Source organism: Dermacentor albipictus, chromosome 8 (genome assembly GCF_038994185.2).
Source record: "Dermacentor albipictus isolate Rhodes 1998 colony chromosome 8, USDA_Dalb.pri_finalv2, whole genome shotgun sequence".
NCBI lineage: Eukaryota > Metazoa > Arthropoda > Arachnida > Ixodida > Ixodidae > Dermacentor > Dermacentor albipictus.
Window position 1 is genome coordinate 9,941,401 of NC_091828.1, and position 72,089 is coordinate 10,013,489.

Below are 72,089 nucleotides of genomic sequence, written 5' to 3' on the forward strand. Positions count from 1 at the left end.
GTTTGAAGGATCTCTTCCACATGCCCATCGCTTCCACCAGCCACCCAAAGGGTGATGTCGTCCGCGTAGAGGCTGTGTCCGAGTCCTTCTATCTTTTCGAGTCTCGCAGGAAGACCAATCATTGCCACGTTGAATAGAAAGGGAGATAGGACTGAACACTGCGGGGTACCCCTATTACCTAGCTTGAGTGCGTCCGATTTGGATTCTCCAATTGAAATCTTTGCGGTACGATCTGTCAAGAAGTCTTTGATGTACGCGTATGTTTTACGTCCTACATCCAGTTTTTGGAGATATTGGAGTATGGCCTCGTGCGTGACGGTGTCAAAGGCCTTAGTTAGATCGAGACCTAGTATGGCCTTAGTGTCTAGACTTTTCTCACCCGCATCTATGATCTGATGTTTTAGTTTGAGCATAATATCCTGCGTCGATAACTTTGGTCGAAATGCAACCATGGTATGTGGGTAAAGTCCTCCATCATCCATGTATCTCGTGAGACGTGTGAGAACCACATGTTCCATGAGTTTACCGACGCAGGATGTCAGGGATATGGGCCTTAAGTTCGTCAGTTGTGGTTTCTTTCCAGTCTTTGGTATAAAAATAATTTGGGCTGATTTCCATTGACTTGGAATGCTGCCTTGCTCCCAGCAGTTATTCATGTAGTCCGTGAGAGCTCGGATGGATACATCGTCGAGGTTTCTAAGTGTTTTGTTACTTATCCCATCAGGTCCTGGTGCAGATTTCGAGTTGAGCCTGGTCAGTTCATATCTGACTTCTGCCTCCGTAATAGGGGTATCAAGATCTGGATTCTCGTTACCTAGGTAATCCGGAAGTACTTCTCTATCCGCATCTCCAACGTACATCTTTTGGAGCTCTCGGAAGAGCTCTTCTTCTGTGCCGTTGTAGCTGTGTATAACCTTCTGTAGATTGTGTCTTTGTATGGTTTTTGTACTTCCAGGGTCCAAGAGGCATCGGAGAATGTTCCAGGTCTTGGACATTCCTATGTGCCTTTCCATCAAGTCGCACGTGGCTTCGCACTTCTGTTGGGTTAACCTATTTGCATATATCTCGATTTCCTTGTTTAATTCCACAATTCTCTTCCTTAATTTCCGATTATGTTTTTGCTTTTTCCATCTTTTCAGCATGCTACCTTTCGCTTCCCACATGTGCAATAATCTGCTATCCATCTCCTCTATACCTGCCTCCTCTGGAACAGTTTTGGTAGCTCGTTTAATGTTTTCTTGCAGTTTCTCTGCCCATTTCTCTATGTCCGTTATAGTGTCTTCCGCATCATCTTGTCGGATTCTGCGGAAAGAGCCCCATTCTACTAGCTTCAGTTCTCTCCCCCTCTTTTTCCTTGGGCCTGCTTGTACCGTTGTGACGACGATGTAGTGGTTACTACCTAAGCTTTCCTGCATGTTTGTCCATTGAGAAATTGCTACATTCTTCGTAAATGTGAGATCTGGTGTCGTGTCGTTGGTTACGCTGTTTCCTATTCTGGTTGGTGCCTGAGGGTCAGTTATGAGCGTTAGGCCTTCGTGCTGAGCGTCTGCCCACAGGCTTCGGCCCTTAATGTTCTCTATGCTGTATCCCCAAGCCGCGTGTGGCGCGTTAAAATCGCCGACCACGACTAGTGCCTGCTTCTGCGCTACGCTCAACACTTTGCGGAAGAGTGGGCCGAATTTGGGCTTGTGCCGGGGTGGACTATATATGTTCAGAATAAATAGACTTCCCTCTTTTTTACGGGAGGGGATTATTTCAATCAGGACGTGGTCTATGCCGCGCACACCGGTATCGTGCTCGACAGCCGAGAGGTTTCTGTGTATGAGCGTCGTGACGGTTGCCTTCTCGCCGGAAGCACTATACGATTTATACCCCGATAATTTTGCGATGCCCCCGGTTTCCTGCAGGGTGATGACATCTGGCGCCTCCTTACTTGTTATGAACTGCTACAGGTTTCCTCGCTTGCGACGATACCCGCGGCAGTTCCATTGCCAAATCGCGTATTGGTTACGCGGCGCCATGTTGATTTATCTGTTCAACTAATTCAACAAGATGCGTTGTTGTAGACAGACACTTGTAGAATCCATGCTTAGTTGGTGACAATAAATTATGTTTTTCGAGATAATTCTTAAGGTGTTCGCTACTAATAAGCTCCAGTAGCTTAGAGCAGGTGTTCGTAAGGAAAATGGGCCTTTTGTTTCCTACGACTGTCGTGATGTCACCTTTATCAATAGGAACAATTTCAGCCTGTTTAAAAAGCTCTAGGAACAGAACTTTGGCCAGTCAGTGATTGAAAGATAATCGTTAAGCATTTGTATATCCACTCAGCGTACCGGTATAAAAACCTTTTATGAATGCCGTTTATACCGACACTTCTTTAACTATAATACGTGAAAGAAGGTGTAGGACGCCTACTTCAATAATCACCACGTTGTCAGCCGAAGGATGGTCAGGAGAAAAAGGCAAGATCGGTACCGTTCCGTCGTCATGGGTGAATACGGAAGAGAAAAAAAGAATTTAAAGCTTCTGTGCCCTCCTCTGTGAGTTTCGGACTACAGGAAGAATAAGATTTCATTGATTGGTTAAGATATCGCCAGAACTTAGCAGGCTCATCCCAGAGAAACTTTCTGAGTGTTATATTATTTATGCCTAGAATCCCGAACAAGACAGTTAAGTTCTTTTCTCATTTCTCGTAGGGTGTTGAACAATTCTGGGCTCGAATTTTCTGAACATGTTATTTTTTCCTCTGGATTCTTCGTTTTGATTGCACTATCTCTCTGTTTATCCACAGATCTTTATGCTTTCTTTTTTATTTAGGAATAAAATGTTACATGTAATGAACCACCATGGACGAAAAGGGTTCCCGCAAGCGGTCCATACTAGCCTTGCATTCGTATATTGTGAAGAACTCGTCAGAGGAATGCTCAAGATAATCCAGTATGAACATCACCCGTTGCATGGAAATTCAATATATGCTTCAGTAATTCCTTCTCCAAAGAAAGTGGGGACAAGTTGAAAGAAAGCATAACCATTTTATGATCAGCTAAACCTTCACCAACTACGCATGCGTGTATACAGCTTGTTAGGGAAGTAGACACAAAGATATGATCTAGAATGGAAGATCTTGATGCACAAATGCGCGTATAATCATTTACGATTTGTATAGGGTGGCAACAGAATATTAATTCTAATAATTTTTCACTGAGCGCCACGTTTGTTTCACCAGGTAAATATCAGTTGCAATCAATATCCGGGAGATTGAAATCACCCAAAAGCACAATATTGTCACCCTGTTTAAAATTGCAATTCATGAATTTACGAAGTTGAATAATTTGTTCTGTCGTCGTATTTAGTGCTCTGTATACGTCTCCGATAAAACTACTGCGATAACTTAACGTTGTCTTGATCCAAACGCTTTCGATATCACCTGGAATTGCAATAATATTGAAGAGTATATTTAATTTAATCAGGATTGCGACACCTCCACCTGTTACGGATCAGTCGTTCTTATCTATGCTATACCCCCGGGGTGTAACTTCTCCATCAGAGGATAGGAAGACGAAGAAGTTCCGGCAGAGCACGCTCATTCACATGGGCTACGCCGACTACAGACGTTTTAGCCGAAAACTCGTCAACTGCACCAGACTCGACTATCCCATCGGGTTCCACTCGACAAACGCTCCGTTTCAAGACCACGTTCAAGTCCGTGAGTGAAGTTTTCGTCATTCCACGCGACTTTGAAAATTCGAAGCGACGGAAGCCCCGTTAGGCCTCGATAGGCTTAGCGCGTGAGCGACCGCCTCACCACTTAATAACCGGATCGCTTGTGCCGAACGTACGAGATGGCTACATCAGAGGACATGGACCTCCAAATAACACCCCCGCATCCGGTTAACAACGCGGACGAAAACGGGGACACAAGAATAATTTCCGAAGCGAGGACTAGCAAAAGCCAAGAGATCGCCGCCCACAACCAGGCGATGGACGGCTGGCAGTTAGTTCTATCGCGGCGACAGCGAGAGGCTGTCAAGCGCAACGATAGGGAAACGGCTCCCAACAAGAATAGCATAAACGGACAGCCATCAGCAGGCGGCGCGAAAGGAGACGGGCAAATCGGTCGTCGCAACATGCGCCCGAGGAAGGGAAAGGCTCTGCCACCATTACCGAAGACTGACATCAAGATAATACTGAAGCCACACAAAGGACTAATGCTCAAGGAATATCTGAGAACAGAAATACCACAAGCGATTATTCGGGCTACCGGGACGATAATCACAGTAAACGGACCGAACCAGCGAAAAATCACTGGAGAGGATTTCATACTGCGAATCCGAGAGGGAACAAATATCATCATCATCTCCACACCTTCACTGGAAGTGGCGGACGTCATTCATCGAATCACGTGCATGGAGCTGCGAGGCAAGCAACACCCCTTCAACGTGTACGTAGCGGATCCAGATGATAGCTACAAAGGGGTGGTGCACGGATTCCCAGCACACACCGAATCAGCAGATCTCCAGCAACACCTGCGCGTCAGGACTCAAGGAGTCACCATTGAAAGGGCCCGAATGCTACGAAGCTCAAATACCGCTCTCCTCACCTTCTCGGAAGGCACGCGCCCCAAATGCGTGTACTACATAGGAGTAGAGATGCGGTGCACGGAGCACAGGCCAACAATCCAAATGTGCCTGGAGTCCGTGCAAGAGGGACACCGCTCGGACGTTTGTCCAAACCCCAAGTATATATGTCGTTGCTGCGGACTCGAAAATCCACCCCCACAAGGACACGAATGTGAAGTGAAGTGCCTCATGTGCAGGGCGGCGGGCCACGAGACGCGTCGGTGGCCGAACAAACTGATTGCCGCCAAGCGCGTGAAGACGACTCGCCAGTCTCGATCACGGGAGCGGTCGGGACAGAACACCAAAAAGGCACCGGGGCGCTGGTTCGATTCCACGGAAGAGGAGGACTTCTACCGGCACCGATCGCGATCCAGATCTCCACACGGAAGCAGAGCGAAGAGCAATACTCCGTCGAGGGACCCCTCCAGCTCCAGGGCTTCGCAGCGGTCAAATTCGCCACTGCCTAAAAAACAGCAGGTGAGCTGGGCGAGGGTTGTTTCTCCCACTGCTCCAAAACAGAATACTGGTGAAAATGACAAACGCATTCAAAAATTGGAAAAGGAAAATGCGCGACTAAGAGAACAGCTCTCAGGAGAAGAACGCAAACGACAATCACTTGAGAAACAAGTGTCAGAGTTAGAGGCGCGCTTCAATAGCACAATACCACGGCAGGAAATGCCGCGTCAATCTAAAGAAATAGCCAAAGCGAAAGCGGCGGCAGATATAAACTCCGTCTCCACGCAGTCTCCGACAACCCAAATCTCAAAAAACGCGCAGGTGATGGCAGCGCACATCCAGACAATGATCGCGGAAAACTTGAAAATATTTATGCATGAAATGATGACATTAATTACCCAAAGGTTAACGGAATTTCAACAACAGTGCACGAAGGACTTCGAGAAACACAAGGGGTTCGTGGCGGAACAGCTTAGGGCATGCAGTCTCGAAGGCTGTTCCCACCAAAAAACGCGCAATTGCGATAGGAGCGGGTTCGGCAAAAACTAAAATAAGCCACTGCGTAGCAGAATCCGACGGCTCGGACACGGAAACGTCACGGGCTTAAAATAAGAGTGGGCAACATGGCTTATCACGCTAAGAAATCCCAACGAATACAAAATTCAGACCAATTAGAGATACGGCAATGGAACTGCCGCTCCTTCTCCAGGAAAGCGACAGTGTTCCACCAGTTTATCAAAAACTCCGGAATCGCTCCGGACGTGATATGTCTGCAGGAGGTCGGGGCTAAGCAGGCCAAACTGCAGGGATACTACACTCGGAGCGATCCTCAAAATTCGAAGTTCGCCACGCTGGTGAGCAAGTCGATAAACGCTCAAATATTAACACTTCCGCTAACTGAGGGAGAGACTAATTCCATAGTTATCAGTGTGATGCCAAAGAAACGAAGTAAGGCACACACACTAATCACAAATCTGTACAGTCCTCCCAAAAGCAAAGGGAACGACCTACCCCACATTCTCTCAGCACCAAAAGATTTAGCGGGCACCCGGGATAAGGCGGTGATAGTGGGTGACTTTAATGCACCCCACATACTATGGGGATACGCGAAAACGTCGCCCAAAGGGTTCCTACTCGAGCGCACCGCAACGGCCTTGGGCTTACGGGCAATCAATCAGATCGGCAAACCGACGCGCACGAGTAACAGCGTCAGTAGAGACACGGCGCCCGACCGTGCCTTTACAATTAACATCAGAGACGCACAATGGGTTTCCTTTGATGAAAATTTGGGAAGCGATCACGACGTAATCCGAGTAGCGCTCTGTACGCCCAACATACGGAGAACAATAGGAAAGACTAAATTATCTGACTGGCCTTGTTATAGAAAACTCCAGAGAGCTCTGGAGGAGTTGGATACAGCCCCGACCAACATGCGAGAATGGACCGAATTCCTTCGACGAGCACACAGGAACACCACTAAAGCCATTGAGCGTACAGCGGAGGTGCCGGTGATAGACTCTCACCTGGTCAGCCTATGGGAAGACAGGCGGAAACTGGCCAAGAGGTGGAAAAGGCAACGTCTAAACAAACATCTGAGACAACGCATCGCTCTCTTGGCAGAGCAAGCCCAAGGCCATGCCAACGAGCTCGCTAAAAACGAGTGGGCGACGTTCTTTGGAACCCTGTCAGGAACTCTGGGAACGACCAGTACGTGGCGAATACTACGAAGCATGCTAGACCCGATGAGAACGCCTACTGAGAATAACAAGAAGCTTCAAATTATAGCAGACAACTTCGAGGGTAGAGACCAAGATCTCGTTCATGCGCTTCAGAAAAAGTACGTAGGACCCTCACCTGCCACGGGATCGTCATACGCGAGGAGACAATACGCGGGGGAGGCGAACCCTAAATCAGACGAAGATATAACGTACGCGGAAGTGTATGAGGCGGCACAATCCGCAGTTAAAAACTCGGCACCGGGCCCAGACTCGATCACAAATGCAATGATTCGAAACATGGATTTGGTAGCCCTAGCGAAAATCACAAAGATATTTAATAGCGAGTGCTGGACCAAAGGAGACTTGCCCCAAGAGTGGAAATTGGCTAAAATAATCATGATCCCCTAACCAAAAAGAATCCCTCAATTGATACACTACGGCCGGTGTCGCTGACGTCCTGCCTAGGTGAGCTCTATGAAAGGGTTATCCATAGCAGATTGCAGCGATACCTGGAAGAGCGGAACTGGTTCCCGGACTCCATGATAGGATTTCGCACGTGTTTATCTTGCCAGGACGCATTCCTCCTACTTAGAGACGAAATTCTAACTAATATACCGTACGGCGACGAGAGACTAGTCCTAGCACTAGACCTTAAAGGAGCCGTCGACAACGTCTCTCACGCCGCAATATTGGAGGAACTCGGACTCGCGGGTTGTGGTGAGCGCACATACAATTACTTAGGAGCGTTTCTTTCCAACCGCGAGGCGAGCATCAGTATTGGCCAAATCACTTCGGATTTATTTAAAATACCTGACAAAGGAACACCTCAAGGAGCTATATTATCTCCTCTTCACTTCAACATTACGATGTGTCGCCTCATGCGCGATCTGGATCGGATACCCGACCTAGGTTACACGCTCTACGCAGACGACATCACGCTGTGGACGAGCCAAGATTCACTAGGGGATAAGGAATATACGCTCCAAAGTGCAGTATTAGCGGTGGAGAAATTTTCTAGATGGAGTGGCCTGAAGTGCGCACCCGAAAAATCTGAGGTTATCCGGATACACGCGAAAGGCTACAAATCCAGAGGATCGATTAACATCGTGGTTGAGGGCCAATCAGTCCGAGAGGTACCCGCGATGCGAGTCCTGGGTTTGTGGCTTCAGAGCGACGGGAGAGCACTACAGACACTCAAGACCCTCAAATCCACAGCCAACCACATAGCCCAAATGATACGTCGCGAGACGTATCGAAAAGCGGGAATGCGAGAAGACGATACCCTAAGGCTCGTACAGGCCTTAGTGGTTAGTCAAATAACGTATGGCTTACCGTACCAAATGCTGAACAGGGAGGAGGAAAAGCAGGCTGACACAATAATCCGAACCGTTTTCAAAGCTGCTCTGGGCCTGCCTAAATGTACTTCAACGGAGCGCATGTTAGCTTTGGGAGTGCACAATACTTTCGACGAACTGAGGCAAGCCACCCTGATGCGACAGAGGGAGCGCCTCAGCTTCACAAAAACTGGTAGGGCAATATTGGCAAGACTCAATATCCCAGCATACCCCATTTATCTCACAGAGCAGGCCTCCTTTGATGAGATCCTAAATTAAAGTAGCCCCAATTCTAAAGAACATGCATCCAGAGTACAACAAAGAAAGGCGCAAAGCACGTGCACAACACATTCAATCAGCCTATCCTCTAATAACCATAGGTACAAGACGTACTACACGGACGCAGCTCTGTATGCAGAGGCGACCGGGCAGCGCTACCAAAGGAGGTACGCCCTGGCAGTCGTGAACGCTATCAGCCAACAGCATATTACCGCGTCGGCCACGGCGGGATCCCCAACCTCGGCTGAAATATTAGCAGTGGCGATCGCACTCGCTCACGCGGAGCGTTCGCAAAGGGACTCGGTCGTGGTCACGGACTCCCAGGAGACATGTCGCATGTTTCTCAAGGGGCACGTGACTGCGGCTAGCCTCGCGATAATCCCCAAATCCTTCAACCACCATCATCGCCTACTCTGGTGCCCGGGCCACGCGGGGGTACAGGGGAACGAAAATGCTAACGCGTTAGCTCGAGGGTTCACTAACCGAGCGACGGCGTCCTCTTCTAACCCCAACCACCCGCACTACCCCTCACAAAATTCCACCAATTTAAATGCCAAAGACATCCTTGCTGATCAGCGAGGAGTCCGAAGAAAATACCCGCCGCCTCACCCACAACTTAACGGGGAAGAGGCCGCCGATTGGCGTAAAATACAGACCGGGGTATTCCCCCATTTAAAATTGTTAAACGCCATGTATCCCACTCGTTATAGGGCCAACTGTCCTTGGTGCGGTGGCATACCTACCCTAATGCACATAACCTGGGAGTGCACTAAGCACCCTCATAGGCCAAACACCAGTAGGACAATGGAGCAGTGGGAGGCACAGCTCGCCCGCTCCGACCTGGCAGGACAAAAGTCCTTAATTAGCCAGGTCAGGCAGGCGGCAGAGGCCAGTGGGGCCCTGGGCTGAGAGGCTCCGACCACCCCTCCTTCAAATCTTTACAATTACAATAAAGTTTCTCTCTCTCTCCATCAGATATTCAGTTGTTCAGCGATGTGTCCGTAATCATGATCAGATTGGGCTAATCCTCTGAAATTATCAACTGTAGTACCTCTCCCTTGTTTGACACGTTTCTTGCGTTTACATGAATATTTTAAAAGATCGGCGCTAATCATGTTCGTGGCAGTCGCTGACTACTCTGGGCTCACTACCACCCTTGCGTCTTTCGTTATGTTCCTCGTTCCAGGCATAGAGAATGTTATGAACTTTTAGTTAATCAAAAGTAAGCTTAGCTTTACTGCATTTTTCTTTTCTTCTGCTGCTGAGTCCCACAACGTTTTCCTCATTTTCGCAACTCTCTTTGTAAAGTCCTTGCAAACACTGTAATACGTTTTCTTAAGTCTGGAAGAGTTGCTCTGAATTTTTGCTTTGTCCCTGTAGTCTGCCCCCTGAAAATTATCGGATGAATCTTACCAGCCAATCTCCGGCCAAGTCTATGTATTCTTTCGATTGAGCTGACTTGTACGACTAAAATGGCACTGACCACCTCATCGTTAACTTTCCTCAGCAGTATCTCTTCAGTCTCCTGATCATCCTAGAGCACGCCGCTAATTATCAGGTTATTGTGACGCGAGCGGTTATCCCGATAATCTACTTGATTAATCATACTTCTCGTTCCGTCATAGGATTTTGAGACGACGATTTCGAGGTTCTGAAGCCTGCTCTTCGTTTCATCGATGCTTTGTACTTTCTTTCGATTACCCAAAGTCGCGTGTGCTTAACTAACATTTGCGCTTCAAGGAAAAACACGGGGAAGCCGTGCTCATCATCAGTGCTTCAAACTAGTCATGTGTAAGTTGCATTGTCGGTAGTTTAGAAAGTATATATCTTTCTGATAATGCATCAGTTCTTTGCACTTTTGTAGTGTCATAGTCCCTGGAGTCTCTTCAATGTCGCCCGACATTTTCAGTAACAGGCTCGCCACCTAAAAACAACAAGACATACAGCGAAGAAACGTTTGTGGACACGGTAGCACTACAAGACAAGGATCATTACTGTGGAAACCGTATTTGTGGCCACTGACCTGCACGAAGGTTGGCATGTAACGTGACATCATTGTAGCCGCACTGCCGTATTCACTGAAGCCGATAAGCCATGGATCCGTATTTATAAGGAATAACCAAGAAATTGTGCGCAAGAAATGTGCGCAGAAGACGATATCTAGGTGCGGCCGCTCCGCAGTACGGCCAGTACAGCAGCCCCCGGATGATTCGCTGGAACCATTATGCACGAGAAAAGGTCAATATGAAACGGCGTTGTTGCAATGCACGAAAATCGGGTCGACCAAGCATGCCACCACTCCGTTTGAGGCGAAGCTCAGGACAGCGCAGAAAACCTGCACGAAGAGCGACACTTTAGGTGATATCGTTGTAGCAGTGCTGCCGTGTCCATGTGTTGTCATAATGCAGGAATTGTGGAGAAGCTATGCTCAAGTGCAGTTACTGCTCAACTCGAGGAACAGCACTTGCAGCAAATTTCGGCAATCAAAACGGCTCTCTAGGTTCTGTTTTGCAAAACAGTGGTTTCAGTAATTCTAACAGTCAACATTGAATTTAAACTTCATCCTGTCTCGACGGAGGTCCATGTGATGACAGGCAGCAGCCTTTCAGCAGAGGGAGCGTGATATACGTGGTCTTTTTCTTTGGTTGTTTAAACCAAAGGACAATAGGGACACAGCTGCGAGCATCACTTTGAACAATGCTATGTTTAGCTAACGCTTATTCACTCTAAGCCCCCACCCCAATTCCCTAACCTATTTATTACCATACACTTTATCACTTCGTATTCTAAGACACAACAACAAATAAACCATGTATGTGCTTTTCCCTACATTTGGAAAGGAATTGAGCAGCACCTAATGGGCCCTTGGCGACCACTGTCTAAAGCTTCTTACGCACCATGGAACATGCCCAGAACATGTCCACAACTCATTCCTAAATTGCTGGAAGTCTCTCCTTCTTCCTTACGTCACTTGCCTTTATAAATTAGCTTTCTAGTTGCTCTTGTTTAAGCGTGGAGGATCACATTTTCGGGGAATGACATGTCCAAATTTAGGGGTAATCTATTTTTTTATCATCATGACCATCACCAGACTGGCTACGCCCATTGTAGGGCAAAGGTCTCTCTCATATTTGTCAACTAACCCGGTCATGTGCTTAATGTGGCCATGTTGTCCCTGCAAACTTCTTAATCTGATCCGTCCACCTAACTTTCTGCCGCCCCCTGCTACGCTTCCCTTTTCTTGGAATGCAGTCCATAACCCTTAATGACCATCGGTTAACTCCCCCTAATCACATACCCTACACATGCCAATTTCTTTTTCTCGATTTCAACTAAGATACAATCAACCCGCATTTGTTTCCTCACCCAATCTGCTCTCTTTTTATCCCTTAACGTTACACCCATCATTATTCTGTACATAGCTTACTGTGTCGTCCTCAATTTAGGTAGAACCTTTTCGTAAGCCTCCAGGTTTCCAGTACCTGGTGTGTCTTACCAGTACTCACCTACGGGGCCTCCTGCCCCGTAGGTGAGTACTGGTAAGACACACCTGTTATCTTGAGGGATAATGACAACCTTCTGTTCATGACCTGAGAACGCCTGCAAACGCCCCCCCCCCCAAACCTATTTTTATTCTTTTGTTTATTTTAGTGTCATGATCCGCACCCGCGGTCACTACTTGCCCTAAATAGATGTATTCTCTCACCACTTCAGTGTCTCGCTGCCTATCGTAAATTGCGGTTCTCTTCCGAGAATATTAAATATTACTTTAGCTTTCTGCAGGAACTGAATAGTCTGCTATTCTATTTGCTCTTGGTCTCGAATACTCACTACTCGTAAATAGCAAATTTTTAAAAATTCTTTTCGAATATCCCAAAACACTAATGAAACATAGCGTTTGAGCAAAAGTACGGTACATTGTCACCTCGAAGGACTTCGTATAGACATAGCACGTGGGAACTTGTGTAGTAGAGCAGGCTACATCACTTAGGTGGCTGTTTTTAGAGGTTGTACAGCAATCATCCACCCTTACTAAAGGGTCATGTGCAAATGAGGACAGTGCGTCTTTGCTTCTCTATTTGTGATTTTGCTGCACAGCTCTTCAAAAGATAGTATGCATGACAGAAACAACATATGAAGCAACAAAACCTTTTTATTATTTGCAGTTTTACACATGGCTTATTCTTGTATGCAGGATCAAGTGGCATAAATTTTTAATGTAAATAAACTTACAAACGTTCTATGGCGATACTCGCAAACTACTACAATGACAGCCACCAAAGAGGTAAGAGAAAAATGAGTTTTAGAAAAACCCATGGGGCGACCACACAATAAGATTTTTTTGTAGAAAGCCAAGAAGGTTGAAGCACCTCCAGTGTGATACTAGGCGATGCGTCATTCTGAAAAGGTTTTTTCCCATGTTTCGTTGCCACGACAGATGCACGGCAGTGAACCCGAAAGGGTAAGAAATGTAATTACACTCACGTATGGTTCTTAGAAGGCTGAGAATTTCGTCGTAAATGTCACATTCTGACTTTTTCAGGATAAATGGCTTGGTAGGAAACTCCAGAGAATCCCCATTATACAGCCATTGAGGCAGGAAACAGTTCACTATAAACAGTATTTACTTTAAAGTAGAGTCCTTACAAAGGCATAGCATGGCGAGACGTGCACTCCAGTTGCATGTCAATTCGTAAAACGCAACTTGAAATGAAACCGGACTCAATTCTTGCTGAATGACACTATAGTATGTGGAGCATGGAGAAGCACAATGAAGTGCTGCCCATTTTCATTATGAAAGTTACAAGAAATTATTTTAGTTGACCGTAGTCCACAAATAAGGTCTCTTCATGAACGACATGATGTATTTTTTCACCATTATGTCTCTTAGCAAGCAGAGTTCACATTTTTGACATCGATGATATTCATAAAGTCATTTTGCTACAGTGTGCCATTCCGCTTTGCCAGTCTCCACATTTGGCACTTAGTTGAGTCCTGTGCCAGATCGAATAAATTTAGGTGCTTGTACGGAATCTGTACGCGAGAAAAGTTGGAATAAAGCAAAATAAAAAATAAATGAATTACACTATAACCAAGGCGTACTGGTTGCCAAACTTTCGCATGCGCAACTTACTTTCTAAAACTTCTGGCTTTTTGCTGTTTTTGCAGGCTTCAAGTGTCGCAAATTTCACGGTACCAACATGTCTTACCTTAACACCACCCTGGGCTCGCTTCTCGCATGGGATCTAAAGCTTCTGAATAGCCCCTTTTGGACAAGTCATACCAAAACACAAGTGTTGTGCTTTTGTCTCTCGACATATGTATGTTCGGTTATGTTTGTTACCTTCTTCCGCAAGCGGGATAACCGAAAGTGGACGTGGATGAGCCCGAACGGCAAGACTAGAAATGAAATAGACGTTCTACTCTGCGCTATCACTGGCGTTATACAAGATGTGGACGTGCTCCGTAAGGTGCCCTGCTGGGACCATAGGATGGTAAGAACTCGAATTAGCCTAGACTTGAGGAGGGAATGGAAGAAACTGGTACATAAGAAGCCGATCAATGAGTTAGCGGTAAGAGGGAAAATAGAGGAATTCCGGATGAAGCTACAGAACCGGTATTCGGCTTTAACTCAGGAAGAGGACGTTAGTATTGAAGATATGAACGACAATCTCATGGACGTCATTAAGGATTGTGCAATTGAAGTCGGTGGTAACATCAGTAGACCGGATGCCAGTAAGCTATCGCAGGAGACGAAATATCTGATCAAGAAACGACCATGTATGAAAGCCTCTAAACCTACAGCTAGGATAGAATTGGTAGATCTTTCCAAGTTAATCAACAAGCATAAGTCAGCTGGCATAAGGAAGTATAATATGGATAGAATCGAACATGCTCTCAGGAACGGAGGAAGCCTAAAAGCAGTGAAGAAGAAACTAGGAATAGGCAAGAATCAGATGTATGCGTTAAGAGACAAAGCCGGCAATATTATTACTGATATAGAGGATATAGTTCAAGTGGCTGAGGTGTTCTATAGAGATTGATACAGCAGCAGTGGCACCCACGACGATAATGGAAGAGAGAATAGTCTGGAGGTATTCGAAATCCCAAAGGTAACGCCGGAAGAAGTAAAGCAAGCCTTGGGAGATATGCAAAGGGGGAAGACAGCTGGCGAGGATCAGGTAACAGCAGATTTGTTGAAGGATGGTGCACAGATTGTTTTAGAAAAACTGGCCACCCTGTATGCGCAATGCCTAATGACCTCGAGCATACCGAAATCTTGGAAGAACGCTAACGTAATCCTAATCCATAAGAAAGGTGACGCCAAAGACTTCAAAACTTATAGACCGATCAGCGTACTGTCCGTTGCCTACAAAGTATTTTCTAAGGTAATCGCAAATAGAATCAGGAACACCTTAGACTTCCGTCAACCAAAGATCCAGGAAGGATTCTGTAAAGGCTACTTAACAACATACGACATTCCCACTATCAATCAGGTAATAGAAAAATGTGCGGAACATAGCCAACCTTTATATATAGCTTTCATTGATTACGAGAAAGCATTTAATTCACTCGAATCCTCAGCAGTCGCCGAGGCATTACGGAATCAGTGTGTAGACGAGCCATGTTGAAAAATACCGAAAGATATCAATAGCGACTCCGCAGCCACCGTAGTCCTGCATAAAGAAAGCAACAAAATCCCAATAAAGAAAGGCGTCAGGCAGGGAGATACGATCTCTCCGATGCTATTCGCAGCGTGTTTACACGAGGTATTCAGAGATATGGATTCGGAAGAATTGGCGATAAGAGTCAATTGAGAATACCTTAGTAGCTTGTGATTCGCTGATGATATTGCCTTGCTTAGTAACTCAAGGAACCAATTGCAATGCATGCTCACTGACCCGGAGGGGCAAAGCCGAAGGGCGTCGCTAAAAATTATTTTGCAGAAAACTAAAGTAATGTTTAACAGTCTCGGAAAAGAACAGCAGTTTAGGATATTTAATGAGGCACTGGAAGTGGTAAGGGAATACATCTGCTTAGAACAGGTAGTGACCGCGGATCCGAATCAAGAAACTGAAATAATCAGAAGAATAAGAATGGGCTGGGGTGCATTTGGCAGGCAGTCTCTGATCATGAACGGCAGGTAGCCATTATTCCTCAAGAGAAAGGTGTGTAACAGCTGCGTCTTACTAGTACTCACATACGGGGCGCAATGCTGGAGCCTTACGAAAAGGGTTTTATTTAAATTGAGGACTACGCAATGGACTATGAAAAGAAGAATTATAGGTGTAACGTTAAGGGATAAGAAAAGAGCAGATTGTGCGAGAGAACAAACGCGAGTTAATGACATCTTAGTTGAAATCATAAAAAATAAATGGGCAGGACATGTAATGAGGAGGCACGACAACCGATGGTCATAATGAGTTACCGCCTGGATTCCAAGGGAAGGGAAGCGTAGCAGGGTACGGCAGAAAGTTAAGTGGGCGGATGAGATTAAGAAGGTTGCACGGACAACATGGCTATAATTAGTACATGGCCGGGGTAGATAGAGAAGTATGGGAGAGGTCTTTGCCCTGCAGTGGGCGTAAACAGGCCGATGATGTTTGTTACAACAGTCTCCTGAAGAGCCGAAATCGAATTTCTCAAACGAGCGTATAAATGTCGTGGCTTTTTAAGCACTGACATATTTATTTCGATTTTAGTTGTGTTGTTTATGCTGGTCACCTGAAAAGCCCACGTTAGATGAATCAGACAAGGGGGAGGGGGGGGGGGTGGGGAGGGTATTTCGTAAGAGTCCACCTCGTGGACTGTTTATTTCGGCCGCTCCGTTACGAGAGAAGAGGCGACGAGCGGCCCTAGCCAATCAGCAGCGGACGAAATGAACATTCCTCTAGGTGTTCGCTTACAGAATACCCCCTTCCCCCTACCAGCATACAAGTGTTGTGCTTTGTAATTCTTCGCTACATTATTATGTTAATAATGTAGTTATCTTGATGGCAAAGCACCCAGTTTTCTTAAAAACTCTTGCATTATAGCGCCCATTTCAAGTTTGCTTGGTACGCAAAATTGATAGGATGATAAATTTTTAGAAAAATTTGGTTTCATACATACAACTGTGTAATTCCATGTCAAATCAACCAGTATTTTTTAACATCACAGATATAGTTTAAAAAATCATTTGTTTGTTCATGTTGCGACCTCTTTATCCCCCACCCCATTACTCTTCCTTCACACAAATTTTCCAGTATATTGGAAAAGGGGAATTGTTCTTGCCCAGCTAAGCCAGAAAGCACTGATCGACGTTTCGGCTCAAAGAGAAGTTGTATGATAAAGGTATTGAGATGGTGTTCATGTCAAGACGATGAAGTGGTGTGACTGCCAAAATTGCAAAGTTAGAATTTTTTTCTCAGAATGCATGGAAATCCACAAGGCACAAAATAAATAAAGAATGAAGGGCTGGTTGATACAGTATAGGTGCAAAACATTTTAAGCCTTGGAGATGCAGTCGATCGATTTTGCGAAAATCTGTGTTGAAGGTAAAAGAAACATGTCTGGTGATCAGCGTAAAAGTATGTGATACATCATTACATAACCCTTTGTATCTGCTAAACATATCAAGTTACAGAAAGGTATTGCTTAACTGCCAAAAATTATTCTTTTGCAAGGTTCGTTTGTCGATCACACACACAGCATAAATTATGAGGGCTTGAAGCATTCACAGTCGAGAAACTGTGAATGCTTCTTTTTTTATCAATACGAAGGCAAGCGACATCATGCGGCCCAATCTAGACTCCTATTGTATTTTTAGCATGATCGCAAAAAATGTTCGCAAACCTCATTTGACCACACCAGACTCAACACAGCACATACCACTTTCACAGCCGAGCATAATAGGCTGTCACACAGCGGTAACATTCAACGCCACACGAATTTTGACATGCTCGTGTAGGCTTTATGTTTCAATCGTGAAGGTGTTTTCTACTTGCATCGGCATATGACAGTCCTTGGATTGCAGGGAGCAGGGCCCAAAGTGTGCTTCTTCCTGTATGCCGCAATGCATGTTGATATGTCGCATTGCGTTGCAGTATGACATGTGTTTTAAAATGCTTTGCGAGAACGACATCAGTGCTCTTTCTACATTTACTGGCTACATCAGGGCGAATATTTTTGTAAACTGCAATAAGCATATATTTCGATGCTGCGGACTACCTAACGAATTTGACATGTGTTGTGAGCAATGGTTATATGGATTATGCAGCCCACACCAAGCCCAATGCTCGTTACGTTAGCGCGTGCGTCTCTTGGCAATAAAACGCAGACGACAACACCCCTTGTCTGTCATCTGTGTTGCAGACGAAGCCAACTTGGTCGTCTGCATTTCCGGCCGGCAAGCTTGTGCGCATGTCGGAGAAAAACCGGTGCTGATGCATAAGCTTAAACAAAACCTTTTTGCATTTAGCAATAATACTTTCTTCTTTAAATATTCTAGAGCTATTTAATAATGTATCGCATGTTTTTAGGCCGAACACTAAAGCTTCTATTTTGACCTTGAACACGAAACTTCTTGCATAATATTGAAACTGTACAGTTTAATGTACAAATAATTCTTATTTTTTATCTGCATTATGCAGAGGCGGACATTACTGGCACAAAAAATTAAAACACACATACAACTGATTTTCACAAATTTAGGAATTCACTTATTGCATTATGGCACGTATTGAAATTTACAAATTGTAGGCAGTCTGTTTGAAAGATGTATTCACCTTAAATTAATTTTAAAGATAACAATAGTTTTGAGGTTTTCCTAGAAATATGGAGCAAAAAACATGGGCATTCAAGTTGATTGCATGCATGAATAAGTGGAACAACAGTGTATTTTACGTTCAGTTTGATGGCATGTATCTTATCACTGGCGTCATTCAGAAAATTCATTGTAAGTACATACACCTTGTAAAAAACCAACTGCAATTCCTAAATTATTGAATTACAAAGCTCAATTTTTATTGTTTATTTTATTATGTGTTTCGATTTCACGTGCAAGTAATGTCTGGCACTCTGTATATTCCACCTTCATATGGATCTTTGTTGGCTGTAACAGCCAGTCTAAAAATTCCTAAAACCTACAGATCACTGTCATGCATATCACTGCTGCGTGTTGAAGTGAATCGTGATGTGGCTCTAAATACACTGGCAATCTAATGAAGCAAGTACCTTTTTTGAGCGTTCTTATTTATTGTGATGTCAATCTGCCTCGAAATTTATTCATCTATGTGTTTATGTTTTACAATTTATTTGTTTTCAAGAATGTGCTTAAATTGAGGGCCACAAAGACCAAATGTGTCAGTATTCACTTTTATTATGGTGTCAAGGTACACGCAGGTTGTACTTTACAATACCTTTTAAGACTCTCCTGACATGCTCATGCTAACATTGTTTTACATTTACACAGATGATCGTTTGTAAATAAACACTTCACGTAGGAAAAAATGGTTTTGTCTGCCTCAGTTCGGCACTGTGGATTTGGTGCTTCCTTAAACTAATAGGAAAACTGGCGTGAGACTTCTGCTAAAGCAAAGGTGTTATCGCTTTTCCTGCGTGCTTCAGCCATCGTCATCCCCGCACTCAGCCGTCAAAGAGGTAGGCAGGGAAGTGGCGCGTAGGCAGGTAGGCACCAGGGCGTTAGGAGGCTGGAGAGAGGTTATAAGCAAAGAAGAATGTTACAGTGTCTTCTGTTGCTCCACCAAAATGCGAGCTGGCTTCACAAGCGTTGTCCTACTTAGAGGCCGTGTCCCTGATGTCATCGACCGAGTTTGCTATACCAAGGCGTTATCGCTTTTCCTATGTTCGCCAGGTCATGCTGCGTCGTTCTTCAACCTTCAGCATTCCTGCACTCAGCCGCATGACAGGTAGGCAAGGAACTGGCGCCCAGGCAGTTGGATAGCAGGGCGTTAGACGGCATGATAGAGGTTTTAAGCAAGGAAGGCTGTTTCTGTGTCCCCTGATGGTCCATCGAACTGCGAGCTGTCGTCAGAAGCGTTGTGCTTCTTGCGAGCCGTGTCCTTGTTTTCACCGCCGTAGTTTGTCGCCGCGAAGGTCTTATCGTTTTTCCTACGATCGCCAGGCGATGCTGCGTTGTTCTTTATCCATCGGCATCCCTGCACTCAGCCATCAGAGATGTAGGCAGGGATGTGGCGCGCAGGCGGGTAGGCAGCAAGGCGTTAGGCGGTTGGATAGAGGTTATAGAGGAGAGATAGAGAGAGAAAACATTTATTTGTCATGAGATTGGGCGACTTCCTCACAGGGTTGAGCCCTTAGGTCAGGGCCCCATTGGTTCGCGCCACTCCGCGTGCCCGCCGGGTCAGCCGTCGCTGCTGTTGCGGGTCTGAGTTGGTCAGCACAGCCTCCCAGGAGGAAGGTGAAGGTGAAAGAATAGGGAAGTAGCCCGGAGGCGGTGGACACTCCCAGGTGCAATTATATACTGTGGGCTTTGCTCCACAATAGGGACACTATAAAGGATATTGTGTGGGGTTGTAGAGGTGAAGATGTAGAGGTGAAGACGTCATCGACACAACGCTTAAAAGTCCTGGACCCAGCTTTCCTCGTCAGTGGGCGAGACTGCAGCAGCACCAACAGGATGCTTAATTGCGTCTTGTTTTTCGTGCAGGTACGTTACTTTAAAAACGCTCATTGTTTGAGTTCAGATGATCGTTGTTTTCTGCTGCTCTCTTGCCCACAGAGCTTTTTGTCTTGTTTTATGCATGCACTGTTCTGCGCAAATCGGCTTGTCCTTAGAGGTGATATAGAATTAAATGCCGGTCCCCCGAGAAAGACGATTCGTAACACCGGTAATTCAGACAAAACTTCGTGTTCATCTGCTGAACCTGATAATGACTTGAACAATATTTCCGGAATGCTGACAGAACTCTTGGCTGGGCAAAAAACGATCGCTCGAGACATCGCTGACATCAAGGTTTTTCAGCAAAGTGTTAACAAGCGTTTTGATGCTCTGGAATCCCGTGTGGCCGCTCTAGAAAAAACTAGCGCTGATCCTAAAGTCTCATTTGACCATTCTGGTTCTGACGTACGCTCTTTATCTCAGGCTGTTTCGGAACTAATTAAAAAAAATGATGACCTTGAAAATCGCTCGAGACGCAACAATATAATTTTGCATGGACTTGGTGAACACAATGCCGAAAACACAGATACGCTTTTGTCTAATGTACACCAATTTTTCACAGAGAAACTTCAAATTGAATGTCCGCCCATCGAACGTTGTCACAGAATTGGCACCAAACGTGAAGGTAGATCACGCCCAATTTTATTACGAGTACTGGACTTTCGTAACAAAGTAGAAATAATGAAAATTGTCTCAAAGCTGAAAGGAAAAAAAAATTTACATAACTGAAGATTACTCGGCTAATGTACGTGCCATTCGCAAAAAGGTATGGGCAGCAACCTCTTCTTTTCGTGACCATGGCTCTGTGGTGAGGTTGCGTTATGACCATGTCTTTATAAATGGTGTCCGCTACAGGTGGAATGATGCAGCTAATGCCCTAGTTGACGATTCAGGTCTCGCTGTAAACGCCGTAGTGAATAATTCGAGCCTTTCTGACAACACTCTCCCGGCCACGTCATCTTCACCTTGACAAATTCGCGACTCTTACAAGCTTACTTTCTTGAACTTGAATGCAAGAAGTCTAGTAAATAGGTTCCCGCTGTTTCTTTCCTTGGTAGCCTCCTATTCCCCTCATTTCATTGGTGTCACAGAAACATGGCTTCAAGATCACATATATGACTCTGAAATCACTCCACCCGGCTATGTAGCTGTCCGATCAGACCGCAAAACTGGTAGGGGAGGCGGTGTCGCCATTTTTTTAAAATCGGATTTAAAGTTTTCAGTTATCTGTCCTCCAGCAGATCTTGAGTCTATTTGGTGTAAATTATACCTAGGCAAAAAAACAATCATAGTCTCTGTTTTCTACCATCCACCTGCCTCCTCACCTGATAACATTTTTCTTCTCGCTGATTACATCAACACGCACAGTTTTCATGCATCTAGCTTTCTAATGGGAGACTTTAACACACTATGTTATTCACTGGGCCTCACTATCGCATCACAGTTGGTTAGGCAGCGAACTAATTAACTTTTCTTTATCTTTTGGGCTTACACAAGTAGTCAATGGCGCAACAAGACAAAACACACTTCTTGACCTGGTGTTCATTAGTTCAGACCTTGTTGATAAGCTGTCTGAGTGTGAAATTACTGACGGCATTTCAGATCACAGGGCAGTGTTCATATCGCTAAACTGCACAGTTTGTAAACCGCGTGCCGAAATTCAAACTTTTTTCGACTTTAATCACTCTGACGACACGTCTATTCTTGATGTCTTATCAGAACGTTTTGAATCGTTTTGCAAACTTAGTAAAGACTGTGACGTGAATACATTAGTTCGCCAATTTGAAAACATTATAAAGCTGTGTATTCAACGCTTTGTTCCGTTAAGAACTAAGAAAAAAAATCGTGCCCTCCCTTGGATGACTAGAGAAATCTTGCAGTTATCACGCCGCGTTAGAAGACTGAGACGCTCAAAACGCAGTAATGGCGCTGATGCAATTGCTAGATTCACCTCTACCAAAGAGGAACTAAATTTGAAAATGAATACGGCCAAAGATTTTTTCTTTCATATCGAGCTGCCAGGTTTACTAAGAAATAATCCTCGGAAGTTCTGGCGTTCTGTCATGCCCACTACTGAATCTTCATCTTCATTCACTATCAATGATGAAACTATAAATGATCCTGCACGCATCTCCAATGCATTCAATGAATATTTCCATTCGGTGTACGCAAACGATTCTCCTGTCTGCCCTGCTTTTGATAATGATTCAGATTTTTCTATTTCCGACATTTCCGTTGATGTTAATGGCGTTCTTAATTTGATTCTAAATTTAGACACGAAAAAGTCTAGTGGCTCACACGGTATTCCTAATTCCTTTTTACTTCGCTATTCACAATGGACATCACGCAATCTTGAAATAATATTCAATAAGTCTCTAGATACAGGAGTCGTGAGTCGTTCCTTCATCCTGGAAACTTGCAAGAGTAATACCGTTGTATAAAACAGGCAGGAAGACAGACATAACGAATTACAGACCCATTTCTTTAACTTCCCAATCGTGCAAAATGCTGGAACATATTATTTACAAACACATAATAGATTTTCTGGAGTCCAACACCATTCTAACTAATGTTCAGCACGGCTTTAGACGTGGTTTCAGTACTGGTTTCACCCATGACATCGCTTATCAGTTGGATCTCGGTAAACAGATTGATGCTATCTTCATTGATTTTTCTAAAGCTTTCAATTCATTACTTCATTCTCACCTCTTGCAAAAATTAAATGCAATACTAAAAAATTCCCATCTGGTCAATTGGATCGCTAGTTTCCTTTCTAGCCGGTCCCAATACGTCGACTTTAGTTCTGCAAGGTCATCCATACTTGAAGTAGGCTCCGGGGTTCCTCAAGGATCCGTCCTGGGTCCTTTATTGTTTTTAATTTATGTCAATGACCTCCCAAAACATGTTTCCTCTAATATTCGTCTTTATGCTGACGATTGCGTCTCATACGACGTGATTGATTCCCCGAATAGTTTTCAGCGATTAAACGATTCCTTTATCTCTTTCAGTGCTTGGTGTGAAAAATGGAAAATGAACATTAATTTAAAAAAAACGGTTGTTTTGTCCTTCACGAAAAGAGCAGCACCTGTAATTGCGACATATTCATTGAATGGATCTCCTTTATTTATTTATTTATTTTATTTATTTACAGCACACCCTGCAGCGCCGAAGCATTATAGCAGGGGAGTGGGTGCAACATGAAGTGACTAGCACGAGAATATAATCACACAAAAGGGAGGGATGATAACGGAGCAATGCATCAAGATAAAAATAAGTACATCAAAAAAGTACATCAAAAAAGTACATCAAAAAAGTACATCAAAAAAGTACAAGAAAAACAGTACAAGAAAAACAGTGCAAGAAAAAGTTCATTCATCCTGCAGTCATTAGTTTGGAAGACGATTGCAATTACAAATCATTGATTAGTCTTAAAAATGCATCCCGAGGAGCACTCACAACTTCAACTGGCAACTTATTCCATTCTGAAATACTGCCAGAGTTAACCAGAGTTCGACAATACAAATACCTTGGCGTAACATTTACTCACAATCTCTCATGGACTACACACATTGACCAAACATGTTCAAAGGCCCTAAAACAGTTTGGATACCTACGTCGTACTATGCAAAAGGCTCCGAAAGCAACAAAACTTCTAATGTATAAAACTCTTGTTCGCCTCATTATCGATTATGCCGCAACAGTCTGGTCATCACATAACCAAAACAACATAATCAAACTAGAAGCAGTTCCGAAAAAAGCCGTCCGTTTCATTTTACATCGGTATGACCGCGATTTTTCACCGTCGTCCACCCCCCCCCCCCCCCAACGCTGAATCTAACATTACTTTAAGTACGTCGTGATGTGGAATCATTAAAATTTTTGCACAACATTATTAACAAGTCATACCACACTTCAAACACAGCTTGCATATCTTTCACCAAGCCTTCTTGCACGCGTAATTTCCACGAGCTTAATCTTAACCCTGTCTATGCCCGTACAAATACCTTCAAGTACAGCTTCTTTCCCCGCACAATAGAAGAATGGAATTCCTTGCCTGGCTGCGTTCGTTCACTCCCGATAAGCGAATTTGAAATTGCTATCTATAAAAACCAGTATATGTAACTATTTAAATCAGGTTTAGTTTATACTTTATGTGTGCGTATTGCTGTGTCGTTGCTTTTTATGAATCGTTGAAAACAATTTGTAAGATTTTGTAAATAATTGTAAAGATGTTGTAAGAGTTAATGTTGATTTCACTTTATTTTTGTTCAACATTGTTTTTACCCACTCCTGCAATAGCCCTCCTATGGGGCTGCAGTATGTACAAATAAATAAATAAATAAAAGAGGCAGGGAAATGAATTAGTTTGAAGCTGTCGCCACGCGACGGCACCTTCTCGATTAAGGGAATAAATGTGGTGGCGGGAAGTGTCTCCTGGAATCTCTCCAATATTCTAGAGATTCAGTGTAGTTCAGTGGTTCTTTTTGTGCGTCGTCTGGGTTAGACAGCTCTTCCAATGACGCCCGGTTAGCGAGCTCTCGGGCTGCCGCATTAGCCCGTTCATTACCATGGAGAGAGGCGTGTCCAGGTGTCCAGATAATACGCACCCTGTGTAACGCTGTAGAGTGTAGTGATGTCAGGATGCGGTGTATGTAGGGTGTCACCCTCCCTTGTGCCAAAGTCCTGCAGGTGGTCTGAGAATCAGTGACCACTGTGATAGGTCCATCCGGCGCCGGTATGGTTGAAGCGTGTACGAGGCTAGGGCGATACCAGCCTCTTCCGTCGTGTCACTGTCCAGAGTGTTGAGCGTGTCCGAAGCCCTCAGAATGTCTGCACTATCTAGTACGACTAGACATAGGGCACATTTCTGTTGGTAGCGGGCCACATCGGCGTATAGGACTCGTGTATTTGATGTGTTATAGAGGAAGGCCCAACACCTCCAGACCAACAATTATCACAACGCTTCTAACCTTCAAGGTACTGACGTTCCTGATACCTGGAACCGTTTGCACTTCCTTCATCGCCCAAAGCCCGCCTGGACCCACCTACCGGCACGAAGCAAGTTGTCCGGAAACCTCCCACCCTCCCACAAGCCAAATGGCACCAGCCACCTGTTTCCTGCCCGATCCTGGTACTCCATCTGGCAACCATGCAACTCTCTGACGTCAACAACCACGGGACAACATTGCGCGCAATATAAACAAGAAATCGCCGATTACTCGGGGCACAACACCGCCAGACCGACGATGTTCACAACGCTCCTATCCTTCCAAGTTTGTTACCTAGCCCTTTCAATGGAATTCAGAAGTGATGAGAGATGTATAGAGGTGGTGTCGTGGACCTTCGACTTGAAGTGTCGCTGTGTGGTGCTTTTGTGCAGCGATGCGTGTGCCTTCGATTTGCTGTGCAAAATTATGTTGTTATTATCCGGTGATGTTGAGGTTAACTCGCTCCATCCCCTTGTGCTTAACTCCTGCCTATCCTCGACGCTATCAAACGACTAGAAAGTGTTTCAAGCCACAATTCGTGTAGAGCTTCTGCAAACAAAATAAACCCAAACTGTCCAAGGCAATCATATAGCTTAAATCATGAGCCGCTCTCACACATTAGATTTAAGCCAACGAGAGGCAACCACCTCAACCGCTGTTAACATTATCGCCCGACCACAGCACGTCATCACTACCCTGAAAGCCCCGAACATAGACACAAACAACCCTATGTGGCCAGCCGGCCTTCTTTTCTTTGGCATTGACGATGCCGATAAAGAGATTTGGAGTGATTCATAGAACAAAATACTAGACCTATGCAAAAATACTCTTAGTTAAGAATTGAACGCCAGCAATATTGAGCGTTGGAAGATTCTCTGCAACAAAAAAAAACGCCCTATAATACTAAAACTGCTCCACTTCAACACGAAAGAAAACATATTAGCTTGTGGGCGTAAGCTAAAAGATACATGTTTTGCCGTCAGAGAAAAGTTTGCCTTAGGTACGCGCTTTGCACGCTCAAGATTGTTAAAATTGATCAAGCCCCAAAGATGCGCGTTTATGCTCAGCCTGAACAAGCTGCATGTAGGCAGCAGATGCAATTTTTATGATACTGCATCCGATAGAGTCATTGAACATACCACAACAACTAACTGCAATGCCTGATTGCACCACACCACCACACCACACCACAACTGCACCACAATGCCTGATTGTACCGCTTGTGCTGAGCCATTGCCGCGAGACGATAAGTTTCTGGCGTGCTCCGTTTGTCATGAAGCTTTCCACCTGGGTAAAAACTGCTCGACGGTCGCTGAATCAACTATTTAGATAATGTCGGCAGGGAAACGGGGATCTTGGGTATGCCCGGCATGCAAGACGCAAACCGTCAAGCAACCTTCAATGGATAATAAATCGGATGATGGAGTACTAGAACAGCAACTTTTGACTGTAAACGATAGACTGGACCGGCTGACGACTAGAATGGGTAATAAATCGGATGATGGAGTACTAGAACAGCAACTTTTGACTGTAAACGATAAACTGGACCGGCTGACGGCTACAGTCGAAACGTTGGCTAGTCGAGTGCAAGAACTACTGACCTTCAAAGCTATCGGAGAAAAAATTGCAGAAACTGTTCTGCGGATACAGGGGTTGCTCGATTCCCTTGCTGTTAAATATGAATCGGTGCCATCCACGGTAACTGCAAACCAGATAGCAGTCGGCGAGCTTGGCACGCAAGTACATACACTCTCCCCTAAGTTTGTTGCCCAAGCTGAGCTGCTTGAAAAGGTTGACTCTGAACTTAGCGAATTAGAGCAATACAGCCGACGCTGCAGTTTTGAGATTCATGACCTGCAATATAACCCCAACGAGGATTTGCCTTCCTTCTTGTCAGGACTGGCGGCGAAGCTAAACATTTCCGAATTCAAACTGACGGATGTTTCTGCCGCTCACCGACTTCCTGTACGAAGCAATACCATTCCTGTAGTCCTTGTGCAAATGCACACTGTTTCGGCCAAACAGCAATGGCTCGCTGCACGAGAAATCCTACGTGAACTTGCTCAAGATAGTACCTTTCCGCGGCTTTACTTCAACGATAATCTTTCACGTGCCCAACGGGAGCTGTATAGGCTGGCAAGGAAGAAAGGCAAAAAATCAAAATTTAAATTCGTTTGGACCAAAAACGGTAGGATGCTGGCTAAGAGGGATGAAGATGCACCTATTCTGTACATCAATAAGGCATCTGATCTCGAGAGTATTGCACGAGCATGAACAAAGTTGCCTTCAAGACATGTACTAATCTAAACGAGGTTCTTAGTTTCTTTCCAAATCCTAGTGGTTGCGCTTCCGTGCTGTTCACGTCAACATTCGTAGTATTAGAAAACATTGGGACCATTTTCAGGCCTTAATTACTCCTTTCAACTCCTATTTCGATGCGATCGTGCTTACCGAGATTAACATACCGTCCGCCTGCATCAATCAGTATCAGATTATTGGATACCAAGTTTTTTCATACACTAGGCCAATTAAAAGGAGAGGAGGCGTGGCAGTTTTCATCCGGGACAGATGGACGACAACTGAGCTGACTTTCTCGTTTTCCCAAGCTGATATTGTGGCAGTGCGTCTTTGCGCACCTTCCTTGTCACTAATTCTGCTTGCGGTTTATCACCCACCGTGTTGCAGCGGTCGTATATTCCTGGATGAACTTGATGTCACCCTGGCCTCGATGTCGCCAATGGACCATGTTTGCCTAATTGGGGATGTCAACATAAATACGCTACGCCCTTTAACAACGACAGTTGGCAATTATTTGGACGTCATTTCCAAATGCGGCTTGAAAAACACGATCTGTGAACCTACACGCAAAGAATTCCTTGCTGGTCATCTTGTCACATCTTGCATAAATCATATAAACATACGTGCACATAACTTAAGTGTCAAATCTGCCGTTATTACAACGAAACTTGCTGATCATTACATGGTCTGCCGCTCTCTAACAGATGACACTACCAACTTGGTCGCTCCAAATGAAGTCAAACAAATCTCAATTGTTGACACCTTGGCTTTCCAAAAATTTGTAATGAATCACGACTGGCATAATTTTTGATGACTGTTCCTCCAGGCGACGCCTATGACAACTTTCTAACACTGTTCACCGATTTCCGGCTTGCAGCTACACGGGTCTCTAAAATGAAACAACGTAAATTGGACCAAAAATGGATGTCGACAGAAATACTCGCGGCAATACAAGCAAAAGACTTGTTATGGGTTCAAACAAACAGAAGTCCTAATTGCACTGCTTTGCGGCTTCGGTACAAAGATCTTTGAAATAAGGTCAATGCTATGATACGTCTAGCAAAACGTAATAACTTACGAGCAAAAGTCACGGACGCTCGTTGCGACAGCAGGAAAACATGGTCCCTAATTAACCATCTTAGAGGTGGTGACGTAAATGCTAATCGCCATCTTGATCTGATGTCTCGCTTTTCTTCAAATGGTACGGCCACCGCAAATAATTTTAACTCTTTTTTTTTTCAAAAGTGTCTGGTGTAGCGAGACCTCATCCAGATATTTGCGCATTGCAGACTAGTATTTCAGAATCCGCCCTTCTTCCCATGTTTTTGGAACATGACCTCAAATCAATCCTTTTCACTCTAAAACCAAATAAGTCTCCTGGAATTGATGGTATTTCAATATTAGAGCTGCACAGAACTTTCGAAGCAATAAAAGATGTGCTACTACTCATTTTAAATAATATTATTACCACTGGTATCATTCCCGATAATCTGAAAAATGTGCTCCTCCTCTTTTTAAAAGTGGCGCACGCAACAATATCGAAAACTACCGGCCTATTTCAATCCTTTCACGCATTGGGCAGATATTGGAAAAAACATCTGCTCAAGACAATGAGCAGCTCTTTAGGCAATCTTGGCGTGTTATCTCCTAGTCAGTATGGTTTTGTGCCGAATCGGGGTACGCAGTTGCTGCTTGAAGATTTTTCCGATACACTAAACTCTGCGTTTGAACACAATCAGATTGCTTGTGCACTGTTTCTAGACGTCCGCAAAGCGTTTGACAGCGTCTGCCATAGTATACTGCTCACCAGACTTCCTTTGCTAGGCTTTCGGGTTGCGTGTTTGCGGCTTCTGAAAAACTTCATTTCCCATAGGCACCAACTTGTGTCTATTGGAAAATTTTGTAGCAACCTGACCGAAATTAAAGCTGGTGTCCCCCAAGATTCAATTTTAAGTCCGTTACTATTTATATTATATTTGAACGATTTATCTAATGTTGTGAACGTCAAATTATATCAGTATGCTGATGACACTGTCCTTGTTTCACACGCTCGAAGTTACACTGACGCCATCTCTTCTTTACAAATGGCAATGACAAAACTGATGGACTGGTTTCAGAAAACTTAACTAATCTGTTTCCACAACCCTGTCAAGCAAGTTACCCTATCGTCCCCATTATATTTGCACACATCACATGGCAATCCCTGTTCGTGTGCCCCTGTGCAATACGCTTGTTCAATTAAATACCTTGGTGTCTTTTTTGACAGTGATTTATCCTGGAACTCTCAGTTCGCATATATTTGTCAAAAACTTCGCGTAGTTTCTTGTGTTTTTTTATGATATAAAATTTTACATGCCATTATCTGTTCGAAAGCTTGTAGTACATGCCTTATGCTACCGTGTAATCCGGTATGGGATATCTACATATGGTGATGGCGCCCAACATTTGGTAAACAGGGTCAACTCCGTCCTTCGTGGCATTCTGAAGCATGTTGCTTATGATGTCTCCCCCAAATCTGACGTGTTCAAAACTTTGTCTTTACCTGATCTCAATTCTTTGCTGCTAGAAACTGTTATCTTAAAACATTTTTGGATAAGTCAGTATAAAATTCCTTATGTGCCCGTTCGTTCCCTGAGACCAAAGAATCCTTACGTTGCACCCCGCTGTAAGACGAGATATGGTCGAAGACTTCGTAACTATTATGTCCCAGCAATGTTTAATTTACTTCATCAAAGCATAAAAGATGTGAAAACGAAATATGGTCTTAGAAAGGCTCTTAGACACATTAATGCGTGATGGCAAACCTGTCATGTGTCTGTGTGTTTTTTTTTCTCACTGTTGTCTAATAAGGAGTTACTGATGGCTCTGTCGCTGTCTGCCAGGCACTGCCGTTCAAGCCCACTCTGGCTTTGGCATGCCCGATTCTTCCACTCTATTATTCTCATGTCATCAATAAAGTATTATTATTATTTTAAAAAATCAACTGCCAGCTCCAAGTGATACCTTATCTGACCAGCGCCAGTGAAGAACAAGAAATTCCGTGCCTGCTTCATTCAAAAACCGCCCTGATTCATTTTTTTAGCATTAGCGTGGCTTTCACTAACATTCGCAGTATAATTCCCAAACGTGGACGTCGGCGACCACGAAGCTTTTTCATCCTATCCTATCTTTACAGTTTACCGGCGCGATCGGCATGATAAGCGATTGGTAGGTGTACTAATTGCCGTTAGAGGCAGCTTACTATCACCACCGATAAATCACGACGACAACATTAAACTAACATAGGTAAGCCTGCACAGTACAATTGGCCAATACTGTTTGGAATCTGTTTCCGTGCACCAGATAATAACCCCTCATTTTGCGATTTCTTACGCCTTTCTTTAGAACAAATATAAAAAGATATGCCCACGGCACCTATATTCCTTTCTGGAGACTTTAATCACCCCAGCATCAATTGGCCACTACTTTGAGTACCCAACGAACCACCCTATAGTGAACCCAAACAGTTTCTTCAATTAACTCTAGAGTTTAACCTCGACCAAGCTATAACATGCCCCAATAGGGGCGACAACACAACACCGCGGATCTGTTGTTAACATATAGCTTGGAAAAAAAAATAACTTTGCTCCCTGGCTTTTGCGACCACAGCGTACTTCATATCGGCATTTCATCGCCATTAAAAAAAAAGCCTCGAAGCAGCAATTATACACTGATTACAAGAAAGCTAACTTAGACGCATTTACCCGCGAAATTGCACCCTTCTACGAAGATTTTCGACAGTCATACTCTGCTCGCTCGGTCAACGCCAATCGGGAATTGTACAAGAACACAATGCTACACTTAACACATATATATATATATATATATATATATATATATATATATATATATATATATATATATATATATATATATATATATATATATATATATATATATAAATGTGCGCGTGTGTGTGTGTAAAGCACAAAATTGAAAAGCATAAATAACTAATAACTATCGGAAAGCAAAAATACTAATAACAGCCCAACTTGGAATAGGTAGGAAGAAAGTGCCAAAAAATACCCTAAAGAATTGAAAGCTTCCAAGAACAATTTTTTTCAACTGACCTCATATCAATTCTTCAATCTAATCATCGTAAAATCTTTCAGATGATCTCTCCGCCTAAGCGCCAAACTCAGCTCCAGCTTTCAGACGACGACAACATACTAATTCAAGCTGAAAAATGTGCTGCAGCCCTTAACTTCTCTACATCAGTCTTTTCAACTGCTATAATTTTCAGTTCTACCGAATTACAACACAACTCGCCGACCACAATGTCCGATATCACGATTAACGCTGATGGAATGGCTTGGCTAATACAGGCTCTAAAATTATGCTCCTCGGCTGGTTACGATCACATCAGCTGGAAATTACTTAAAAGCACCAGTTCTCTGTCAAGCGCAATACTTACTTCTCCAACAATCAATCAGTACTGGTGAAGTTCCCCACGATTGGAAATAGGCTCAAGTCATTCTCGTCCATAAATCTGGTGATGGAACAAAAGCATGTGACTATCGTCCAATTTCTCTAACCAGCATTCCGTCTAAACTGCTGGAACATATCATAGCAACCAGTCACATCACTTGAATCAAATAACTTATATTCATATCAGCATGGTTTTAGAAAACTATAATCCTGCGAAACTCAGCTGTCTCAATTCACCAATGAAATCCTGCAACACATGGATGATCCCCTACAAATTGACGCCATCTTCTTAGACTTTTCGAACGCCTTGGACCGCGTCCCCCACAATCACCTACTTGCCAAATTATCTACTCTTGGAATCCCCGCATCACTGATTGCATTGATCAAACATTTCTTAAAAGGAGGCGTACAATACATATCCGCTAACTCTCATAACTTACACCTTTCTGATGTTATATCCGGTGTCCCCCCAGGGGGCAGGCTTATCGCCCACGTTATTTTTATCTATATCAGTGACCTGCCATGTAACACAAAATCTAGACTTCGACTTCTTGCTGATGACTGCGTCATCTACAACGCCATCCATAACCCTGGTGATTCCATTGACCTACAAAAAACAGACACTATCGTTTTATGGTGTGAAAAATGCCTAATGCTTCTAAACCTTATTAAGTGTCAATGTATCGCCTTTTCCCTTAAGTGCAGCCTCAGAAATTACGCGCACCACATAAGCTCAACTAAAATACCACGAGCAGACTGCTAACAGTATCTAAGTTTTCACTTCACATCGTCATTATCATGGGTTACTTACTTTAAAACAATATGCGCAAATGCCTCGCGCACACTTGGTTTCTTTTTTGTGACGCAATCTTAAATATGCATCACCCGCTAGTGAACAACTTGCATATCTGACATGCGTTCGGCTGAAACTGGATTAAGCATCATCTATCTGGCACCCATCACAAGCATATCACGCCTACGAATAAGAAACCATTCAAAATCAAGCTGCATGCTTTATCATGTCAAACAACTCAAGAAAAATCACCATAACTGAACCAAAAAACAGGCTCAATCTTGCTAGCCTCCAATCACGTCGTATGATCTCGCGCCTCTGCATGCTTCACTCTTTCAATTGCCAAATGCAGAAACTCTCTTTCGGTCGATCCATTATGGCTGACTGGGCGGACTACCACCTAATAGGGCAGTTAGGGCGGCGTGAAGATGGGACCTGCTGTTGCCTGGCTGGTGCGATACTATGGCGGGCACGGTTAGTGGTTGTGCGACGGTGGTGGATGAAGCCAATTGCGCCTCAATGGCGCCGATGCGATCTGTGAGAGCTCCGAGGCCCCTGCTGCGGTTCCTGAGCGCAACCTGAGTTTGGCTAACGCTTTCGATGAGGAAACTGACGCAAGCGTTGACGTATTTGAGGCCGCCTGCCAGCCCAATGATATTTTGCTTAATCTCGTTGACTTCTGAGGACCACGCTACCGATTCACATGTTTGTTACACTGCTGCCCTGCGCTTGGAGGACGTCACAGTATCGTCTACCGGAGCTGGGATTGCATCTCGGTGGCCCTGACTCACGCACCATTATCCGACACATTCGAAACGAGCTTTCTGATCTCTGTCAATTCGCTAAATTGTTCTTGAGGTCGTCGTTCTCTTTGTGTAAGCGAATGACTTCCGCATCCCTAGCTTGCTCTGGGGGCGGGTCGTCAAAAGATGCCGGAGCAGCCTCGGTATTGGCCCAAACGAGGGTCGGCTGCTTCCCGCAATGTGTGGCGGCGGGCTTAGGACCGCATGCTGGCTAGGTTCTGCGACCCGGGCGGCCCCTGGAACCGGATCCGGACCTAAATCGGGATCTGACAGAGGATATTTACCTCGACCTGGTCGTGGAGATGAAGCGGCTCCTGGGGCAACCCCTGGAGCAGCCACGAGGCCTGGATTTCCCCCTGAACCGGCAGCGGCTGCGACCTTATCCGCGTTGCCGCGATGCTTTCCGGGGTTGATTCGCCCACTCAAAGGGCGGGAAAGGTTCGGTGTTGAGGGCGCGGGAGTATTCCCTCTGTCTCACCCTGACGAGATACGGCATCTCAAATCTTCGATTGCGCAACATGCTGGCCTTAAGGTGGTCGCCTCCGCACAGGTTGCATTTGGAATCGATACTGTGCTACGCGTCGTGGTTTTCTTCTCCGCATACCCTGCAGATGGCCTCGCTGGGCGAAGGGCAGACATCGAAGTGGTGCCCCAGTTTGCGGCAGTTTTAGCGCACGTCCATATGCTTCCGAATTAAAGTGCATATGAGGATAGTGCCGCCATACGAGACAAAATTTCGCACCCGATACCTTTAGAATAGGACCGCCAGGATGCCAGTGGTCTAGAGGCTTTTGGCGGCCAGCGCCATGCGGTTTTTCGGGTGGACGGGTTTTTTGACGATCACCGCGGACCCGTCAGTGAGACCCCTCGGATGTCACCCTTGTACGCAGAGTGGGGGGCGGCCTCGTAAGCTCTCAGCTCAAAACGTTGACCGGCAACGGAGATGCCCTCGATGCCGACGTAGCGAGAAGCGTTGTGCCTGTTTCGTACGCTGGTCATCATATTTTGCTGAAAGTTGGACACATCGTGTCGGCGTCCCGCGACGCAGAATTGAGCCGGCAGCCTGGCATATGGCATCGGCGACTGTGGTAGGCCCGGCCTTGCGGATGCACAGGCCTTTCCTGGGCCGCACGACAATCTTCGCGTCCTCCTTGGATAGCGGAAGCATCCAGCCCACTCGATTGATCTTGCTTTGAATGCCTGCACGGTCTGCGCGGCCGCGAGTGCTGCAACCGGCCTTAGTGTGAACGTCGACCACATGGGCATTGGACGCGTTTCTCATTCTCATTGAAGAATGACTGGTGGCAACGAGCTGCCACCTGGCGTCTTTAGTGACATCCTAGGGGGCTAAGAACTGCCCTCCCACCTAACACTCCCTCACAAAGTCCGTGGAAACGCCTAACGTAACGCGAACCCTAACGGGGTTATGCTCAACACACCGTGAGTAGAAAGATAAACGGAAATAAATGTATCAAAAGTCGACCCACCCATAAAAGTCGGGTATCCGCGGGGCCCTCTTGACTTCACGGACCCTAAAAGCTAGAAACTTTAGGCCTACACACTCGAAAACCTTCTGAAAAATTTGCAAAATCTGGAGCTGAGTAAACCACAGCACATGTGGCTCAAATTCATTTCCAGGTGAAGCGTGAGCTAGTGCTTAGGCATTGGTATCATGAAAAGCGTGCGTTCGGTGAACAAAGTTGGCTCCCATCGGATGACGGCGAAAATGCATGCTGCTGGCAGAGCGCTGTGGATGAGGTAATAAATGTCCTGCCGCTTCATCGTCGCCTGTCGCGACGCAGCCGATCTAGTTGCAGCCGACGACCTTTTTGTCGACGGGCTGTGGAACTTTGCGATGGCAGCTGTCTTCTGCGGTCGGGGCGAACTGCAGATTTGTGCATGACGTGGACCAGGAATAGAAGCTCATCGTAAGCGAAGCGTCACTTTTCCGGCTTCGGCGTCGGCCCTGTTGACTTGCTAGCCTCTAGTACTACTGCAAGCCACCTAGGGTGATGGAAGAAATTTCCGGCGAAGACCACGACGTCATCCAAGTAAGTAAGACAGCTCTGCCGCATAAGTTTTACTAACACTATGTCCACCATGCACTGGAACGATGTAGGCACAGAGCACAGTCCATGTGGAATGACCTTGAACTCAAAGAGGCCGTCTGGCTGAGTGGTCGAGCGCACTCTTCGGTTTATGCGATGCTTTGACACTGGTATTTGTCGAATCCTCGCTAAAATCAAATCAAATCCCATTTATTTTTTCTTAGAACACTTGGAAGGATGCCCGAACAAAAAGTGGAAGCTAGTCCACGTGACCAGAGTCCGGGTTCCCTTTTACAGGACATAGCGAAGGTGACAACTAGACATTCAAACAACAGAATCAAGTATACAGAACAAAATAATTAGTGCCGTTGAAAAGCAGTCTTTCTATCTCCAGAGAAGACGTCAGGGCTGTTGGTGCTAAATCATGGGCAGACATGGAGTGATGTCGAAGTCTGGTTTGGGAACTACGGTGATCGGGGTAGATGCAGCACAATCTGAGAGGACAATTGCATTGCTGGTTCCCGCCAATTGACAAGAAGGCAGTGCGTAGATTCCTTGGCATGTGAGCCTACTATAGGCGCTTTGTCAGGGACTTTCCACGCATCGTGGAGTCGCTAACACATCTAACCAATTGTGATGTCGAGTTCAAGTGGGAAAAGCCGCAGGCCCACGCATTTCAAGAACTCAGACGGCGCATGCAGTCACCGCCGGTACTTGCACGCTTCAACGAGGACGCCGATACTGAAATCCACGCTGACTCTAGTAGCCTAGGCCTCGGTGCCGTCCTAGTCCAGAGGAAAGACCGATTCATCGGGTGATATATTATGGTAGCCGGTCGCTTTCAAGAGTGGAAGGCAATTATCTACGATTGAAAAGGAATACCTCGCCATCATTTGGGCTACAGCAGAATTCCGCCCTTACCTCTATGAGAGGCCATTCAAAGTCGTCAGCGACCATCACATGTTGTGTTTGCTAGCTAACTTAAAGGACCCTCCAGGACGGCTGGCCCGGTGGAGCCTAAGCCTGCAAGAATATGCCGTCACGGTAATATTGAAGTCCGGAAGAAAGCACTCTGACGCCGACTGCCTATCACGCGCCCCCATCAATCCCCTGCCGCAAGACGACGAGGATGACGGCGCCTTCCTAGGAATAATAAGCGCAGAAGATTTCACTAAACAGCAACGAGCAGACCCGGAGCTAAATGACCTCGTCGAGTATTTGGAAGGAAACACCGACGTTGTCCCTAGGGCATTTAGGCGCGGGTTGTCTTCATTCACGCTACAAAACAACCTGCTCGGGAAGAAGACTTCTCCCCAGTCCGCGCCATTTACCTCCTTGTTGTACCGTCAGCGCTACGTCCAGAAGTACTCCACGCCCTACACAACGATCCAACCACTGGGCACCTCGGATTCTGCCGGACGCTGCCCAGGATACAGGAAAGGTATTACTGGCCGCACCTAACCGCCGACGTCACCCGTTACGTCAATAAATGCCGAGACTGTCAGCGACGCAAGACACCACCGACGAGGCCAGCGGGATTACTGCAGCCGATCGAACCTTCTCGCCGACCATTCCAGCAGATTGGGATGGATTTGTTGGGGCCGTTTCCGACGTCATCATCCGGGAATAAGTGGATTGTTGTGGCGACGGACTGTCTCCCCCGCTTGACTGAAACTAAAGCTTTACCAAAAGGCAGCGTAGCCGAAGCGGCGAAATTTTTCGCCGAGAACATCCTGCTGCGCCATGGTGCCCCAGAAGTCATCATCACCGACAGTGGAACGGCCTTTACAGCAGAGGTCACCCAAGCCATTCTGCAATACAGCCTGACAAGCTGCAGGACAACAGCCTACCATCCGCAAGCGAATGGTCTCACGGAGCGCCTGAACAAGACCCTCGCCTACATGTTCGCAATGTACGTCGACGTCGAGCACAAGACGTGGGATGCTGTCCTGCCGTACGTAACATTCGCTTACAACACGGTGGTGTAAGAACCAACACAGATCACGCCGTTCAAGCTGGTCTACGGCAGGAACCCGACGACGACGCTCGACGCCATGCTTCCGGACGTCACTGACGAAGAGAATGTTGACGTCGCCAGCTATCTCCAGCACGCTTAGCAAGCCCGACAGCTCGCCCGCCTACGGATCAAGAACCACCAGCGTACCGACCGCCGACAATACATCTTCGACGACGCTACGACGAGTACCAGCCTGGTGACCGTGTTTGGGTTTGGACCCTGGTACGCCAACGAGGACTCAGTGAGAAGCTATTTCGGACCCTACACGGTCATCGGACGTATTGGCGCACAAGAATATGAGGTCGTGCCAGACGGCATTCCGCATTCCGCATTCACAGCGGTGCCGCGCACGATCTGGAGTGGTCCACGTAGTGCGTCTTAAGCCCTTTCACGCATGATGACGAACTTCCTTAGTTTGTTGTTTCTTTGCTACGGGTGTTTTTGTTTATTACTTTCGTTTGTTTGTAGCATCGGGTCGATGCTTTTTAAGAGGGGCGTATTTACAGATGTACATGTTTATCTTGCTCGGGTGACCGCGTTTCACCGCTTAACATATGTTATCACGCAGCGCAGGACGCGCCTGCGTGTATAGGAAGTTTCTGGAATCTTATCGATGGTTCCATCCGCTGTCTGCCACTGAACCTTGTGTAATCTGATTGCGTGTATACACTTCGCGAGTAGTGTAGAATTGTGGAAGACACGCAGGTCCCAGCGATTAGCCTGGAACATTCGATGATTGATGTATAAAAGCCGACACGCTTGACCCGTTGATCAGATATTCGACGATCACCTACTGTATTCTCCGCTACCGTTGCGTGATACGTGTAGCCTGTTTTTGTGGGCACAGGTTCGCCCAATTAAAGTTAGTTTTGCCTTTCACAGTATTGCTACTGTGTTCTGCAACGTCACCACCACGTGACAATATTTTGCGCTGCCATCTCACGCAGCTTAGAAGTCATGGACAGACGCGGTGGTTATTGTCTGCAGAGTCAACACTGGGATGAAGAACTGCCTGCCCGAGAACCTCCTCAGCTTAGCGTGGTCAGTGAAACCTGTGCGGAAGTGTGCGTAACCCTCCCCCTTAAAGGCGGGTCGGCTACGAAGACTTTGAACGCTCCGAGTTTGTAGCATGTTGAATGGCCGTTTTTCCCTCACCTAGAAATCTCGGGAGGGAGGACAGAGTGTATTTAATGAGCCGATAGCGGCATGCTAGATTGAGGAACTATGACGTTCTCAGGTAAATACTGTAAATAAACACATATTCCTCCTTCTCAGTGAGAGCCAGTCTCTCCCTTCAACAACTTCTTCAGCCTGGATAAGTTTGACGACGGCATGGGCCAGCTACCATCTATTTCATGACCGTCCCTGAAGAACAAGCAACAACTGACAATTTTTTTGTTCGTCCAGCCTCCACGGCTACGTTGCGCAGCTTCGTACCCCTTCTCTCTCCCGCACACTCGGCGATAATATTTTATCAAGTCAAAACGGGGGAACGGTGTCTGGCTGCTGCTGTGCGACCACGAGGCCGCCACATCACATCCCCTCCTAGTGAGTTAGCGAACGTTCACTTCTCATGGTACGTACACCGCGCGTGGCGCTGCCCGTCACGGAGGCGTAGACCGCAACATATTGTGGTATATTCTGGAAGCGGAAGGCTTAGGTAGTTTATTTGTCGATACAGTACGCAAATATATAAATTTTGACCTGCCTAAGCAGGTTTTGCTTGTTGGCTGGTCAGGAAGCATGTGGAGAATCTTCTAAAAAAATAACTTCAAATACATGCATTTCATGTTATACACGACATTGCCGATAAATCTGACACCACAGGATAACATTCAAAACAAGTAAAACTATACACAAGGCAATAAATTTACGCACCAATCTCTTAAACGAGTCATCTTTCTCTTGCTGCATGCAAGACATAGATCATCAGGAATTTCATTAAACATAGCTCGTGCGTAGTAATTGCGCATCTTTTTACCATAATTACTATAGACCCGTGGTTTAACAAAATGTTCTGTTTCCCTCAATGTAATATCTTTTTTTACAGGAGTTTTACATTCATTTGAATAATAATACCACGTCAACACAACAAAATAAGACAGCTCGCGAATCTCTAGGATGCTTAACTCAACGCATTTCTCTTTTATGCCCAGCGAGTGTCATTTGGTACCGTAAGATTTACTGTTCACAATTAGTTTTAGTGCGACATTTAATGCTTGCTCATTATATTCCGACCAGTTTCCATATAATGTAATACCATATTTTAGAACAGGTTCCACTAATGCTATGTCCATAGTAATACTGTGTAGCAAGAATACTGTAATAATATCAATAATACTGTGTAATGATTGTCTACTGCATTTGAGAGATTTACCTAGAAAAAACCGTTTGCGTTGAATGGGAAAGGATTAGGAGCGACGAGAAACTTCATATCAATATGGGACTGAGGCAGGGGTGCCCTTAACCCCGCTGCTGTTTATGATGTACATGGTGAGGATGGAGAGGGCGGTAGAAGGAAGTAATATCGGGTTTAATATCTCATAGAAACAGGCGGGTACAGTAATAGAGAAGCCCCTCCCAGGTATAGTTTATGCGGATGACATTGTGTTGCTAGCTAACAAGCAAAGTGATTTGCAACGTCTTGGTAATATCTGTGGACAGGAACGTCACAATTTAGGTTTGAAATTTAGTGTTGGAAAATCACGTGTTATGGTATTCAATGAAAACAGTGCACAGACAGTGGAAATACAGGGCCAAGAAATACATCGGGTAACAGAATATAAATACCTTGGTATATGTATAAACGAAGGCAGCGCATATATTTAAACACAAAAAACCCATAAAAGTAAAGGGGAAGAGAAATGCAGCCATAATGAAGCACAGAGCGCTATGGGGATACAATAGGTACGAGATCCTCCGAGATATGTGCAAATGTGTAATGGTTCCAGGACTTACTTTTGGAAATGCGGTTGCTTCCTATAAGTCAGGGGTACAATCAGGACTCGACGGGAACCAAAGGTCAGTGGGTCGCCTCGCATTGGGCGCTCGCGGGAAGACTACAAATCAAGCTGTGCAGGGTGATATGGGCTGAACTAGTTTTGAAGTGAGGGAAGCTCGCAGTAAAATTGAGTACGAAGAACGGCTGAGGAATACGGAAGAAAGTAAATGGGCTGGGAGAGTGTTCAGGTATCTGTACCGGAAAAACATTGATTCAGAGTGGAGGAAAAGAACTAGGAAGCTTACCAGCAAGTATGCGGCCTGTAGGGTGGGCAACGCAGCAACAATGAAGGTCAAACGGAAAGTCCGAGAGGCTGAAATAATCTCATGGGTGGCGGCAGTGGAACAGAAACCTGCCATGAGTAACTACTTGAGAGGAAAAAGGAAATCAGGAAAGAAACCATTCATGATAACTCAAAGGGAAGCTCATTACTTTTCGAAGCGAGATCGGGATGCCTTAGAACACGCACCTATAAAGCGAGATATAAGAAGGAAGAAGAAGCATGTGCTTGCTGCGGTAAAGCTAGGGAAACTACGGGGCATGTTTTATTAGAATCTCAAGACGCCTACCCAGTGGTTGATTCAGGCACCACTGGCCTCCTTGAAGCCCTTGGGTTCAGAGGGAGCAGTGGTAAAGGAAACATGTCCTCAATAGACATCAGTAAGAGACGATCGGAGGATTGTTGAAAGAAAAAGTGGGGAAGCGACAAAAGACGGAGAGGTACAAAAGCACAGTTCGCAATAGGGGGATCAGAAAAATTTGGGCGTGGTAGTTCATAGTGTTTTTTTTCATTGTTTAACCTAGGTAGGATATTGGGCAGTATAGTAGCACGAGCTTGGTGGCACAACTCACCACCCCGTTCCAAAGGGGACGCTCATAACATCCATCCATCCATGCGTAGGTAGAAGGCTTTCCAATATGTCTCCTAGCCTAAGTGTGTAACCTGCGGTGGCTGTACTGCCGGCTTGCGGACTGCCCGTGAAGAATTTTCCAGGAAGGCGTAATGTCGTTCCTTAGACCAGTTCGGCCGCCCTGCAGCCGATGTCTGTCCTGATTCCGAAGAGGATGAGTGGTAGTGCCTTCATCCAGCTGCGCTCTTCTATTGCAGCTAGCGCACACTAGAGCTGCCGGTGTAAACACTCCACCATGCCGTTGCTAATCGGGTGGTGGGCGGTTACTCTGATGCGAGAAGCACCAATGAAACGTGTAATGCTGGCGAAAAGTGATGATTCTATGTGCCTTACACGGTCCCTTGTTATTAAAGCTGGTGCACCGAAACGAGCAACCCAGTGGTGCAAGAAGGCGCGGGCAACCGTGTCAGCAGGGACATCCGCTATAGGTATGGCCTCCGTCCAGCGCATGAATCTGTCAATGCAAGTCAATAAATAGGCATGCTTTTGGCAAGGCGGCAGGCGACAATCGACGATTTTTGGCACGCTGACACGGTATGCATCCTCTTACCCAGCAAAGCACGTCTTGGTTGATACTTGGCCAGATGTACCTTGCTCTGAGCAACTTTTGCCTAGCTTTGATTCCAGGATGCGATAGCTTGGCAAGAGAAAGGAAAATGCGGTGACGTAGATTTGCGGGCACGAAGGGGCGTGGGTGGCCCATGGAGGTGTGCAGCAAATCTGGTCGCCTGATCCCGGAATCTGCATACACTGCAGCTTAAGGGCCGTTTTTGTTGTTAGGAGGATTTTAGCTCTTCGTCTTCTCTTTGAGCTGCCGCGTGCGCGTCGAAGTTAACTCCTTCTGGGGCGTTGAGTATGTTTATAGCGTTCCGCGACAGGGCGTCGGCAACGACGTTGTCAATACCTTTTACGTGGCGCATGTCTGTCGTAAACTCGGAGATGTAGGGCATTTGCCGAAGTTCACGGGCCGTGTGCGTGCCACAGTGTGAACGCATAAAGCAGACAGCATTGGAGGTCAGCGAAGCGCAGGTTAGCGGCTTGTGGTCCGTTAAACTGAAAAACTCACACCTTCCATGAAATGACGGAAGTTGCATATACTCGTGTAGAGGGACAGCAGTTCACACCCGAAGGTGCTGTAGCGGCGCTCGGTAGGTGTCAGCATCGTCTAGAAGAGTGCAGCTGGGTGCCATGCGCCGTCCCTCAGCTGTTTCAACACGGCGCCAATGGCTATGTCTGTACCATCAACCAATAAACACTGGGAAATTTCTGGCCGTGGGTATACCAGGAGAGCCTGATTTGCCGAGGCCTGCTTGCTTTGGTTGAAAGCCCTTTTCAGTTCTTCGCACCAAGACAGGTCATTCGAAGATCCTTGCGTTGCCTTGGGCAGTCCGTGAAGCCGTTATATGATATGGGCGCAATTACGCGCAATGCGGTGGTAGAAGCTTAGCAACCTGAGAAATTCACGTTGCTGGCGTTTCGTGATTGGTAGTGGAAAATCTTGTATGGCCTGCAATTTAGTTGGGGGTGGCCGTACTCCCGAGTTCGAAATGATGCGGCCCAGAATTGATAACACAGGCACGCCGAGTCCGCTCTTGGCCGCGTTGACGATAACGTCATGCTTAGAGAGGCTCCGAAAAACAATACACGTGTGCTCTTCATGTTCTTCTGGGGTGCTTCTGGCGATAAGCAAGTCGTCCAGGGAGGTGTGACAAAAATTAAGGCCCCGTAGAACACCATCGATAAACCTTTCTGACGTTTGACCCGCGTTGCGAAGGCCGAATAGCATGCGCAGGAATTGGAATAGACCAAAGGGTGTAGTGATAACAGCTTTGGGGACGTCTTCCGGTGACGTAGGTATCTGGTGGTATGCCCGCACGACACCATTTTTTTTTAAGTTTGGCCCCACGCGCACCTACCAGTAGGCGGGGAATATGTGGCACGGGGTACCTTCTGGGAGTTATGACACTGTTCAGCGCTGGATAGTCCCCGCAAGGACACCAATCACCCGAGGATCGCTTAGGAACCATGTGAAGGGGAGATGTCCTAGGACGGGAAGAACGTTGGTTGACACCCAACTCCGACATATGGTCGAATTCCTGTCGTGCCACCAAGAGTTTCTGAGGTGACAGTCGACGTGGTCGAGCGTCAACCGGTGGCCTGAGAGTAGTGATTTCGTGATACACATAGTGTTTTAGTGGCGATCCCACTTCGCGCTGGTGTGTCAGGTAAAAAAATTACCGACGATTACGTTACTTCCTAATGCGAAATTTGAGCGCAGCAAATAAGCTGTTTCACCTTTTCGATAGATTGAGGCAAAGAAATCGAGCAACACATGTATGCGCTATCACAGAATTTTTTTTTTAATTTTTCACACGTATTCCTTTAACAAAGACTCCACTAACAGTTCTTGACAGTCATGAATGAAGCTTTGTGGTCGGAGAAATAGACTGATATATGTTCGACTTGGTACACCAATGCTTGATTCTCAAAGACGAGATCTATACAAGTGCCTCGCGAGGTTGTCACAGCCGTGGGACGCGTTACGAGCGAGAGGAACGGGATGTTCTCCCGCATAAGTGTTAGGAAATTGCTGTTTCTCTTTATGTCAACATTAAAGTCCCCCACTACTAACATCGGTGTGGATCGATGGACGGTTAATGCGAGTTGCAGGAAGTGCACGACGTCTTTCGTGAGTGCGGTAGCGGACTCACGAAAGCGGTATCAATCGGTCGCTGCTAGCGCTGGGGGGATGAAAGGGGGGCGGAGCTGGTTACGAGGCCGACGATAACGGCGACGACGACGCGAAACCCAGGAACGGACGCCAAAGAGCCATTTGTGTAGCCAGCCCTCCTCCACAGTCTCTCCTCCTCCCTTCCATCATCCTCCCGCGCCCGGAGAGCCGACAGCGCGCATGCGCGGCGGCGGAGCAGATTCGTCGGCGAGCTGGTTACGAGGCCGACGACAACGCCGACGACGACGCCGACGACGACGCGAAACCCAGGAACGGACGCCAAAGAGCCATTTGTGTAGCCAGCCCTCCTCCACAGTCTCTCCTCCTCCCTTCCATCATCCTCCCTCGCCCGGAGAGCCGACAGCGCGCATGCGCGGCGGCGGAGCAGCAGATTCGTCGGCGAGCTGGTTACGAGGCCGACGACAACGCCGACGACGACGACGCCGACGACGACGACGACGCGAAACCCAGGAACGGACGCCAAAGAGCTGCGCTCTAAAACATTTGTTCAGTATGGAAGTGAAACGTAGATGGCCTGGTGGCTTGATCAGCGTAAGGATGTGCGGCGTGTGTCGTGAAAACTTGCCTTTTACAGCGCTTTGTGAGACACGGTCCTGTCCCCTCCGCTTATGCACGTCGACTAACAGTCCAAGGTGGCGCAGAAAATCCGCCCCGAGAATGGCGAATTTCAGCTCGGCTACTATAAAAATCCATCGTAGCGTTCTCTGCAGGCCCAGATTGACGGTTGGAGAGTGGTTTCCATACGTGGCGATGGCCGTTTCGTTGACTGCTTGCAAAGGCGATGTGTTCGGGCGGTTTTGGTCCGCGGGCGATGCTGGAAGTACGCTCACTTCGGTGCCTGCGTCGACGAGTAAGCGGAAACCGCTGTTGCTGTCGGTTAAAAAAGACGGACGAGCGACGTTCTTGCATGGAAGAAACGCTGGTTGCCCTTAGCACCTGCCCGGGGCGTTTCCCGAGAGTTCGCAAGGTGGTACACACTTGCCTGCAGCATTGCCAAACTTGCGATGGTACCAACATAGTTTTTGGAGTTTTATAGGCGACTGAGGAGTGCTCCATGAGACTCGAGATTTCGTTCTTCATCTCTTGAAGCTGCTCATGTGGAGACGGTTCTCTTGTGACGGCCGCGACAAATGTGCGAGCTACCGCCAAGAGCTTGTCGTCTAACTCGGCCAGCTTGGCTGGATCGTTCTCATTCGACGCAGTCATGACCATTCTGCCATTCAGAGGGATTTTCTGTAGGACGATTTCTCGGAGCAGAAGGCTGTCGAGAGCATCCACTTTGCTGCCCAATAATTGCTGCATATGACGCAGCAGCTGGCTTGGCGTTCTGTCGCTGAGGTTGGCTTTACGGAGAAGTTGTTGTAGCCGTTGGCTTTCGGTGGGGCGTGATCCTGCGAATGAGTGCTGCTTTCAACGCCTCGTAAACGTTTTCTGCTGGTGGGGAAAGTAACGTGTCTCGAATTTCGCTTGCGGTTGATGGGGGCAGATTGCTCACCACATAACGTTATTTGGTGGAATCTGCTGTGATGCGCCGTGCAGCGAATTGTGGCACTACCTGAATGAACAACAATGCAGGATCCGCAGCTCAAAATGAAGGCAATTTCACGTCAACGCCGGAGAGTGTCGGAATTCCGCTGCTCATCCGGGTCACCAATATTGTGCGGGACGCGAGCGCAGCTGGAAATCAGCAGAAAGAAGCGAGTGATGCGTTCCTTAAGAACAAGCCACAACTGACTTTATTTTTATGTTCCTCCAGCCTCTACGGCTCAGTTGAGCACCCTCGCACCACTTCCCTTTACCACACACTCCGCGATAATATTTTATCGAGTGAAAAAGTGGAAAGGGTGTCTGGCTGCTGCTGTGCGACCATGAGGCCACCACACCCTCAAAAAGGATTTCATAGAACTGCTCCAACGAGAAGCACTGGTGCAAGTTAGTGGCAAAAGTTCATTTAGTTCATAAGGATGCGCTCCCCTTTCACTCTGTTCTCTTTATAGTGCGCGAATTCAAAACAAAAATAGTTTTTTGACATTACTATTTACTTTTATGCTCGCAAGAAACTTTACTAATTTTGGATGTTAATCTTGTACATAACCCATACATGCCGCCTGGAAGCGCAATGAGACGAAACGGCACATGTGCCCAGGCATCTTGTTCACTATCGATGGGAAGAAGAGCCGAGCGGCGTAGACGTGCTTCGCATGGGCTCTATCGACTTTCATTATTCGTTTAAGAAATTCACATTGGAGGACCGAAGTCTTTGTCAGACGACCTTCGCGAAGTCATCCGGAACCCCCTTGAGAAGTTTGAAGACTGTGAGTACATATTATTTAGCGCTTTTGGACTTTGAAGTTCACCGGGGTGGGGCTGCCGTGTTAAGCCTGACACCGCCGTACGTAGCAGCGCGGAGGTAGGCGAGGCGCTCCGCCGCCTTTGCCGCCGCTCGCTTGCTACGATTACTCGACACTCACTATGGCGCACATTGCTGGATCCCAGCCGGCCGCTTCTACTTCTACCGGAGGGAGTGGAGGTGGAGTTGTTGCTACAGCCCCACCCGCCCCGGTGCTATTGTTCGAGCTGCCGCCGGGCCTTCGTCGCAAGAAACTACAGCCATGGACTTACAAGACATCTCAGAAGAGCGCCATGACAACCCTGCCCTTGTGGAAGAGGACCTTTCGCAAGGGACGCCATCGGGATGTCCCTATTACAATTGGTCTTTACACCTCAAGCGAAGAACGAAGAAGAAGCTCGCCAGAGGCGAGCAAATGTGCGTGGCAGGCAGGGTGATCTCTCCGCTATCGCCCTCCTCCTCCACCGTGTTATCATCATCATCCTACGCAGCTGCAGGTGCTGGGGCATCAAAGAAGCCTTCTATTAAGAGGAGGCGACGACTCCCCCCACTGCCACGTAGCGACTTCAAAATCATCACTCGACCCAAGAAAGGCCTTCAGGTGAAAAGTTTCAGCAACCACCAAATATCGAAAGCGGTCTCGGCTGCCTGCGGAGGGAAAGTTGGCGATTCGCATTTCACCATGCGCTTGAGACCTGGTTCCAACATAATTATTGTTAGTACACTAGATCAGGAGATCGCGGATATTGCGTGCAAGATCACGCGGATTGTGCTGGGCGGCCACCTTTACGAAGTGTACTCTTACGTTGCGGCACCGGACGGAGCGGCCCGGGGCGTCATTCATGGAATCGACCCGATACCCCGCCCGAGGAGCTTATGACTCACCTAATGGTGAGGACGCAAGGCGTAGAAGTCGTGCAGGCCCGCATACTGGGAACGACTAAGACGGCCGTGATCCCGTTCAGCTCTCACGTAGTTGCACGATACGTCTACTACGGAGGAGGGGAGACCAAGTGCCGCCCCTACAAGCCGACAAAACAAATCTGCTATGTGTGCCAGCGCAAGGGACACCAATCGGACGTTTGCCCTACCCCAAACATCAAAATCTGTCTCGCTTGCGGGACGCACGACCCGACGGACGACCACGAGTGCTCGCTGATGTGCGCCGTCTGCGGCGAAGCCCATGTCACGGAGTCTCGCGAGTGCAAGCAAAAGCTAAAAAACAGCAGCACTACCACCAAAAAGCATTCTCCACTCGGAAAGAGAAAGGAAGACGACGACAATGATAAAGGAAGGCCAAGGTGAAGCCGCCTGCGCTGGTTCAGCTCGGAACCCTCGTCGAGCCGCTCAAGGTCCCGGTCCCAGTCCAGGTGCAGGTCCCGATTGCGCTCGGAGTGGCCAAAGCTAGGAGAGAAGCAAAGGCAGCGCCAGCCTTCTAACTCGACATCCACGTCGAAGCAGGAGAACCAAGCCAACGGGCACCAAGAACCAATCGGGCAAGAAGAACCAAGCCAACAACAAGGTGAGCCGGAATTAGTCTAGTACCTCGTCCGCTTGAAATACCAGTGAAAATCGTAAATGCTCCCCAGAATGTACGCGCATCAGGGAAGAAAATAATAAACTCAAGGCTCAGGTCAACGACCTAAACCAACGCATGCGACGTTTAGAAGTGCCTACATCCAAACCACTAAAACCATCCAGCGCACGGTCGAGACGCCCGCCGGCTCTTACACCTGTGGGAAGGCCGTGAGGGCGTCCTCAAACGGTGGAAGCGACAGCGGTTAAACCGGAAACTACGTCTCCGAATCGAGAAAATAACAGACGAAGCCAGAAATTATGCAAATGAGCTGGCGCAGCAAAATTGGGTACAGTTTTGCACCTCGCTCAAGGGTACCCTGAGTACGGCACAGACGTGGGCCATCCTACGTTGCCTGATCGAGCCCAACAAGGCAAAATCTACAACCAATCGAACGCTTCTCGAAATCGCTCAGAAGTTCCCCGGAAACGATCAGGATCTAATTGACACGCTATAAGCCAGATATCTGGGTAGCGACCCCATACAACCCTGCCTCCTAAGATATGAAGGAGAACCAAGACCAGAACTGGACGCTCCCATCACTGAGGAAGAGGTGTATGCCACGGCACGAGCCTCACAGCGCAACACAGCTCCCGGAGTTGACACATTTCCAATGCCATGATTAGAAACCTGAGCCCGATGCACATCCAGGACTTGATCGAATACCTAAACGAGGAACTCTCGAGCAAGGGCCACGTACCGAACGAGTGGAAACACGCGGAAATCGTAACCATTCCCAAACCCGGCAAGAAGCCCGCGATCGACGCCCTGTGTACCATCTCGTTGACTTCGTGCCTCGGCAAGCTGTACGAGAAGGTCATCGAAACCCGCCTCCAACATTACATAGAGGACGGTGACCTCTTCCAGCACAACATGCTTGGCTTCAGGCCGGGACTTTCTGCATAAGATGCGTTAATTCCTAATCTTAAGGGAGGAAGTTCTCAAGGGCATCCTGAAGGGAGGAGAACACCTCCCACTCACACCCCACCTCAAAGGTGCCTTCGATAACGTCTCGCACGAGGCCATTCTCAAGGGACTGAACGACATCAGCTGCGGGGAGCGCATCTTTATTTACGTTAAATCGTTCCTGACGGGTCGGACGGCAACCATCGGAATAGGCCAGACTCGATCGGATACGATCAACGTGCCGAGCAAAGGAACACCGCAAGGGGCCATAATCTCCCCGATTCTCTTTAACGTCGCGATGCTAGCGCTGACCAAAGAGCTGCGGAAGATCCCCGACCTTGGTTACGCCCTGTACGCAGACGACATCACGCTCTGGGCCACCAAGGGCTCCCTAGCGTGGAAAGAGGCGACCCTTCAAGAGGCTGCAACGGCCGTGGAGAGATTTGCGGCAGCGAGCGGGGTGCATTGTGCGCCCGAAAAGTCCGAGGTGATCCGGGTGCATGCAAGAGGAATCTACAATTCCCCTAGCCCTATCGAACTCTATCTTGAGGGCCAGAAGATCACGGAAGGCAATAAGACTAGGATTCTGAGTTTTTGTATCCAGAGTACCTGAAAGCCTCCGACACCATACAAACCCTAAGGTCTGCCACCAACCAGATCTCGCAGATTATAAAATGAATTACAAGAAGCCGCAAGGTCATGCGAGAAGAGGACACGCTTCGCCTTGTGCAGGCTCTGGTGATCAGCAGGATAACGTATAGCATGCCGTATCACTGTCACTCGCTAAACAAACGCGACCAATAACAAGTCGATGTCATCATCAGAGGCACGTATAAAGTGGCCCTGGGTCTCCCTGCCACCACCTCAAACGAGAAATTAGCGGCCCTCGGGATTCACAACACCTTCGCTGAGCGGTCGGACGCGGTTATGGCTTCGCAAAAGACCAGACTACAGAACACGGCGGCGGGCAGTGCCATCCTCCACCGGACCGGAACAGCAACTGAGCTCCGTGCCCTCGGTGGGCAACGATCACTCCGGCCTGAGGTCAGAGGCAAGATCAAGGCGAACCCGATACCGAAGCACATGAGTCATGAACTCCATGAAGGACCACGCAAGGCTCGCGTCGACAGACAGCGCCGACAATTCAAGGGTGACCCGGACGTAACGTACGTGGACGTGGCGGCGTACCCTGTGGGGGGCCTCTTCGCGGTAGCCGCCGTGAACGGGAGAGACAACTCGTTGACCCTCGCGGCCTCCGTAAGGGCAGAGACCGCACCTGTGACTGAGACCATAGCCGCGGCGCTGATAATAAAGCAAGAAGACAGGGTAGGTAGGGAAGTCCATGTCGTTACCGACTCGCAACAGGCCTGCGGTAACTTTGCCAACAAACGAACACCGCTGCTGGCGGCTCAGATTCTAGGCCCGAGGCTCAAATCAAATCACGTGGACGCCGGGCCACGCGGGTCTAGAGGGGAACGAAAAGGCGAATGCCCTAGCTCGAGCGCTAATCAACCGAGCGGGGCAAGACCAATCGCCTCATCAATCCGCGCCCTTTACCTTCATGCCCCTGCCGTCCAATTACTGCGACCGACTCGATATCCAGCGACTAAACCACAGGATTTATCCTCCGCCCCACAGAAAGCTCAGCACTGAAGATGCCGTAGCTCTCCGACTTATTCAGACCAACACATTTCCAAATCTACACAGATACAGCGAAATGTTCCCACGTACATATCGCGGCATCTGCCCCTGGTGCGGCGACACACGCCCTACACTATTTCACATCTCGTGGGGGTGCGGGGGCAAACCTCAACACGTAAAGACGCCTAGCACGTCATTTGAGCGGTGGGAGGTGCAGCTGACCGGTGATGCCCTGGCGGGACAAGAAGCTCTCGTCCAGCAGGTACGTCGAGCTGCCATGGCCAGTGCAGTCCTGGAATGAGGACACCACCCACTCGACCTCAAGAGCAACCACCTCGATGGTCCGAATAAATGTTTTCTCTCTCTCTCTCTCTCTCTCTCTCTCTCTCTCTCTAACTATCGATGTAAGGACTTAGTTCAATCGCTCACTTACTGAATTGCCACAACCTGAAAATTCACGCGATTACATTATTTTTAATCTTATATCCCAGTAAAGTGGGACATAGAGTACCATAGAATCTGCTTTTTTTTTTCTAAACGCAAAGAGCTACTACATGAAGGCGTTTGCGCGAAGCACTCGTTGGGATCAGACAACATCATAAAAGAAAGTTGAATGCGCACGAACTGGCGGGAGACAAAACACACGCGGTTGAGAAGGCGCATAACTGAATGATTTCGCACCATTAAGTCGGTCCACCGCTATTTTATCTCACCTATCATATGGAATCGCATAGACCCTTGAAATTATTTGTTATTATCACGCCGAAGCCTCCTACATTTTACCTGATTGCGCGAATGTCGACGGCACGGCATGTGAGCGGCCTTACAGCAATGCGCTCTGAAGAAAACAACGCAGCACAATATATTTTCACCTATCCTACCACCCCTCTCTGCTGCAAGCCTGCCCACACGCCATGTACTAAATGGTGAGGCGTAGCAATATCTTTAAATACAGTACAGTTCAGATTATCTCACGTCGCATTGTTTTGCGCTCATTAATAAGACTAACTCAATCGGTGCTCGAACACCACGCCAAAAATTGTGTCACATAACAGGCCCTCTTTTAGCTGACACGTCATACCTGCATTTCGTCGCGACGAGTGCAACGTAAAGTTAAATCAGCACAAAACTCCACGTTTAAGAACGCAAATCTAGTGCTGTACAACACATTATCACAAGGAGGGATAGTACAAACAATGAAAACGAGCACGAAAGTGCGCGGAAGACATGCAACAGGAGCAGTACGCACGTTCACGCTTTTATTCACCGCGCTGCAATGAACGAAAAGGGGGAATTCGAAACACGTAGTGACATTTGCTGCGGCTAAATCGAAGGCGATCATGGTGTTCTCCGAGGCAACAAGGAGCCAAAAAAAGGAGCAACACGCGCGAATATTCCAAGGAAGTCACAACGAAGCACACAACAAGCGCAGAAAACGCAGGAAGCTCACAAACAACATGATCTTGGCTTGTAGCGCGAAGTGAACACGGACACAGAAAGCAGCAATTGAGAGTTAGCGCTCGTCCTGTCTGCTCCTTTCGGTGTCCGTGTTCACTTCGTGCTACAAGCCAAGATCATGTTACCGTACCAACTCGCCCAACTGTATATCCTTTAGCCTCGCAAACAAACCGCGCACATGAACTTCTGGAATGCGCCGAAGCGTCAACAGCTAAAACGTGCATTCTTACAAGTACACCAATGCAAATACACTCTTGCATTAACGTGAATTGTAATATTTAGTACCAACTGTGAAGCTACAAAGTATTTACTAAGGTCATCGCAAATAGAATCAGGAACACTTTAGACTTCCGTCAACCAAAGGACCAGGCAGGATTCCGTAAAGCCTACTCAACAATAGACCATAATCACACCATCAATCAAGTAATAGAAAAATGTGCAGAATATAACCAACCCTTATATATAGCTTTCATTGATTACGAGAAAGCGTTTGATTCAGTCGAAACCTCAGCAGTCATGGGGGCATTACGGAATCAGGGTGTAGATGAGCCTTATGTAAAAATACTGGAAGATATCTATAGCGGCTCCACAGCCACCGTAGTCCTCCACAAAGAAAGCAACAAAATCCCTATAAAGAAAGGCGTTAGACAGGGAGATACGATCTCTCCAATGCTATTTACAGCATGTTTACAGGAGGTATTCAGAGGCCGGGAGTGGGAAGAATTGGGGATAAAAGTTGCTGGAGAATACCTTAGCAACTTGCGATTCGCTGGTGATATTGCCTTGCTTAGTAACTCAGGAGACCAATTGCAATGCATGCTCACTGACCTGGAGAGGCAAAGCAGAAGGGTGGGTCTGAAAATCTGAAGGGTAGGTCTGAAGGGTGGGCCTGAAAAGAGAACAGCAGTTTACGATAGGTAGCGAAGAAGTGGAAGTGGTAAGGGAATACATCTACTTAGGGCAGGTAGTGACCACGGATCCGGATCATGAGACTGAAATAACCAGAATAATAAGAATGGGCTGGGGTGCGTTTGCCAGGCATTCTCAAATCATGAACAGCAGGTTGCCACTATCCCTCAAAACGAAAGCATATAACAGCTGTGTGTTACCAGTAGTCACATATGGAGTAGAAACCTGGAGGATTACGAAAAGGGTTCTGCTGAAATTGAGGACGACGCAACGAGAAGAATGAAGAAAGAAGAATGATGGGTGTAACGTTAAGGGATCAGAAAAGAGCAGTATGGGTGAGGCAACAAACGCGGGTAAATGACATCTTAGTTGAAATCAAGAAAAAGAAATGGGCATGGGCCGGACATGTAATGAGGAGGGAAGATAACCGATGGTCACTAAGGGTTACGGACTGCATTCCAAGGGAAGGGAAGCGTAGCAGGGGGCGGGAGAAAGTTAGGTGGGCGGATGACATTAAGACGTTTCCAGGGACAACATGGCCACAATTAGTACATGACCGGGATAGTTGGAGAAGTATGGGAGAGGCCTTTGCCCTGCAGTGGGCGTAAGTCGGCTGATGATGATGATGGTGAAGCATAATGTCATTGTTTAAGAATTTCGGTAAGTTGGAAGTGTATAAAATTTTCTGCTTGGCTTCATTGATGAAAGCAATGCTGAAATGAAGGCAATGCTGCAATTTATTCCTTTGATGAATTTCTTCTTTTGTAAAGTTAACCTCGTGCACCGGCCGGATGTAATGGACGCTGCGGGAAATGGCGCAACATTCAAACATCGCAAACGCCACCCATTGTATGCGCTCACAGTTTTCATGGTTTGAATAAAAAAAAGAACTAATGCGTGTACCAATGTTGTCCAGAAAACTAGAGAATTTTCACTGTTTGTACTTTTACGTTCGACATCATGGCCAACTGCAGGAGGTCTGTCTTCCCATTCTTTAGACATTTATGGTTGTGCTTCTGCGCTATACGATTTGTCACACGAAAAGTATAGCAGTGCGGATTATGCTTGGTGACCAAGCAGATTCGCAGCTCCTAGGCCAGCTACACGTCTACGTCGTCTATGTCAAACCTTGGCTTCCACGTAAAATATGAGCACAATGTCGTTGACATCGGCCAAATTTTTTTTCCATCCTATTGTTCGCTAAGGGGTAACAACTAGCAACTAAGCGAAACGCTCTCTTTAAAAAAATTATGCGGATCTAACGCACTCTGGTAATCGACCTAAGAGAAGCTTTTTGTGCTGTTTACTTTGATTGACAATAATTAGCGGTGATGTTGATGACGAATGATCAGCTTATTCAGCGTTCAGTGCAATACGAGAGTGATGAGTTGATGGTAAAGGTTAGTTTGCGTGAACCAAATGTTCTTTGTCACAAAGCGAACACAAGAACACAAAGAGAAGTGTCTGCTTGAGGCGTTGTTGTGCGCCACTGTTCATAACCTTCGAGAACGCTAGTAATGTCTTTGCCTCACACGGCAGACTTTATCGTGGCAAAAGTGAGAAACCTTCATTAAAATATGGGAGTGTACGTTCCAAAACCAAAATCGGGATGTGAGGAAAACAGAAGTAGTGGACTCCGGAATAATTTTGGCACCGTGATGCTGTTTAACGCGCCCAAAATCTAACTGCACGAATGTTTTCTATTTCACCTCCTTCGAAATGCGGCTGCCGCGATTGGGATCAAATCGCGCCACCACAGCGGGCAATCAAGCCACCACAGCGGGCAAGGAAGTGCTGATCATACGGTGGACCGCTTCCGAGGTGTCACCAGGACCCTGCGGTGCACTTTAATTATTGCGGCTCTACGTCTAGATTTCTTCGCCCCGGATTTCTTAACGATCAACTAAAGCTATGAACATAAGCGTTTTTGTACTTCGCCTCCGTCGCAATGCGGCTGCCGCAATTGAGATCAAATCCGCGACGTCGAGCAATGCCACAGCCGCAAAGCTGCCACAGCGGGCACAGAAGTGCTGGGGGGCTAAAACGGAAAACTATTCAAAACTTTTCTATTCCAATTCAGCAGTCAGCCCTCCACGATTGTTCAAAAACGTTTTTCGAGCACCCCCACTTCCCCTGTCTGTGACGCGACGTAACGAAAACCGCGATCTCTCCCCATCTGATATGACGTGTACCCACTGATTATGCATGATTTGAGAGAAAAAAGAAAAACAGTTATTTCTGATTCGGCCCCTTTTCGCCATTAGCCCTCGGCTATTGGTAAAACGTTTTCGGGTTGCACCCACTTCACCTACCTGTCACGCGACGTCACAAAATCGCACAAACTCACCGCGTCAAAGTGACGTGTACGCGATAAAGATGCATTCATATGCCGAACAAAACTGAATTTTCTTCGGAATAGCCGCATGCTGCCCCGTTCCGAAAGGAATAGAACATGGCTGCCGCCGATCACCCAGACGCTGGCTACTCGCACCTGCCGGAGAGTATGGGTGTATTTGCGTATAATAAAACATCTTGCGTGGCCATGTAACGCTTCCGAGCACTTTTGGCACGTTTACCACCTCATTTTGCCAACTCTTCTGTGCTGAGCGCCAGTTTTAGCGCCATTCTTAAGCTTCCGTTGCATGCCGCCGCGATTTTCGACCAGCCACCACAAGTTAAAGGAAAGCCAACCAATCGCCGACGCCGGCACACCCCTCTTCATCCGGTTATCGATTTTCAGTGCACTGGCTCCGGTCCAGCGGATCCCTCTCCACTTGAGCGTTCTCCTCGCCTCTTGTCAGCGAATTAGATACGACAAGCCGCTCAGTGTCGGCAATGTTATTTGTTTTTCAATCAACCAACCAAAAGTGACCTCATATGAACGGGGATAGTGTTTGATTGGTCTGTACAGACAACATTGTGGGTGACCGCCCGGTGCTTGCGTCGGTGGTTACGCAAATATGACGTCAGAGATTGGAAGAGAAACATGTTGGAATAGTTTTACGTTATAGAGTTCCTGATCTTGCGGTGGACCGCTTCCTTGGTGTCAACTGGACCCTGCGGTGCGCTCTAACTATTGCGGCTCTGCATCTAGATTTCTTTACCCTGGATTACTTAACGATCAACTAAAAATATGTACATAAGCGTTTTTGTATTTCGCCTCCGCCTAATTGCGGCTGCCGCGATTGGGATCAAATCCACGACGTCGAGCAATACCATAGCCGCGAAGCTACCACAGCGGGCAGAGAAGTGCTGATCTTACGGTGGACCGCTTCCGTGGTGTCGCCTGGACCCTGCGGTGCGCTTTACTTATTGCGGCTCTGAACCTAGATTGTTTTAACCCTGGATTTCCTAACGATCAACTAAAGCTATGCACATAAGCGCTCTTGTATTTCGCCTCCGTATAAACGCGGCTGCCGCGATAAGGATCAAATCCGCGACGTCAAGCAATGCAATAGCCGCAAATCGACCACAGCGGGCACAGAAGTTCTGATCTTACGGTGGACCACTTCCGTGGTGTCACCTGGACCCCGCGGGGCGCTTTAATTATTGCGGCTCTGCATCTAGATTTCTTTAACCCTGGATTACCTAATGATCAACAAAAGCTTTGTACATAAGCGTTTTTGTATTTCGCCTCCGCCTAATTGCGGCTGCCGCGATTGGGATCAAATCCGCGACGCCAAGCAATGCAATAGCCGCAAATCGACCACAGCGGGCACAGAAGTTCTGATCTTACGGTGGACCGCTTCCGTGGTGTCACCTGCACCCTTAGGTGCGCTTTAATTATTGCGGGTCTGCATCTACATTTCTTTAACCCTGGATTTCTTTACGATCTACTAAAGCTATGTACATGAGCGTTTTTGTATTTCGCCTCCATCTAAATGCGGCTGCCGTGATTGGGAATAATTAAGCGACGTCGAGCAATGCCACAGCCGCAAAGCTACCACAGCAGGCACAGAAGTGCTGATCTCACTGTGGACCGCTTCCGTGGTGTCACTTGGACCCCGCAGTGCGTTTAATAAATGCGGCTCTGCATCTAGATTTCAATAAGCCTGGATTTCTTAACGATCAACTAAAGCTGTGTACACAAGCGTTTTTGTATTTTGCTTCCGTCTAAATACGCCTGCCGTCATTGGGATCACATCCGCGACGTCGAGCAATGCCACAGCCGCAAAGCTACCACAGCGGGCACAGAAGCGCTGATCTTTAGGTGAACCGCTTCCGTGGTGTCACCTGGTCCATTCATTGCGCTTTAATTGTTGCAGCTCAGCATCTTGATTTCCTTCACCTTGAATTTCTTAATGATCAACTAAAGCTATGTACATAAGCGTTTTTGTATTTCGCCTCCGTGTAAATGCGGCTGCCGTGATTGGGATCAAATCCATGACGTCGAGCAATGCCATAGCCGCAATGGTACCACAGTGGGCACAGAAGCGCTGATCTTACAGTGGACCGCTTCCGTGATGTCACATGGACACCGCGGTGTGCTTTAATTGTTGCAGCTCAGCATCTAGATTTCTTAAACCCTGGATTCTTTAACGATCAACGAAAGCTGTGTATATAAGCGTTTTTGTATTTCGCCTCCGTCTAAATGCGGCTGCCGCGATTGGGATCAAATCCATGACGTCGAGCAATGCCATAGCCGCAAAGCTACCACAGCGGGCACAGAAGCGCTGATCTTACAGTGGACCGCTTCCGTGATGTCACATGGACACCGCGGTGTGCCTTAATTGTTGCAGCTCAGCATCTAGATTTCTTAAACCCTGGATTCTTTAACGATCAACGAAAGCTGTGTATATAAGCGTTTTTGTATTTCGCCTCCGTCTAAACACCGCGGTCACATGGACATCGCGGTGTGCTTTAATTGTTGCAGCTCAGCATCTAGATTTCCTAAACCATGGATTTCTTAACAATCAACTAAAGCTATGTATATAGGCGTTTTTGTATTTCGCCTGGAAGACGCCGAGTAGTACGGTCGTGGCCACACCGGCTCCTGCTTTCTTCGATATTTTCGTTGAGAAATTCATCTCAATCTCTATGATTTCTGCACCGACGGATGCATAAGGAAAAGAGGAACCCACAGATACCAACTTTTCTACGGTGGCTGGCCTTTTCGGTGGTTTTTCGAGCTGCTTCTCTTCCGTGACGTCGCGCTCCCCTTAGTGTGACGGCAAGGCCTAACCAGCGCTCGCCGGGCAGGGTTAGCCCCGCCTCGTCATGGCAGAGAGAATGGTTGTTGTAACGGATGGAGACGATCTTCCGCTGGAAGAATTTGGTGAAGAGCACAGCTGGCGCTCCGCCGCTGTCAAGAAAAACGCCCTGCGCGTCTCTCGTCGCGACAGCACCCGTGAAGCGGCAAGCAGCCAGGGGCACCGCGAGCGTCTCAATGGCAGCAGAAAGCCCATTACCCTAAAGCACAAGATCATCAAGTCGTCGCGAATGCCTCAGCTCCCGAAGGAACACTGCAAGATTATCGCCCGCCCGAGGGGTGGTCTGGATGTTCAGACAACGGGCTCCGCTCGGCTTGGTCGGGCCGTTGCCGCCGCGGCAGGACTCACGTCCGAGCAAGCTAGCCATGACATCGTCTGCCCCAACGCAACACAAAATATTATCGTCCTCAGCACCGCGTCTCGCGATAACCCAGATGCTTATCTAAAAATGAATTGCATCACCCTGGGCATCAAGCAGTACGAACTCAGTACTTACGAAGCCGCACCGCACGCCACGTGTAAGGGTGTCATACGTGAAATTGATGTGTCGGAGAGCCAGGCCGACCTGGACAGAAGCATTCTCAACGAGAGAAATCCGTTAGCCCTGGAAGCCAAGCGAATCAAGAATAGCAAAACGGTAGTCATCGTTTTCGACGGCTACAAGGTCCCCAACTTCGTATTCTACGGCTCGGCGCTAGTCAAGTGCTCCTTGTACCTCAGGCAGCACGACTGCTGCTATGCCTGTGGTAGACTAGGCCACAGAGCCGACGTCTGCCCAGCGCCGGAGGACAAGCTGTGCAGGAAATGTGGGGCCAACAACCCCGCCGACAACCACACCTGCTCGCCTACTTGCAGCCTCTGCGGGGGCCCGCACGCCACAGCGGACAAGATTTGCAAGCAAAGGTTCCAACTCCCGTACATCGTTCGGCGGAGGAGAAGGGAAAGAAATGCGGAATCCAGGAAGCGAGACCCGTCACCTGCGCAGACAAGCACCGACAGCGAACCAGCTAGAACATCGAGTAGGCGCTCCCACTCGAGAAGCCGCTCGAGGTCCAGCTGTTCGCGGTCCAGGTCCAGGAGCCGTTCCAGGTGGAGGTCCTGCGGCCGCTCCAGATCGGGAAGCCACTCCCGGGGCCCACAGAACAGGGTCCGGTTCGAGGAGCCAGCCCGTGCTGGGAAACAAGGCGCCACTTGGGCAGACAGGGTGCGGAGTGGAGGGAGAACTGCCGTAAAGGTAACTGGGGGTGCGGCGCCAGAGCATGGTTCGTCGGAAATAGCTCAGCTTAGAAAAGAAAATGCCGAGATGCGCAGCATAATCGAGTTAATGCGAGCCGAAATAGCAAAGCTCAGAAAGGCTAATCAACCTCACCACGTCCCAGTCCCTAGTTCAACCCCCTCAGGGATCCCTTTGGCGACCCCCTCACCCCAAACCCCTCGGGGACCTCACGCCGTTTCAGTCCCTAGCTCATCCCCTTCAGGGACCCCCTGTCCCCAAACCGCAGACGTTCCCATGGTCGTGGATGCGAGCCACTCGGGCAACCCAGCCAAAAGAAAGGCCGTTCCCAGCATGCCCGAAATTGTACCGGCTAAAGCCAAGTCCGAAGTCAGAGAAATGTTGAATTCCATGTGCTACGAGATCAAGATTACCGAACGACTATCTGCAGTGGATCAGCGACTCTTGGTCGTGGATCAGAAGTTAGACGCGCAAAATGTCAAAATTCAATGCTTAGAAAACAGAATGCCAGAGATAGAGTCCAAGGTGCAGCAAATGGTCATCAGGATGTCAACCCACGTACGTCCAGTTTACTTCACGGATGGCGCATTGGTACCTACGCCGCCACCACTGGACATTCCCGGACCGATTAATAGAACCACCTCCCTCGAGACCCTAGTAGCAACGCAGGAAGGCGCTCTATACAGCAAGGATGGCGCCACACACCCAATTTAGGATTTGGCAGTGGAACTGCAGGGGACTCCGCCATAAAAGATGCACCCTGCAGTAGTTTGTTCGCACTCACAAAGAAAAGCCACATGTTATATTATTGCAAGAAACGATGACTGATCAGGTTTCACTCCAGGGATACAAAGCTCTTACTCTCCGTGGGGATGGCAGAGGAATCTCCACATTAGTCAGCAACAAGTTCACTTTCGTCGCACACGATCTAGGGGTCCGGCCTAGCAAGACGGAGACTTCCCTAGTAGATGTCATCCCAAGCCAATCCAATACCTCTAGCATTTTCATACTTAACGTATAAAGCAGCCCGAGCGATCACAGACAACGTTTCAAAACCATCATCACTAGGGCAACGAAACTCGCCGGAAACTCTCCCCTGGTTGTGGCCGGCGATTTCAACGCTCCCTTTCACGCGTGGAACTACACGCACGACACGGTCAAGGGCAGAAGCCTGTGGCAGGCGGCGGGAGATGCGGGTCTCCCTCTATTGACGGACCCAGCCTTTCCCACCAGACGGGGCACCTCCTCGACCAGGGACTCTGTCCCGGATCTCGCCTTTGTTAAAAACGCTGGCTCAGCCATGTGGTCGAATCTGTTCATAGACCTCGGTAGTGATCACTACATCACGGTCACCAGCTTACAAGTGGAGCAGAAAAGAAAGAAGGCGTTCTCGGTGCCTGACTGGGACAAATTCCGTGAAGTTCGCAAGGCCCGCGCCGCCCGTGGAGAAGAGCCGGAGAGTCTCGTCCAGTGGTGCGCACTAATTCTGCAAGATGTCCGCTCCACCACCAAAACCATAGAGACGGATCTACAGACAGACAAAATGGATAGCAGGCTAGCACACCTTCTCGAGGATAAGCAATCACTTCTCGAGAGGTGGAAAAGCGAACGCTTGAATCGCAAGCTCAGAAAAAAGATAGCCGAGATCAACAAGCATATCGGCGAGCACTGCCAAGCCCTGTCTAGGCAGCAATGGGACGAAATTTGCAATTAAATCGACGGGCAGATGCGCACGGGAGGGAAGTGGAATCTTCTCAAACACTTGCTCGACGACTCTGGCACCAAGTCAAACCAGAGAAGTGTCCTCGCTAAAGCGCTCCACGAAGCCAAGAAGTCGTCTTCGGAAAAGGACATGCTGGAGATGTTGGCTAATAAGTACCTGCCGCTCAAAACTGTGGCCGATGAGGCGGCATACCCAGTATACAAAGGGAAGCCGAACTCCGCGCTGGACGAGCCTTTCAAAATCAGTGAAATCCGCCGCGCCCTACACGACCTCAATGGTAGGTCAGCACCCGGCCCGGATCACATTAACAACAAGGCTCTCAGAAACCTAGAGGACGCATCGATCGAGTTTCTTACAGATGAGATAAATCGGATTTGGGAGCAGGGAATTGTACCTGAAGAACGGAAGTTGGCGAAGGTCATACTAATCCCAAAGCCCGGTAAACCGCCGAGCCTGGACAACCTCCGCCCAATCTCACTGACGTCATGTGTAGGGAAGGTGGCCGAGCACGCCATCCATAACAGAATTGCCGAGTATATCGAGACCAACGACCTTTTCCCTCACAAGATGATAGGATTCAGGCCAGGCCTCTGCACTCAGGACGCCATGAAGCTTATCAAGATTTAAATCCTGGAACGCTGCACTCGGGACACGAGAGCCATCCTTGGGTTGGACCTGGAGAAGGCCTTTGATAACATTCGTCACGAGTTCGTCCTCGATGCCATCTCCAAGCTCGACCTGGGCTCGTCCTTCTATGCCTTCGTCAGGTCTTTCTGGAGCAAACGATGCGCCATCCTCAAGGCTGGAGATTTGGAATCGGAGACAATGGAGCTGAGTAGAAGAGGCACCCTCCAGGGATCAGTCATCTCACCACTCCTCTTCAACATTGCAATGGTTGACCTCTCAAGGTATCTATGCAAGGTCCAGGGCATCGGTCACACGATCTACGCGGATGACATCACCGTCTGGTGCGCGGGTGGCAGTGACGGACAAGTCGAAGCCGCTCTCCAGGAAGCTGTCGACACTACAGAGCGCTTTTTAACCAACACGGGACTCCGGTGCTCCTCCAAAGAAATTGGAGCTCCTTCTCTACAGCCCAAGTAGAAAGGGCCGCAAGCCACAGAACTGGAAACCCCCCACTGAAATTGACATTAATCTCTACACCAGTTGCGGAGATCCCATTCCCAAAGTCGCGTCCATTCGAATCTTGGGAATGACACTCGAAGGGACAGGCACAAATAGCACCACCATTCACAAATTAGCAAAGAAGACGGATAGCGTCATCGGTCTAATCAGGCAGGTAGCTAACAGAAGGAGAGGCCTGAGCGAAGAGAATCTGTTAAGGCTAGTCCACGCTTTCTTGTTGTGCCATTTTACGTACGTAGCGGCCATGCACGTCTGGAAGAGGGCCGAGTGAGACAAACTAAATGCCATGATAAGGAGGGGGATCAAGAGCGCGCTCGGACTACCAAACTACACACGCACCGACCGACTCCTGCAGTTGGGTATTCATAATACCCTGAAAGAGATTGCAGAAGCACAAGAAAGGGCACAGATTCTCAGGCTCTCCGGCACCAGGGTGGGCAGACGACTCCTAACTGTGATGGACGTCCCCCCGGCCACTGTCGAAGACGCCTACCAAGGCCTACCGAAAGAGCAGAAAGATAACATCATCATATCGCCCACCCCGCGCAATATGCATCCCCAGCGCAACGTAGAAAGAAGGAAGGCCAGAGCGGTGGCGCTCCTACGCCGCGCAACAGAACTCCCTGGAGGCAGCTGCTTTTTTGACGCGGCCCAGTATGGTAACAGCGACAATTTCACGGTAGTGTCAATCAACCACAGGGGTTCGACCGTTAACGCGGCTTCGGTACGAAGCTCGTCCTTGCGTGCGGTGGAGCAAGTGGCCATTGCCTTGGCCCTCCTGGATGACGGACATGCCAATATCTTCAGCGACTCCAGGGCAGCCATCCGCGCCTTCAGTGTTGGCGCCGTGTGTAAGGAAGCCTGTCGAATCCTCGACGGCAAAAGCATCACCACCCACACTCTAATTAATAATTACGGGGTTTTACGTGCCAAAACCACTTTCTGATTATGAGGCACGCCGTAGTGGAGGACTCCGGAAATTTCGACCACCTGGGGTTCTTTAACGTGCACCTAAATCTAAGTACACGGGTGTTTTCGCATTTCGCCCCCATCGAAATGCGGCCGCCGTGGCCGGGATTCGATCCCGCGACCTCGTGCTCAGCAGCCCAACACCATAGCCACTGAGCAACCACGGCGGGTGCCACCCACACTCTAACGTGGTTCCCCGCTCATATGGGATCCATCACGGGAGGCCCCACAAACCTCAACGAGCTGGCCCACTCCAAGGCGCGAGGTCTCACTTTCCGCGACCATGGAGAACTCCAACGCCGGCCCGCAGCGGTGGAGATTAGAGATCAACCGACCACATATAAAGAAATTGCGCAGCACTTTTATCTCGGCAGGAGAGAGTTTCCCCTTCCACACAAGAAGTTAAATAGAGCGCAGGCATTGACCCTCAGATTACTGCAAACAGGCTCATATCCCAGCCCGGCTTTATTCCGCAAAATTTATCTCGACACCTATGCCACTAGTTCTTGCAGGCATTGCAATGACATCGCTAGCCTAGATCATATGCTCTGGTGTTGCCCCTCGATACGAGGCACAGAAGAAATCAATGAAGACAAGTGGCTCTCCGCTCTCAAGAGCCCTGATGCCGGGGTGCAACTATGGGCTGTCCAGAGGGCCCACGATGCGGCGGTCGGGCAAGGCCTGACTGTCCCAACGTGGGAGCGGCCCGCAGCGCGCTGAGTCGCGTACCTCAGGACCTTATTTCGCATCCATCCATCCATGTATTTCGCCTCCTTCCAAATGCGGCTGCCGCGATTGGGATCAAATCCGCCACGTCGAGCAATGCCATAGCCGCTAAGCTACCACAGCGGGCACAGAAGTGCTAATCTTACAGTGGACCGCTTTCGCGGTATCACGTCGACCGCGCGGTGAGCTTTATTCATTGCGGCTATGCATCTAGATTTCATTACCCCGGATTTCCTAATGATCAACTAAAGCTATTTTTTTATTTATAGATACTGCGATCTTTTACAAGATCTTAGCAGGGTGGGAACATACAAGTACATTCACAAAAACATACAGTTTAAGCAATCATGCCAACGCTTGAATTTGAAAATGGCAAAAGGACAAAATGCATGGAAAAAAGAGCAAATAAAGTATGTATGGTTGAGTCATGAGTACAGGTGCGCCTGAAAACGGGATAAAGAATTTTCTGTAACGACTTTATCAGGAAGTTTATTCCAATCAACTATTGTTCTTGTAAAATAAGAGTATTTGAAGCAGTTGTTGTGTGGTGTTAACGGGGTTACTGCTAGGGAGTGTTTATGACGAGTAGCGTGACCAGTTAAAGGTGTTAAGATGTGTGAGGTATCACTATGGTAGGGACCATTCATTAGTTGAAAAAAGAATTTTAATCTGGAGACACGATTTTGTTCTGTAATCAATGAGAAGCCACTACGTTTAAGAAGATCTGTTATAGATGTTCGACCGTAAGAATGGTAGATGAATCGGACAGCTTTCTTTTGAATTCTTTCTAATTTCTCAATATTTGTTTTTGTGTAGGGGTCCCAAATGATTATTGCATATTCTAAAGTAGGACGAACTATTGTTTTATATGCCATGAGGCGGACAGTTGGTGTGGAGAATTTAAGCGACCGTCTGAGGGTGAACAATTTCCGAAGACAATTAGCCATTACAGTGTCAGTATGTTTTGACCAGGAAAGATTGTGGGATATGTGTACACCGAGATATTTATAGTGAGATACTTCGGAGATATAAGTGTTTTGGGCAAAATACTGGAAGAGAAGAGTCTTTTTTCTTAGTGTAATTCTCATAAAGATGGTTTTCTCATAGTTAATAGTCATTTGCCATTGATGGCACCATGCAACTATTTTGCCAAAGTCACTATTTAACTTGATTTGATCTTGGGGTTAGTCAATTTCATCATATAGTACACAGTCATCCACGTAAAGTTTAATTTTTACAGATAGATTATTGCCAATGTCATTTATATAGAGCAAAAATAAAAGAGGACCCAGTACGGATTTCTGCGGAACGCCAGAGGCAACAGGTAATGTGTTGGAGCAAGTCTTGTTTATTTTAACGTATTGAAAACGGTTGGTTAGGTACGCCTGTATCCATTTGAATAACTTATCATTTCTAATTATAAATCTTAATTTGTGAAGTAATTTGCTGTGGGCTACTTTGTCGAATGCATTACTGAAATCCATGAATATAGCTTCGGTTTGTTTTCTATTATTTATTGTGTTGGCAAAATCGTGAATTATTTCTGCTAACTGAGTGGTTGTGGAAAAGCCCTGCCGAAATCCATGCTGAGCGTTTGTCAATACGCGATGCTCATCAAGGAAACCGATTACATGTTTATAGACTATGTGTTCAAAAATTTTGCATGTTGTTGAAGTCAGGGATATTGGTCGATAGTTTTTTATGCAATTCTTGTTTCCCGATTTGTGTAAGGGTTTGATTATTGCAGTCTTCCAGTCATCCGGAAGGATGCCATCTTGAAGCGATTTACTAAATAAAATTTTCAAGTATTTCGCACACCACTCGGCATAACATTTTAAGAAAGTGTTTGGTATGTCATCTGGACCGGGGGATTTTTTTTCATCATTTTTTAACAGCAAGTGACATATACCATTATAAGAAATAACAATATCGGGAATGGGGGGCAAATCCATGTAAAAAGATGGCAGACAACCGTCATCCGTTGTGAATACACTACTGAAATGATTGTTAAAAGCAGAACATACAACCTGCTCATCGTGTACACTCTCACCGTCTATTATGAACATATCGGAAAAGGAAGAAGAATGACTCATCGTCCTCCAGAACCTCCCTGGAGACGTTTTCATGAAACTAGGAAGCTTTACATTAAAGTAATTATGTTTGTCATTTATGATCATTTGTTTTAATTTATTTGATGCTTCCGCTATGACCCTTTTGGAATTCGAACTAGTTTTCAATTTTGCGGAATTTTTAAGCCGTTTAAGCCTGCGTTGCTGGTGCAACGTCTCCCGGGAAAACCAAGGATTCCGACGGGTAGCCTTCCTCGCAATTTTTGGGACAAACTGTTGCATACAGTAGAATATAATGCCTTTAAATAGAAGCCACAGATCATTCATGCTAGCTGTGTTATTTTTAAAGTCGTCCAGATGAAATGCTAGTGTATCAATTACAGATTCGTCATCTGCACGAGAAAAATTAGGATAATATTGAATCTTGTCGTTTTTACTACGAGGGGCACATTGCAACGATAATACCACTGCTTTATGATCTGAAATGCCGTCTGCGACCATACATGAGACATTATGTTGTATATTTCCACTCACAAAAAATAGATCGAGAACTGCATTTGTATCTTTGTGGGTTCTAGCGAAATCCTTAACTACCTGTTATAAGTCAAAATTAAAAGCAATATCGATCATCTCACAATCAATATTTGTGGTGGAGCGGGACGTGAATGTGCTCCAGTCGACATTTGGCAAGTTAAAATCACCGGTTAGAATTAGTTTATCTGCTTGGCCTATATGGGTGTACATATATTCTCCTAAGTATTTCAAGTTTGCGACAGGCGAATTAGGGGGTCTGTATACGGCACCAAGAATGTATTTCACTTTGTTAATACAAAATGTGCAGAAAACACTTTCTACTCCAGAGGTGTCCGGCATTCTGAAGATTCTAAAGGAATCTTTAAAACGAATAGCTACGCCCCCTCCTCTTCTATCGCGGTCTTTTCGCATTACTCTGTAGTGCATCGGGACAAATTCGCTATCACATATATCTTCATTTAACCACGTTTCCGTCAATACGGCAATATCGGGGTCTAGCGAGCAAAGGATGCCTTCAAGCTGTTCTACTTTGTTGACAACGCTGCGGCAGTTAAGGTTTAAGATGGTGAATGGTGATTGGCAAGTGTTACCGCGTCATTTGCTCCTTTTTAGCTTACAGCGCTTGTCCTTTTCCACATCCCACACAAACATTTCACCATCAATGCTGCATTTATCAAAAACTAGTTTAACTTTGGAGCCCTGATCATGTTCTTCTTTCGCGCTTTGCCATAATTTTTTTCTTATCTCCCGAACTTTCATTGAAAAGTCCTCTGTTATAGAAAGCGTGGTCCCTTTAAGCTTTTTGCACTCTTTCAGCACTGAACTTTTATCGCGATAGTCCAAGAATCTTAGAATCACGGGGCGTGCTTTTTCCTTTTTCTTTCCAAGCCTGTGACATCTTTCGACATTATCAATAGTAAGGCCAAGCCTTTCCATGAAACATCTTTTTTGATCACATTCAAGAGACTATCGTTCGTCTCCCCGTCCTGTTCATTTGGGCCATACACGATGAAATTGTTTCTTTTACCTCTGTTTTCTAATTCATTGACTTTGCATAGCAAGCTGGAGACATTCTTTTCCAAATCAGTTACTGTCTTTTTGATATTAATAACATCTGTTTGTAATAAACGTAAAGTACTCAGTTGAGCTTCCAAGCTGAGCATGCGTTCTATTAAATCAGCGATATCTGTTTCAATTTTACTCTGTTTAGCCATCATTGATAGAAGCAGTCATGCTACTTTGGCCAGATAAAAGTTGCGACAACATTTCCCTATCCGTTGGGCCAGGGTTTGACTCAACGTCGCCACATTCCAAAAGACTCATTTTGAACCGTAACAAAGCTCTCAAAGCGCTTTTTACAGTTGTCAGTCTACTACGCAGACGACTGTGTGGGCAACACAGCAGCAGCAGGAATCGATTATCGGATCGGATACAGTACGAGTTGTCCAAGTAACGTACCTGTGCAAACAAGAAGAAGCGTATAGGCAGCATGCTCAAGCTGCTGCTGCTGCATTGCCCACTGTCGGGGCGCCGGAAAAACGGAGCTTTTGTACTGATGAAGCTTGACGTCACTGGTCCGATGGCGTCCCCTGTCGGAGTGGCCACGCTAGGAGCATCCACAGGAGTGCCGCGCAGAATTGCCAGATGAAGAAAGTGCGCAGGAAATTTACGCCAGTCATACGCCTGGACGATAGGGCAGGACCATGATGAATTGCCGGCATCAACCACGTGTTCAACCGGTGCAAGGCGCGCCATGCCCCGGTGACGAACGGCATGACCAGCGAAGAAATCCAGGAGCTGTGCAAACAAGAAGAAGCGTATAGGCAACATGCTCAAGCTGCTGCTGCTGCATTGCCCAATGTGTACATACGCTTATGTACATAATGTATATAAGCGTTTCTGTATTTCGCCCCCGTACAAATGCGGCTGCCGCGATTGGGACCAAATCCGCGACGTCGAGCAATGCCATAGTCGCAAAGCTACCACAGCGGCCACAGAAGCGCTGATCTTAAGGTGGACCACTTCCGTGGTGTCGCCTGGACCCTGTGGTGCGCTTTAATTATTGCGGCTCTGCATCTAGATTTCATTACCCCAGATTTCCTAATGATCAACTAAAGCTATGTACAGTGTCGATCACACTTGTCTAGAGTTGCCCGAAGGCTGCTTCGCACTGCGCCGGCGACGCCTAGCGACAAGTACCGGGTTCGAGATGTGTTGGCCGATAGCGCCACGCGCGTGGACGCTGCGGCATTCGCGGGCAGCCAAGATACAGGCCGCAGCATTCTAGCCGTGTCACGCTCACAGCTCAGCTGGCAGTGCTCGTCTAGTGATAAAAAGCCAGTGCTCGCGACCCGCAAATCACGCAGGCCTGTATCTTGGCCGCCCGCAAATGCCGCAGCGTCCACGCGCCTGGCGCTATCGGCCAACACATCTCGAACCCGGTGCTTGTCGCTAGGCGTCGCAGGCGCAGTGCGGAGCAGCCTTCGGGCCACTCTAGACAAGTGTGATCGACACTGTACATAAGCGTTTTTGTATTTCGCCTCCGTCTAAATGCGGCTGCCGTGATTGGAATCAAATCCGCAATGTTGAGCAATGCCATAGTCGCAATGCTACCACAGCGGGCACAGAAGCGCTGATCTGAAGGTGGACCACTTCCGTGGTGTCACCTGGACCCTGTAGTGCGCTTTAATTATTGCGGCTCTGCATCTAGATTTAATTACCCCGGATTTCTTAATGATCAACTTAGGCTATGTACATAAGCGTTTTTGTATTTCGCCCCCGTACAAATGCGGCAGCCGCGATTGGGACCAAATTCGCGACGTCGAGCAATGCCATAGTCGCAAAGCTACCACAGCGGGCACAGAAGCGCTGATCTTAAGGAGGACCACTTCCGTGGTTTCCCCTGGACCCCGTGGTGCGCTTTATTTATTGGGGCTCTGCATCTAGATTTCCATAACCCTGGATTTGTGAACGATCCACTAAAGCTATTAGCATAAGTGTTTTTGTATTTCGCCCCCGTTTCAATGCGGCTGCCGCGATTAGGACCAAATCCACGACGTCGAGCAATCCCATAGCCGCAAAGCTACCAAAGCGGGCACAGAAGTGCTGATCTTAGGGTGGACCGCTTCCGTGGTGTCACCTGGACCCCGCGGTGCGCTTTCATTATTGCTTCTCTGCATCTAGATTTCTTTAGCCCTGGATTTCTTAACGATCAACTAAACCTATGTACATAAGCGTTTTCGTGTTTCGCCTCCGTCTAAATCCGGCTGCCGCGATTGGTATGAAATCTTCGACGTCAAGCAATGCCATAGCCGCAAAGCTACCACAGCGGGCACAGAAGCGCTGACCTTACAGTGGACCGCTTCCGTGGTGTCACCTGTACCATGCGGTGCGCTTTAATTATTGCGGCTCTGCATCTAGATTTCTTTAACCCTGGATATCTTTACGACCAACTAAAGCTATGTACATAAGCATTTTTGTATTTAGCCCCCGTATAAATGCGTCTGCCGCGATTGGTATCAAATCTGCGACGTCAAGCAATGCCATAGCCGCAAAGCTACCACAGCGGGCACAGAAGCGCTGACCTTACAGTGGACCGCTTCCGTGGTGTCACCTGGCCTATGCGGTGCGCTTTAGTTATTACGGCTTTGCATTTAGATTTCTTTAACCCTGGATTTCTTAACGACCAACTAAAGCTATGTACATAAGCGTCTTTGTATTTAGCCCCCGTATAAATGCGTCTGCCACGATTGGAACCAAATCATCGACGTCGAGCAATGCCATAGCCGCAAGGCTACCACAGCGGGCACAGAAGTGCTGATCTTACGGTGGACCGCTTCCGTGGTGTCACCTGGACCATGCGGTGCGCTTTAATTATTGCGGCTCTGCATCTAGATTTCTGTAACCCTGGATTTCTTAACGACCAACTGAAGCTATGTACATAAGCGTCTTTGTATTTAGCCCCCGTATAAATGCGTATGCCGCGATTGGAACCAAATCCTCGACGTCGAGCAATGCCAAAGCCGCAAGGCTACCACAGCGGGCACAGAAGTGCTGATCTTACGGTGGACCACTTCCGTGGGGTTACCTGGACCCTGCGGTGCTCTTCAATTATTGCGGCTCTGCATCTACATTTATTTAACCCTGGATTTCTTAACGATCAACTAACGTTATTTACATAAGCGTTTTTGTATTTTGCCCCGCTATAAATGTGCCCCCCTATAATTTGCCCCCCTATAAATTGGGACCGAATCCGCGACGTCGAGCAATGCCATAGACGCAGGGCTACTACGGCAGGCACAGAAGTATTGATTGGACGGTCGATCGCTTCCGTGGTGTCACCTAGACTCTGCGCTTGCGATTATCACTGAAAAGGAAGGTGCACAATCAGTTTATTTTAGCGGTGCTGACGTATGGGCACATACTTGGAGATTTGCAAGGAAGCTTCAGACGAAGTCAAGGAAGCCGCAAAGAGCGATGGAACTGAAAATGCTAGGCATAACATTAAGAGACATAAAGAGAGTGGTTGAGATTTGAGAGCAAACGGTTATAGCCCATATTCTAATTGGCAATAAGCAAGTCAAGTTATTTGCAGGTCATGTAATGTGGAGGTTAGATAACCGTTGTACCACTATGGTTACAAAATGGGTACCTATAGAAGGGAAACGCAGTCGAGGACGGCAAAAGATTAGGTGGAGCGATGGAACTAGGAAATTCGCGGGTGCTAGTTGGAATCGGTTGTCGCTGGAGAGGAGTAATTGGAGGTCGCATGGAGACGCCTTTGCCCTACAGTGGATATAAAATAGGGTGATGATTATGATGCACATGGTTGTAAATGGGTTAACTACATCAAACCAACAGTTGCTTCCTACTGAAGTGGTTAAGATTGGCCAAGGTAACGAAAATTATCGCGCTTCAGAGAATCTTATCTTCGTCTCTAAACAAGCATATATGCGTCTAGGAAGACTAATACCGTGCCTGACTGTGCACTCTGTCGTAAATCCTGAAATTTAGTCTGAGCAGAAATGCTTTAACTTTTTTGGCTTATAAAAATCATGTCTGCGGAGCCCATCTGTGATGCAGGTTCTTGCATACAAGGGTTCTGACGGTCCTCTGAGGCGGAGCCTCCGAGAACACAACTGAGGACAAAGCTGTTTGCTTAAAAACGCCCAACTTTTAATGAAACTAGAAAGAGGATAAAACATAAACACCTAAAGAGACTTCACCTCAATAAACACATTTAGGGCTAGGCGGGCTTTATCCGTATGCAAGTCCAGGCTGACCATGACTGCAACGGCGCATAAATGTCTCGACGTGGAGAAGCGGCGACAAGATGACGAGCGAAGTTGCGCCGGTCTCACAAAATTCGAGGTGTTGAACCGTTGACCAGGCGCCCAGAGCGCGGCAGCTCTTGCTTGGATAGTAAAGGCAGGCGGCTTGCCGGCACGAGCAGATGACGGCGGTGTTCTGGACAG

At 47.3% G+C, this 72,089-nt stretch overlaps 1 pseudogene; it reads left to right on the top strand.

Moving 5' to 3' along the window:
* Positions 1 to 20,320: 20,320 nt before the first annotated feature.
* LOC135907554 (uncharacterized) lies at positions 20,321 to 21,056 on the top strand (annotated as a pseudogene).
* Positions 21,057 to 72,089: the final 51,033 nt, after the last annotated feature.